Source organism: Medicago sativa, chromosome 7 (assembly GCF_051527215.1).
Source record: "Medicago sativa cultivar Bolivia chromosome 7, Bolivia_mono, whole genome shotgun sequence".
NCBI lineage: Eukaryota > Viridiplantae > Streptophyta > Magnoliopsida > Fabales > Fabaceae > Medicago > Medicago sativa.
This window is the reverse complement of record NC_140755.1, coordinates 53364004-53436092: the sequence shown is the minus strand read 5'-3', so window position 1 is coordinate 53436092 and position 72089 is coordinate 53364004. Positions and strand designations below refer to the sequence as shown.

Below are 72089 nucleotides of genomic sequence, written 5' to 3'. Positions count from 1 at the left end.
GTCATGAGCCTTGGCCAAGTCTTCTTTCATAGCGGCCAATTCGGCACGGAGCTGAGCATTTTCTTCTTCAAAGTTAGCCATCATCCTTCTCTTGTGAAATCTTGTCTGATGAATTCTATCTGGTTGGTAGACTTTGCGAACACGAGCCACTTTTCAGACTGCGGCGGACAAAACCAGGAGGCCATGAGCACGAGAGAAGTTTTTTGTGACCAATGGATGCATATGATGCATGAAATGTGTAAATGCATATGCAAAAAGACCCTCTTTGTGTTATCGAAGGGTTTTAGACAAACTAGAAACTTGTAAACATTACTAAACAACAATCAACATAAACGGGAAACAATCAACCAACATATAGTTTTACAAGGCGATTTCAACGTAAACAAATGGAAATAACAACAGAGAATGGAAATCTTCAAGCATAGGAAGTGGAAGCGTCGTCCTCAGACTCAGACTCATAGTCGCAGTATCGTGCATAGAAGTCACGGGCACTCCTAGCCCTCTTGGAGTCCCTCATAAGCAACCTATCTTTATCCTCAATCTCTCTCCTAGCCTTAGCTAACTCTTTCTTCAGTGTCAAGACCTCATGAGTCTGTTGCTCATCCTTTCCATCCAAAGTCATGATCAAGTTCTCAGCCTCATAGTATCTAGCTCTCCACTGATGTTTCTCCCGACTCTCCATAGCTAGATGCTCCTGATACATCTCCTGGGTAGGTGGGAGTAGAGGCAAAGGCATGGTAGGAACTGATGCAGACACATATCTCATAGGGGGGGTAAGGCATACCAATCTCCTCAGCTTGGTTTATCACCCACTGTGTATAGGCCTCGTGAGCAATACCGGACCTTACACCCATATGCTTCACCTCTTTCTTCCGAAGCTTAGCCCAAGCTTCCATGAAGTCCTCTCTTATTCCTGTGGGAGCATTGGAGTAGTGAAAGAAGTAAGGAGCTGTAGCAAGATTGATGGGCTTATCTTTCATCGGAAAACCAAATTGTCGCAAAGCAAGCTCCGGGTTATAGTTAATTCCACCCTGGGTACCAAGAAGAGGTACATTAAGAAACTTACCACCACCAAAGATAATTTCCTTAACCCTAGAAGCGGGAGTGAGCCAAACCACTTCATTAGGAGTGAGAGCCATAATCCTCTGTGAAATAGACCAATTCTCCGGATTGGCGTGGAAAGACTCCGGAAGGTGCGAAATAAACCACCTATAGAGGAGAGGCACACAACAAAGGATGTAGCCACGACCCTTGCCGGAACGATCATGAATAGCATGGTAAGTGTCAGCTAGCAAAGTAGGAACCGGATTCTTGGAGTGGAAGATCATAATAGCATTCATGTCCATGAAGCCATCAAGATTCGGAAAGAGAATAAGCCCATAGATGAGAAGTGCAAGAATAGCCTCGAGAGTGTCCTGACAAGTGGTATTGAGATTGGCTTTCCCAAGAAGATACTCTGAAGTGAACCCTCGGATGCGTGCCTTAGTGACAAGATTCTTGGAGACATCGGTGGTCCTGAGATAGAGATCCTTAGCAATAACCAATGGAGTAAGAGGAGGCTCAAGTCCTGAGAAAGGTATCCCCTTAGCAATAGACAGATCCATCAAAGAAGAATAAGCCTCTAGAGTAGGCACCAACTGAAAGTCTGGAAAAGTAAAGCACCGATACTTCGGATCATAGAATTGCACTAGAGTGTGCACACGCTTCTCATCCACATTAGTATGGAGAATAGGAAGTAAAGCCCCATAACGGTGTCGGAAACCGGTCGGATCCTCAATCTTGAGTGCCAAATCTCTCAAACTAGCCAAATCCACTTCCTTGAACTTGTAGGAATTAGTCCTCTTCATCCCTACAATGTTTACAAATTCAACTTGTCTAAGCCCTTCGATAACAATGCATGACAAAAGGTTTATGCATGAATGCATGTATGCATGAATGCATGATTATGTTCAAGTTCGGAGAAAACATGGTGGGTGAAGTTCAAAGTCGAGGAGTCATGGGTGGACACGGCGTCCGGTGAATCTAGGGCTTTAGGATAATAGTAACCGGGTTCTAAAAAGGTTCCCAAGTTGCAACCTCTCCGACGTATATCACGGTGTCACGAGACAACACTCGCTCCATGATTATCCGTGGAAGGTCTAACTTGAGTGTAGTATCGCGTGACGACTAAAACTCGAGACAACACTCGGTTTAGCCTCCGCACTACGTCCTAGAAAATGGCCATGGATGGGTTTGGTTGTCTACGGTTCATAGCGTCATAGAACAATTAGAAGCAAAGTGCCTAAACGCGACAACACGCGCCGACAACATCACCCCCAAAATGCCTCAGCTATGTGGGATTGATCGCATAATCCAAAACACGAGGCAACCCCCGGAATGAATTGTCGATTATATCCCTCCTAAATCCTAAGTTCACTCAGCCCGGGTGCAGGACTTTTGATATTCTCACCCCACACGTTTGCAAGAATTTAAACATTTATTCACATAGGAAAGCAAGTAAAAGAAACAAGTAAAAAGAGCGCAAGCGTGGAAATAAAGACTAGGCGTAACTCTCGAATCTCCCCAGTGAAGTCGCCAGCTGTTTTATCTTGGTTTTCGGGTGTCAAACATTGATTACGTTTGAACCTTTCTAACCGGTGATATCTTATTTTTTCTTGGGAAGGGAAAAAGTAAGCAAAACCCTTGAGAATCGAGGTCCGGGAGTTGTTTTCGCTACGGGAAGGTGTTAGGCACCCATAACGACTATAGTATCCTATAGGAACCGTCTTTAATTTCTACGCGCGCGCTTTATTTTTAAATGCTATTTTGAAATGTTATTTACACCTAAAGTTTGCTAAATGAAGAATTGGAGGGAGAAGAATGTTTTTGGATTTTTATTTTAGTTGAATTGAAGGAATTTTGTTCCTTGCCTACGTACCCGTTTAAGGGATCAAATCCACCGTAGTTCTCTCTCAAAAATGTTTTTTGTTTTTGTTGGTTGATTTTAAGTTTGAAAATGGGAGTTGAAGAATAGAAAGAGGCCTCAAGGGCACGAGATTTAGAAAAAAGTGGGGTTTGATTAGTTATTTGCAAAAACAAGTCAAAGTATGATTAAAATTTGTTGAAATTTGATTAAGAAAATAAAAGGAAAATTCAATGGGGTTTTGACCCCAAGGTTTATTGTGAAAAATGCTTGAGTGAAGTTGTTCACATTTGTTTGGAAAATTGGTTTTTTCTAAGTATAAGTCCTAGGCATTCATCTAAACATACAATCCTAAACATACATCTAAACATGCATATTCTAACTATATAGTGATGTGTGTGCATGTGTCGGTGCTTGTGTCGGTGTACATCATTAGAGTCCATTGTCCTTTACATCATATCCTAGATACATTCTATGGCCTCTTTGCCAAGAAAATTAAAATTGCATAAGAAGTAAAGTACAAGAATCCCTAGGTTTTTTACATTCTAAGCTTTGCATGAAAATTAAAGTGTATGATAATAAGGACCGAGAATATAAGATGGAAGATGAAATGTCTATGGAATGCATGAAACATGAATTAGAGTGGTTAGTAGCATAGGGTATTATAGAATGGGAATCATATGCAAAAGAAACACTAAAAAACTTGGCACAATGTAATGAAATCCTTAACCTAAAGGTGGCAAGATATCCCTAAAACTTATCATAATGTCAAGACAAGTGCATGACCTACAATCCTCACATCATGTCAACTTTTCTAAGGGTTTTATCACACTAAATAATATGAGGATTAGAAGTACACACTCAACTCAAAAATTATGATATGTCTTAGGCATATTTGGCACTTTATTCATACACTAAGGTAATTACATAACTTGCAAAACAAGAAATTCACAAATCATTTCACAAGTCAGTAAAACAACCACAAATTCAGAGGCATATCCATCACAAAATCACACATCAAGCACTCATGTTATATGTCAAAGTAATGTGGCCAAATCATAGCAAAATTTCACACAAATTCAACAAAAAAACAAGATATTGATCAAAGAATCATCACACATATTTTCATCAATTTTAACATGTAAAACAATGTCACAAATTTATCAAAAAAAGGATTTTTGGATATTTTTAAAAAAGGATTTTTGGGTCAAAAGAGGTGTAAAAAGTAAGAACATCATGCGAGATAGCAAGAAAACAAAGAAAGAAACAATCTGCACAGGGATGCAAGCCTAGGCCCAAGGGAAAACGGATCCTGGATTATCCAAACGTATCAGGGACGTTGGATTGATCCAGGATCCCAAAGACCTAGATCAGACGGCAGGGATGTTGGTCCAAGGGTGAACCAGACTGGTTCATGTGAACCGGTCTGGTTCAAGTATCCTATAAAGGCGAAAGGGACCGGTTCGTTTCATTTCTAAACCTAATCTCTCTTTCTTCTCTTCAGACGCTCTCGTTCTCTCTCTTTCTCTCATGGCTTCTTCTATGATTTCTTCTCACCACACTCATGGATTTAAACCGTAAACCATGAAATAACCATGAATCAGCGTAGTTTGTACACAAAACGTTTCGATTTCGTTGATTCTTGAAAGAAGTGGTTCAAACCGTTTCGTTTTTGATGTTTCTTGAAGAAATTTGTTCGAAATCGTTTTGTTCTACACTGATTCAAACAGGTTTGATTCTGAAACCTTACGGCTTTTAGGGTTTTCAACTCTTTTCCTAATTTCTTTTGAAACTAAACCCTAAACCGTTCTAATTCCTTCACTGATGATGATTATACACTCTGATTTGGAAAACAAACGGTGAATCTTCATGATTTTTGAAATTAGGGTTTCGGCTTTGAATTTTTTCAAAAGCTTTTCAGGATTTTCACTTCAATTCACCGTTTATCTTTGATTTCAAACCTTCGATGATGATTTTGAAACGAACGAGAAGGTTTTCACGTGTTTACCTGGTTTTTGTTTGGAGATTCGAACAAAGATCCTTGAATAAGCCTCTGGTTCTTTCGATGAGAATTGAAACCGAAAATAAATCTGTGTTTTGATCTTCTCCTTCTTCGAACTGGTTTGATCTTGCTTCAACTTCTCTTCTTCTCTCTTCTTCGAACTGTGATCGCTCGAATTCCTTGAATTGGAGCTTGAATTGCAGTGGCTGAGTTCGATGATGAAGATTCCTCAGTGAATCTCTGAGAACTGCTTCGAATTCATTGCCATTGATTGAAATTTCTGTTACTGGAAGGTTAGGGTTTGAGTGTGTTCTTCGTGTTCTTGAAGAATTCTGAGATTTTGATCTAACTGCCAAGAGAGAGAAATTCTGTTTGTTGTTTCTGTGATTTTTGGTGATGTGTTCAATTCTGAATGGAACTTGTGATGATTGGATCTTTTTATAGCTGACATGTGTATTGCCCTGACCAATAAACTTGCGACACCTGGATCAGACCCTAACTGATTCGGCCCTTGCTGAATTTTGGACCTGAGGACCTTTTTCAATTTCGAATTCTTAAAGGGTTGACCTGCAATTTTTGAGAAGGACCAGACTGCAAATTTGGACAAAAATGACTTGATTGTAAATTTGAAAATGTTTAAAGGCTAAAAAAGAAAAAAAAAGGACCAAAAATACAAACAAAGAGACTCCAGGGACCATAATGCAATTATTAAAAAACTTAAAAAGTAAAAGTGAGAAGGACCAATATGCAATTTTAGGAATTAGAGGACTAAAGTGCAAAAATAAAATAAAATTGAATTTAAAATTGGTAAAATTGACTAAACGTAAAGTGAAACAAATAAAACTGACAAAACGGACTAAAACGAACCAATGGCCTAAATGAGGTACTTTAAAGTACCTCTCTGCCGAAATTTCATGTGAAATGACCAAAATGCCCCTGGGGCTAAAAATGACTCAGATGTGAATTTAAAATGGATTTTTAACAGGAAAATGAGGCAAGAGCCTATACAAACAAAGTTAAAAGACTCAGAGATAATTTTAGAATTAAAACAGTGATTTGACATTTGAAATGACTAAAATGCCCCTGGGGGCAAAACTGACTCAAAATGACTTCAAATGCAAATTTTGAACTGGATTTTGACATAGAATGAAACAAAGACTTGCTCAACCTATTTGAAAGGACTCAAACAAAATTTTGAAAGACTGAAAGAAATTTGACATAGGAAATGACTAAAATACCCTTGTATGTAAATTTTGCAAATGACATTGAAATAAAATGCAGAGAAAGATGCAATTGATCAGAGACATATCAGATGACTTATAATGCAAGGAAAGAAGAATTGAACAAGTATTTTTAGGTCCAAAATTAGGGTATAACAACCGGTGTACCACTTTATTTAACCATTGGATTAAGTAAGACCATATGATCTCATTATTCATGACCACACTAGATAAAATCTCCTCTCTGCAACCAGCATTTCTTTTCTAGCGTAGTACACATTTGGCCGCAGCACAACCACCGTCGGCTCCGGGCTCTATTTGTTCCACCACCGCATACAAATGTTTACTCCTGATTTCACACGTAAACCCGTTCATTATATATGTTTATTGAGTTGTTCAACAATGTTTCTTCTTGGCCATTGGTTACGACGCTACGGGTAAAAGATATCAATTTCGTAAACAACAAAGCATTGGACTAATAATACCCACAAAAAAAGAGACAAAAAAAACCTAATTCAGTTGAAAAAAAACTCATTTGAAAACATATTTCTACTTGAATGAATCAATGGAGTAACCGTCAAAATCCCTTTTTTCATTCTTCAATTTTATTCTTTCTTAAAATTTCCCTAAACGTCTAGTATTTGATGTTAGTTTGTATTTTCTTTCTAGTTTTTCGATTCAGTGTTTAGGCAAGAGAAAGAACCGGTTATGAAGAGGAAATATTAGATCCAATGTGGTCACAAATAATAAGTTCATATAGTATTATTTAATCCAATGGTCAAATAAAAGTGGTACACCGGTGAGAGACTTAATTGAACCCTCACCTTAGAATCCACCATTAATTTTTAATTAGATAAGATAAATGAATAATATTATATTTATAAAAGAGAGGGTGGCAGGTGGTGGTTCAGAGTGGCCATCAGTGGTGGTTCACGGTGGAGCTTCGGCGACCACCACGACATCAGACGCGGATCTCCGGTGACTGCGCGGTGGTTGACGGCAGTGGCTTCCACTTATCAATTAATTTAAATTATCTTTTAAAAAAGGCTTAAATATGATTTTCGTCCCTGTAATATAGGCGCGTTTTGATTTTCGTCCCTGTCAAAAAAAAAGTTTGAATTACGTCCCTGTAAAAAGTTTTTTGTTTGAAAATGGTCCCTGGGCCCACTGTTCAGCTGAGTTGGCAAGGGTTTGGCCACGTGGCAGTTGCTGACTGTGCAACTTTTGCCACGTGGCGCGCCACATAATTAAAAAATAAAATTCTGAAAATAATTTATTTAAATTTAAAAAAATCTGAAAATAAATTTAAAAATCATAAAAAATCTAAAAATAATAAAAAAAAATCCGAAAAATCCCAAAATAAATTTAAAAATCATAAAAAAAATTTGAAAAAAATCTGAAAATTATAAAAAATTTCCGAAAAATCTGAAAATAAATTTAAAAATCATAAAAAAATTTCGAAAAATAGATTTTTTAATTTGAAAATTATATATTAAATTTTTTTCGAAAAACATAATTTCAGAAAAATATAATATATATTCTGAAATTAATATATTATATTCAGTTTTTTCGAAAAATTTCAGAATATATATATTAATTACAGAAAAAAATCAGAAAATATATTTCATAATTTCAGAAAATAAAAATTTATGAAAAAATTTATTTTAATATTTTAGAAAAAAAATTTATTTTAATATTTCGGAAAAAAAATTATAATTTTTAAATTTTTTTTTGAAAATTTAAAAAAATTTCGAAAATTTATAATTTATTTTTTCGGAATTTTAAATTTTTAAAAATTTTCCGGAAAAAAATTAATTCTTAGCTACAACATTCTTCGAAAATTTTCACATTTTTTTTAAATTTTTCGGAATTTTTTTTTCACATTCTTCGAAAATTAATTTTCGAAATTTTCAAAAATTTAAAAATCTGAAAAATCCCGAAAATTTTCAATTTTTTTTTAAAAATTATAAATTTTCGAAATTTTTTAAAATTTTTAAGTTTTCGAAATTAAAAATTATAAATTTTAAAATTTTGAAATCTTTTTATGATTTTTAAATTTATTTTCAGATTTTTCGGAAATTTTTTATGATTTTTAAATTTATTTTCAGATTTTTTCGGAAATTTTTTATGATTTTTAAATTTATTTTCAGATTTTTCGGAAATTTTTTATAATTTTCAGAATTTTTTCGGTAATTTTTTATGACTTCTAAAATTATTTTCATATTTTTTAATTTTAAAAACAATTTTCAGAATTTTTAAAATATTTTTTAAAATTTAATATTATGTGGCACGCCACGTCAGTGCCACGTGGCAAAAGTTGCACAGTCAGCAACTGCCACGTGGCGAATGTCATGCCACATCAGCGCTACAGTGGGCCCAGGGACCATTTTCAAACAAAAAAAAATTTACAGGGACGTAATTCAAACTTTTTTTTTTACAGGGACGAAAATCAAAACACGCCTGTATTACAGGGACGAAATTCATATTTAAGCCTTTAAAAAATTATCCTACCAAGTGTTGAACCCATGACCTTGAACATTATCCAATGTCAAATCACCACTAAACCAATAGGATTTATATGTGTGTGTGTGTGTGTAGGGTTAAATGCTCTTTTGATCACTTAAGTATTTATTTGGTATCGCTTTGGTCCCTTAACTAAAAAAAAGACCGTTTGAGTACTTTAATTTAATTTTCGTTACACTTTTTGGTTCCTTCCGTTAGGTTTAATAAAAAATGTTAGACTTAAATGCTCAATTGGTCCCTTAAGTATTTATTTGATATCGCTTTGGTCCCTTAACTAAAAAAAGGCCGTTTGAGTACTTTATCTTTATCTTCGTTACCTGTTTTGGTCCCTTCTGTTAAAAAAATTCAAGAAAACAATAGGGTTTGTATTATTCATCTTCTTCCTTCTCCTTCCATCCTCTTCTTCATGATTTTCATCATCAACAACACACCAACCCAGAAAAAAAAATCTTTGTCATCATCTTCATCAAATCTATAAACATAATCAATTTCATAACTCAATCAATTACCAATTTTTCCATTCAAAAACGTCCCTTTCAATCTAAACAACACAATTTTTTAATCTCCCTAAACCAAATCAACCAAAATCTTCATATCTAATTCCTATTTTTTTTCCAGATTTAATAACAATGGAAAGATCAACCAAAATCTTCAAAACATCCACAACAACAACAACTAGCAGCATCTACAACAAACAATCACAACAATCCATTAACCACAACAACAAAATCGAGCACCACCAACAACAAAAACCAACAGCAACAACAACAAAACACAAGAACAAACATCTATGATTTCTCTATTCATAACAAAATCCCAGATTTCCTTTCCAAAATGGGTTGCGCCACAATTTCTTTCTAAACTCACAAGCTCCACATCTCTGTAAATCTAAAGAGAATAACTTTCCTGTAATGGAATTTGAGAAATTTATTTGAAGAAAATCACATAAATGGATTTCAATTTTTATGTGCTTTACTGGTGAGGGATTTCAATTTTACTGGTGTTGGATTTCGACTTTACTGGTGTTGGATCTCAAATTGTATGGATTTGGTGGGTGTTGGTTCGATCTGAGCTGTTGTTGTTCTTATGGGTTCAATTGTTTTGTGTATGCCATGAAAGCTTCAACCTGAGTTTTTGTTGTTGTTGGTGATGATATGAGTTGTTTATGTTGGTGATGATATGTGTTGTTTTTAGTAGATTTTCAGTTTTTTTTTCTTCTGGATTTAATTGATGAATATGATGAAGGTTTTGATGAAGATGAAGAAGATGATAAAAACATGGCTTAAATACTCTTTTGGTCCCTTAAATATTTATTTGGTATCAGTTTGGTCCCTTATGTATTTATTTGGTATCACTTTGGTCCCTTAAGTATTTGTAATATTTCTTAAAATTAAATTTTGGTTATACATTGGTAAAAGAAAATAATAAAGAGTTCAAAACAAGTTAAAACTGGTTTTTAAATTAAGTTTGGTTAACTGAATTTAGGGATGTTCGCAGTGCGGTTTGGTTCGGTTTTGAGGCTAAAAGTCATCCGAACCGCAAGATAAATAAGTATGCAGTTTGGTTTGGTTTGGTTGACTTTTAAAATAAAATCCGAACCAAACCAATGCGGTTTGGATTGGATTGGTTAGTGCGGTTTTTTTAGACAATATTTTTTTTGTTTTCAACGTTAAAATCAAATTAAAAAGATAAAACACAACATATTTTCAGCAATGTTTTAAATTTCATCCAACATTACAATTTGATTTCCATCCAAGAATGTTCCCAACTACGTAGACCAAATTAAAACGTCGACAAAAAGTAATCCTATATTGTAAGAAGTACAAAATACTAAAATTTTAATCATTCTCTAAGAGTTCAAGTAGCACATAAATACATTTTTGATAGAAAAAGCAAATAAGAAATTTAACAAGAGAAAAAATAGGCTAAAATATGGTTTTAGTCCCTGCAAATATGCCTCGTTTTGGTTTTAGTCCCTGTAAAAAAAATTAGTTTTTGGTCCCTGCAAATATGTCGTGTTTATTTCACTATCACGAAGTTTGGAAACATAGGAACCAAGAAGAAAAGATTTCACATTAGTGAAACCAACTAGAGGTTTCACATCAACAAAACCAACAAGATAAGGTTTCACATGAACAAAAGTTTTAAGAATATTTGATTTCACATCAACGGAAGCTTCAACTGCGGACGGTTTCAATTCGACGGAAGGCTCGACATTAGCTGGTTTTGACTCATCTGAATTATCAACTGCATTTTCAACCATAACTATCGATCAACAACAAAAAATTGTAAAAAAATAAATAAGTATCAAAATTTAATTCAATCATTAAATGCAACAAAATGAAAAGAAAAAAAAAACGCAAAAGGCCAAATATTGGGTTATGACTGATAACCGTCGCTGGCACCTATTGTAGTTAATTGCTGTTAAGAGCTATATGGTAGTTAACTACCTCTACGAGTTCACGTTAGAACCAACAAAAACATGGAAGAAAAATGCAATAATGTAAATGGTTTTAAAGATGCGATATCCGTTTTTTTGACATCAAATGTGTATAAATCTTCTAACAATCATTCTTCAATGATTTTGGACAAAGATTTAGCAAAAAAAACAATCTTTTTTATCATAGATAGTGAGATAGCAAAAAAATTGAACAAAGTTGGTCGGTGAATAGTGTAGGAGGAGGAAAGCTGCCTGAAATATGTAATATGTGAGTTAACTTTGGAGGTTAAAAGGTAATATCGGGTGTTTGAGAGCAAACTAGGCAGTCTAAGGAGCAATTTTCCTGTCATATAGTGAGCTTGGTGGGGTCTTCTTTGTTTGGGCTTTGTGACTTGGGTTTTTTTACAACTCTAGTTATAAATGCTCTCGAGGTCATGTGATATACGGAAACCCTAACCTCTCTCAAATTCTCTCTCACATTCAAAGGGATTTGAGATCCATAGCTGCATCTGCTCACCAACCTTTCCCAAAGATTCACGTTCTTCTACTGTCACAGGATCTCTCAATTCTCAATTCAACTCGTTCAGTCCCTCAGTTCTTAAATATATGATGTTGTGAGTTTGTTTAAGTGCACCTTTACCTATATATAATATAGCTGAGATTTGATTTTCCATGACCTTTCGTTCATTATTGTCGTAGGTTCCTCTTACTTGTCATAGGCCTTTACTAACATCATACGTGTCATGGCGGTTAAGGGGAACCTAAGACTGCTATGCCAAGATACGCTAAACGCATCGAAGCCTAAACATAACATAATCATGACACGATCCTAAACCGGACGATTAGGGAAACCTAAGATCGTCATCGGTATAACTTTCATATCTTGTTCTATTGCACGACTTGTTAATGGCTAACATCATTTCGTAAACATATTCATATCATATCATACATAGTCATATTCATTCATTCATTAGGTTAGCGTTGAACAAACAATCATTATCTTGATTCATTTTATGGAGTGCCTCGGGTGGATTAACCCCGAGTACAATCCCATACATAACCGATGAAAACCTAGCTAAGGCACATCGGACTCCCTCAGTGACGTGCGGCCCCCCTTTTAGATCTTATCCCGTTCTTACGACACCTACGTCTTGCTTACTCAGTGACATGCGGGCCCCCCTTGCGGAGCTTATCCCGTTCCTATGAGAGAACCCCTTGAGATCCCAACCTAGCGTGGATCACAAGAGACATGCCACCTACATCATTCATTTTAGTCATAGTCCTAATCATTCATGTAAGGTTAAACCTATACATGCATTCTCATTTACCTCGGATCCGGGATCGATCCGATTAGCGGTAAACTACATACTTGGTCATTCTTATCATAGTGAACGATTTACTATCAATTCACGTCTTAACATGCTTGCATAATCATTTGTTCATGTGCGAAGAGAATATGCTTCGTGTCTTATCTTTCTTAGGGTTCATGCTTTACTTTCTAGTTCTCGACAAACTATGTCGAGGCTTTACGTTCATTCCCTTCATTAATTCATCACTATCCGATTAACTCGGCTTAACTCTCCCGTTCCATCCTTGTTATACATGCTAAGATTGCCATGATTTTCATTTCAAGAATCATTTGATGTTATGTGCATTGCCTAGATGTTGTTTTGGGGTTATAAAGTTGTAAAACGATGAAAGAAAAGCTTCAAAATGCACCACCGGCCCCAAGAGGAGCCAACATGCCAAAAGCATGTTGTCCTAGCAGAGGAGTTCGCTAATAGCGACCTGGGCATCTGGAGGATTTCTCTATTAGCGAAATATTTCGCTAATAGCGAGTTTCTTCGGGTCTGTGGTGCAAATTTTGCAATTTTGACCCAAAACTCGTCTAAATTAATCCTGCAATGCACTATGAACATCCAGCAACTCATATATCATTATAAAACATCTTTCATGGCAATTTTAACATGTACAAAGCAAGATCAAAGGCAAGGGTCAAAGATCCAATTTTCTTGCAAAATTAAACACATAATCCCAAAAGTGGGTTCTATCTAAGAAATCACATGATGTTTTGCAACATCTAACAAGCTTAAATCCATGTTCCTCAAACTCAAACCCGAGTTTCAAGTCTCTCCAATCATGCTAAACCTCTTTTCTTGATGTTTCTTGTTCATGAAGCTTCTTTGATCCATGCTTGATCACCAATATCATGATTTTGGAAAGCTTTGATGGAGAAAGATTGAGGGAAAGGGGCGGCCTCTAGAGAGAAGGAGGAGAGAATTCTTTCTCTCAAACCTAGAGAGAGAAAGAAGAAGAAATTACGAAGATTTGGCCCCCAAAAACTCTTATATATGCCCTTGCGCGAAAGTACTTAAATGCCCTTCGTCTTAATTGTGTTTAGCCTGACACTGATACTTAAACCCATGTTTAACTGATATCGTCAGATAAATATTCTCCGTCACTGATGGCTCAACCTGTATTTAACTGACAATACATAATAATATCTTCCGTCGCACTTATCATTCTTCATCACTTGACCTCTGGTACATCCGATGGGTAAAATCCTTTTTGCTGAAAAGCGGGATGTTACTCACCCCACTTCAATGTCGCAAGCTCTTCCACTGTCTGTCCTGACCTCGATCCACCTGTCGTGGCTCATTCTGACGTCATGGTGTCACCTCAAACCAATCTCCCCTATCCCCTCCCCCCACCGGTTTGTGGCAACCTTCTTGGACCCCTTCCCCTATTGATGTACTTCTCTTCTGACAAAAAAGAATACCGACGCGGTTGCCCTAAGTGGTGCTTAGGGCCACCGCCTCTCTCTCTCTCTCTCTCTCTCTCTCTCTCTCTCCCCCCTCTCCAGTACTCATGTCAAATTTAACGATTGATATATCTTTTTATTTGAAGTTGATTTTAGATTTGTTTTGTTGATCCATTTCTTTTAAAAATCTATAACAAACAGATACTATATTCACTAAAGTTATTTTTTAAAAATGCTGTAACAAACCTCGTAGAGCCCGTTTGTTACGTAGTAAAATAAAAATGATTTTGATATTTAATAATTTAGAGACTATTTTTTGTTGAGATTTTATTGAAAATTAAAATCCATTTTGAGTTTGTTTATCGTAGTAAAATCAATTATTTTTTAAATAATTTAGTTTGTTTAGATACAACAACATAAATGAAATTTTTTGTCACAAAATCACATCAATCTTTTGATAGTTATTTTTTCTCTTATCAAAATAGGATTTTTTTTTTGTTACAAAAGACATAAAACGGTAAGTATATGTTCAGGTATCAAAAATGATTAAGATGACCAAAATTGGGTTTTTACTGATCAATAGTTTTCATAATTAGAGAATAAATTGAATGAATGAGTGAATGATTGAATGAAAGTATTGGTGATAAAAACAGCAATTGTGTCGCTGCTTCCATCGAAAGTTAACTGCAGCTTATGCAGTGGCAGTAAACTGTTGCGGTGGGTATTTTGATATTTTTGGGGTGTTAGAAAACAATTTTTGAAGTTAAAAGAGCAATTTTCTGCAGTATATTTTAAGGGCCCATATTTTTCCCTCAAATAAATAAAAGAGCCCAAAATACTAGTATTTATGCTCTAGCGCAAGTCATGGGAAATACGAAAACCCTAATTCATAGGGTTTTGAAATCACTGCGGCTGCTCATCAAACTTTCTCAATACAAGTCTCTTAACTCTCAAGTTTAAGAAGCCATTCCCTTTCTTAATTCTCAAATTTAAGATGCCATGAGTTTGTTCATTTAACCTGCCTTTTCACTTCTTAATCAGATGTGATTTTGCATAGCCTTTCGTTTTTTCCATCATCTGTTGATTTTATTTTTTCTTTTTTTATTTATCTCCACCTCTAGGAATTCAGCGGCAATGAATGATTTTTTTTTTTATATTATATTTTTCATCAACAAGTGTGATTTCCTTGATTAATCCGTAGGTCACTTAAAGTCCTATAATCACTTAGATTCAGAAGATACAAAGCTATCATTTTGAATATTTGTTTGGAGCACTGCCAATCTGCTCCTGATTCATACAAAGCTTCTATTATAGCAAAGGTACAAATACCTCTTAGAGCCATAATTAAATTGAATTCCTTTTATTGTTTCTACATTTACGAAATTTAGTACATTACATCTTGTCTGATCAGTGTTGTCAAATAGCAGCCATAGCGGCGTTACAAAGCTACAGTGTTGTTCATATAATATTTAGGACAAAATTTCGCCAGACAGCAGCTATAAGCCTATAACAGTACGATAACACTATTTCTGGTTTCATTTTTGTGATATATGGTTGTAACCTGGATTTTTCGCATGATCAAATTTCTTTTGCTGCGATGATTTTCCAGGACAATGATAGATTGCTGGAATTGGTAACATATCCTGAAGTTGAAGAATCAATCAAGAGGAGAGTGACGATGAAGGCCAAGACTTATGGACAAGAAGTGGCTATAAATCTGAAGGATCAAAAAACTGAGCCTGTGTACAAAATCAATCCAAACTTGGTTGCTGATTTATATAGTGACTGGATCATGCCATTGACAAAAGAAGTTCATACATTAAGGAAGCTGGATTGAACATACACCTTTCTTATTTTCAATTACAATGTTCATACATTATCTTTTCCAAATAATGGTACTTGCTGTGAATGTGTATCAAGTACATAATTGGTGAATTGATTTGAACTGTGACTGTAGATTCTATGTAATTAACATGTGAGGATGTTGATATTATTATCTTATACAATTCATGATTAATTAGAATATCGGTATAGGATTCGCTACAATGTTCAGTAACTCAAATATTTATATCGTGTATCCAATTTTACTCGTCCCATGGTTTTTTAAAACCGCGTATGATTTTGGAAATACACTTTCAGACAGAAAAAATAGTGTTTTGGAAATAAACTTTCCGATGTATACCTTTGAAAGTGCTTGTGCAAGATAACTTTTTAATTCAGTTTTATACGTCCATTCTTGTTTGGAGCTTTGTTAGTTCTTTTCCTCTCTAGTCTCATTCAGGTATTTTGATATTAAAACACCTATGTTAAGTGCTTAATAATTAACATGCAAATTATTCTTGTAACAAGGATCCTTTTTTACAGGTTTCGTTTCCATTAGGTAAGTGGTCACATGATCCATGGATTCTTTGCTTCTATTACATTTTGCAGATGTATAGTATATCACACAGAAAACCATATCAAGAGGGTCTACTACAATGGATCCACTTGGGCTTCGGTTTTGTTGTATCTAGACATCATCTGCCTCTTCCTCTCTCTTAGAGCTGCTGATTAAAGATCATCAAATTTGTATCACTTGGATTCGTTACTAGCATTAATCCTTTATTAATGCTAGTCTTATGTGTATGCCTTCATGTAATTCATATTATTTCATAATTAATATAATTTTTAATTTACTTCTGTCAGGAATAGTAGTATATATCAGAGAGATATTAATTTTGCTACAACCTTTCACTAATTTAAGACTTTGTAATCACTGTAATGACTTTATCTACATCGATCTTCTTTTGAATGAAAGAACTATCAAGTACAAGTTATGTGTTTAAGTTTAAACGAGAATGATAAGGTAAAGCACGTCGAAAATGGACGTAAAAGTAATTCTTAATGTATCATCATTTTGTATCCCTTTTTACATGGAAGCTAGTGGTGTAAGTGAAACAGAAAGGCATATTAGTTTCCATGTATTATTTTAGGTATTGTCGTAATAACTAATGAACACAACTGAAAAAGTATGAGAATTGAGAGCAAAGGAAACAATTATTTATTTTTTTTTCCTTATAACAACCTGCATTTTAGCACTCTTTGCAAATCGATGTATTCAACATATGAAGAAAAAAAAACTCGTAAAAGAGGATGAATCCCAAACATCCTCACAACCAATTTCCTCGTAGACGGCGAAGAGACTCTCTCATTATTTATCACATATTCTCACAACACTTTTTAATACATTATATACATTTTCCCTGATAACAACTCATAATTTCCAAAAGCCTTGGCTATGTCCAATTTTTCAGCAGCATCCTATGAAAAAGCATCCATGATAAAGCACTAAGCAGTTTTAGACATATTTTATTCTGTTAATTGTCCAGCATTGTTCCACTTGTTCACCACTGCAAGATTGAAAGTTTTTTTGAAAAAAAAATACCGAACTGCTACTTTTTGCAGGTAACATGCCTGCATGTGATCAAGTATCATTCAGCTTAACTTAGCAAGCTTATAAGAGAGAATTATACAATTACCGTATATTTAAGTAATAACTCCGTCCTTTTAACTAAACAGACTTACACTACGACATATATTAGATTTAGTTGTTTTCCATTGATAGAGTAAATGAATGACTTGTGTTGCAATCTTTCAAGAGAGGAAGAAATTACTGATAAATATGTGGATTTTTTACCACAAAGTTTTTTATATGGTATCTTGGTCGTAAAAATTGTAACTGTTTTATATGTAGTTTTTAATTGGAGTGAGTATTTACGGTTAATAGATTTCCTTCAATGATTGTATACTTCTCATAAATATGTTCAATGCCATCTCAGCGTCAGAAGATATTCATTCTTGTTAAATAACATAGCAGAATTGCCGATGAAATATAATCAACAAATTCTGCTTAATAATGTCTAAACACACTGCCATAGTTTTCCCTTTAAAGGGTAATATTATAAACATCCAACCATTTCAGTGTATTTAGGTTAGTCAATACTAAATATTAATTCATTAAACATGCAGCATTATGATAAGTAACAATTTTGGTTAGTATATAACAAAAAGGAGACCTTTATAAGGTTAGCTTACATGCTGAAAATATTTTGGTGGTAAATCTCTTGTTTGTTTGAAGGCTCATGATTTTTCGAACTATTTTATGATACGCTGCAAAAAGAGGTCGTCAAATTGAGGAAGCCTTGTGGAAAGGAAGACAGTAATTTGAAAGATAAAGATGATGAAAAAAGGTATTTGTAACAGCTGTGACACACTTCTGTGAGCTATGCAATATCAACAATTCAGATCGATGGCATGTCCAGCATGTATGAGTGTCTGAAACCAACACGACACTATCATATTTACATTCAATTACTATTATTTTCTAAAATTATTACTAGTGTCTCTTGTTAGTATATGTGCTGTATCGAGAATTGGCATCTATGATAGTGCTTCATAGTCCAAAAGTAGGACACTCTATTTAAAAATAATAATAAATAAATAAGTAATAGAAGGCTCCATTACTATAGTTTTAGGTGCATAAAATACACATTTCATAAACTTCAAAAATCTTAATCACTAAGGTGTTCCATTAGATATGATAAACAGTCATGATCCCTACTCCACTTTCTCCTTATCACTTCTCACATTGAACTGATCGATGAGATAATGTTTTCCTCTTTCAGATGCTCATGAAATTTAATGCATTGACCAAGTCAATGAAAGTAGAGTGGAAAATAAATTGAAAAAGAGAAGAAATTGCTTGAGAAAAGGAGGTTTCGTCAATATAGCTGGATGATAACAAGAAAAACATAAACACAAATTTTTCCTCCAAGAGGTTCTCTAACTTGTTTTGCCAAAATATATGAGGTTTCTAAAATGGATTTTCAATTAAATAAACTGTCTTATTTGCTTTGCACATTAGTTGTCATTATTTTTTTACTATTAGGATACTTCAGACAATTTTGGTATCTGTGTTACATAATTAAAACTTCAAATGCATTAATATGAATCTGAGTGTCTTTTTTTCACTGCACATGCAGAATATAAATGATATATCACTGAAGTTTTGAGGTGCTTACAATCAATGCAATCCTCATACACAGGGTCCAGTTCTTACAAAGAGGACCAATATTATGTCCTAAATTGAAACTTACTTAGAAGGGGTTCAATACCCTTGTGATTTACGTGCCAACGTCATTAGTGTTAGATCAGATCATACGGCAGCTTAGTAGCGGGATTGATGTTATCTTTGTGTCTCTTCCTATTGGTGGAAATGATCTCAGAAGAATTCGCTTCAAGTATGTTAAGAAATTACAACATTTGAATTATTTTTTTTACAGTTTAGTTCTGTGAAGCCGTGACATAGGCACCAAACACATCAATACTAGTACCAGTTTGAGAAAATAGATGTCATTGAATGTAACCAGTAACCACATATTTCAAGTTGAATCCGCCGACACTGACACGCTTTCACACTAAAGTGTTGATATGCTACATTTCAACTTAAAGTAAGTGCCAAGAATTTAGTCAGAATGGAAGAATAAAGCATGTCTTCCAAAGATGAGCTTTTCTTCAGCAATACACGTAACTGATGGGAACAAGAAGCTTCATCGTGTCAGATTCGTGTAACTCATTATGGCTGTGCTTTCACAAAACGGAAGGCTTCTAGCATTTCTTTCTCATGTTGAACAACACATGAGACATACCACTTCTAAATTAAAATATAAAGTTGTGTTGAAGGATGAAAAAAATTTAGTTCTCAAGCAACCTTGGGTTCAAATACAGTGGCTTGGCTTTCAAGCCAGATATTTTCTAAACACTCTGGAGCTTTTACTTTGTTATACAAGCAGGGTGTATTCCTGTTTGGTTCATTTTTTTCTCACACCCTTCTTCTCTTTCTTACCATCTTTTAGATATTGTAGATTCAAAAGTAAAAATAGTCAAGCTTTTAAAATCGAAGAGTAAATGATATTTAAGTTAATCATCAAGATCCCTAGTTATAGATCGTATTGGTGTTGGGTTCGGCAGAGAGAAGGAAGTTGGTGTTGTTGGCAGCGGCGCGGTGGTTGTAGGGGTGAAGAGAAGATGACGAGAGGTGAGAAGGAAGAAGAAGAAAAAGTCAAAGGGAACTAAGGGCATTTTTGTCCATTCAAGGCAAAAATATGAGTCAGCAGCCATTTATCCCTATTAACATTGGACATGTCAGCTAATCACTGCCACCTCAGCGAGATTATCACCTCAAGGACGAAATTTTAAATGATTAAACTTTGCAAGGGTAATTTTCCAGGATTAGCGATTACAGGGACCAATTTTTAAAATGACCCCTAATTGCAGGGACGAAACACATATTAAAGCCTTTTTTTTTATATCTGCAATATTTTAAACCAGGAACAGAACTGTGCAGGATTTATTTTCTGGATTATGCAGTCATTAAGCGCGGATGGTGCAGCTGAGTTTTGTTATATTTTGTGAAGCATTTGGAAGCAAAGGAATAACAAGGTTTGGAATGACGTAACAGATGTACATGCCTTTGTGTTTGCTCGTGCGAAATCCTTATTTTTTTTATTGGAAGGCAGCGAAATTGCTTATTCAGCCTCCTTCTATTTCACAAATTATACAGATAGTCTAACTTGAATAAAACCATCCGAAGGTCGTTGTAAGTGCAATATTGATGCATCTTTTTCCAACTGTCTGAATAGAGTTGGAATAGGCGTTTGTATTAGAGATGATACAAGATCTTTTGTGCTTGCTAAAACTGAGTGGATTAGTCCCTTAAGAGAAGTTTATATAGGAGAAGCTCTCGATTTATTATCTGCTTTGGAATGGGTCCATGTCCTTAATTTTGGCCCAATCGATTTTGAGCTTGATGCAAAAAGGGGTGTTGATAGTTTTTTATCCACTAAACATGATGCTACTGAATTTGGCAATATCATTCACAATTGTAGAACTATGTTTAGGTCTTGCTATGTAAACTCTAGTGTAGAGTTTGTTAGGAGACAAGCAAATGAGGCTGCTATGAGTTAGCTAAGACGGCCACATTATCAACTAATTTCCAGGTCTAGGTCCAGATACCAGATTGTATTGAACACATCTTAATTAATGAAATGCCATAAGTCTTTTCCTCTGAAAAAAAAAACTTATAGTTTATCATTTTTGTCTCACTTTTACTCTTGTTATCTTAATTAAAAAAATATTAATTAAAAATATTTTTTTAAGTCATCGTTTCATATTTATCATCTAGTAGTTCAATAGTTAATAGTACAAATTCAATCCACTAACTGATAAAATAAAAGTCATTGTGATCATACACATAAACCTTCCTTTAAATGCTTTCTCGTTTGAGGCCAACTTCCAAAGTTGGTGTCATTAACAAAAATGTAATTAAAAAGGTGTCCAACCGTGGATAATATGATTAATTTATCGTTCAACTTAGGGTTCCCTTTTTGGAGATATATTTATACTAAATATAATATACTCTAAAGGGATGTTTGGAGTCCAGCTGGATTCCTTTAATTATAGAAAGCACAAGTAAAAAAAAAATCGTCTTGATCCTCCACCATGCCACAAGTAGCCGTGCACAAAGAATCATTGTATTCCAAAATGTTTCTCCCAAACAGATTCATTTTTGTTGCGTATCTATTCAGAAACAAACGTCAAATAAAAATATTGACCTTAAGTGGAATTTGCTTAAGGCACAAACCATGATTAAACGGTCATCAACACCAACTTCAGAAGTTGTCAAATGATTATAAGCACTTTTGACTTTGTATCGATGGGAAGAATGAAGCTTCCAAATCCACTTGTTAGTCGCACCGATTGTAAAACAACAAGTGACAACTGCTCCGTACACTCCCTCGCCAACCCTTCCTCCCACACAAACAATCTCCTATGCCACTTCCACGTCTCACCATTTGATTTCCACCCAAAAGAAAACATCTCCGCAACTATGGATAATTTATTGACAATAAGACCAAATTTATTATTTATATAGATATGAATTTGAGTATGTCTGGACAATTAGTTCTTAAGTAGCAAGTCATGTTATTAAAATTAATATAAATATTGCTAAGTAAGCTCGCACACTTTTTACACATTCAAGGAAGAACGCAATAATAAGCAAGATTTGGTAATAACCCCGAAGAAGTACTTGTGTTAAATTCTAATCAATTTGCATAAAGTTAAAATCAACTGAAACTCAACCATGATGCTTTTGTTAATAAGCAACTATAATTCACTACAACATATATGAGATTTAGTAACATTTCAAAATTGTAACTAAATCCAAAACAAATGTTACTATTTAGATCTTGTAACATTGACAAATGTTAGGTAACGCCCGTGTTACTAAATGATTTCAGTAACACTTGTGACACTACTACAAAATACCCCCTTTAATAGCACTCATTTTGGCTCTTAATAGCGCTTCTCAAGCGCTAAGAAAGCCCCCGCTATAATAGGTCAAAACCCTATAATAGCGCTTTTAAAACGCTATTAAATAGCAATGTTTCAATAGCGCTTTCAGAAAAGCGCTAAGATAGCCTTAATTTTGTGATATTTTAAACAGATGTTTCTTAGCGTTTTCCGATAAGCGCTATCTAAATTACCCCCCTTTAATAGGGCTTTCAGAAAAGCGCTAATAAAAGACCCTAGTTTTTTTTGTTTTAAATTACATCCACAACTGACAGCATCATAATAAGATATTTACCAGACAAGAAATATATACTTATCATACACACTAGTCATCCAAATAAACAATAATGTGTTGATTAGAAAGAAACTTAATTACAAATGACACATCTAATGTACACTTAGATAAAAATGCAAAGTCCGTGCACAATGCGTATACATGAACAATGACAAACCTAAAGTAACTAACTAACCCTTGGCTTTTTCTCCAATTTTCAATACAAATTGGAACCTCCCGACGAACGATGACCCCAATGTAACTGACAAAACCTTAGCTTTCTTCCCCAACTGATTGACCTCAATTATTATAATGAACCTGAAGTAAGATTGCATTGTATACAAAATGAATTAAGCAGTGCATCAACAAATTGAAAAAATCTCCATAAGGGACGTGACAGAGTAAATACAATCTTTAACAGCCCCCTCACTGTCAAATGTTTTACTCTTACAACAACTCACAGTAAAGTCAACAAATCTACCACACATAATACTTAATCAATTTTGTCAAGGTCCTCTCTTCATCAAATTCGCATTTTGATTATGCATTTATTATGTCACTTGGCAAACATAGGTGACAAGAATTAAACATCTCAGAAGATATAATCTAAACTAGACAAATTAAAAATATGATTCAACATATATTTAACCATATGTTTAAACTAGAAAAATTAAAAATAAGACATTACAACCATAAAAGGAATTTTAACCAACTTTTTGGAATTTTTTTAAAAAGAGAATACCATGCAATATCCAAATCATAATTTATCAAGGTAGAAGATGGAACTCAACAAGAAGCAAAAAAAGGGAAGAAATGGCCGCTACCACATATCGTAAGGAGGCCGTTACCACGTATGATAAGCACAAACATAAAGTACAAGACACAATGATCTATGAAGCATGGACTCCGACACGGACACCTGACACTAACATGGACACGCCGACACCAATAATATAAAAAAATACAGGATACCGACACCGCTACATATATGTTAATTTATTTAAAGACGGTCTAAAATGAAAATTATAATACATATATAAACATCTAACTTGAGAAATTTATTTCATTAGAAAATGTTCTACAATAAGATATCATAGTATTTGACCTTTATTTATTCATCTACCATCAAAAAAGCTAAAAATGATATAATCAACTGTAATGTCTATAACCTGTAAATGATCAACATTGCTCAAAACATATGTAACTCTTGTATCTATGGTGTGTGGAAGCGAGAGAAAAAAATGTTCTAGATATTTGTCTAAGTTGTCCGACACGGCTCGTATGAGTGTTATATAGGTGTCGAACACCGATCGTAGGAGTGTCGAAGTAAAGAAAAAAACAATTATTTAGGACACCGGTTCGACATGTGTTGTACGAGTGTCATAGGAGTGTCGGATACCGACGCATGTCGAACACCGCGACACGCCTAGTCTTAGAGGTGTCTGTGTTTCATAGACAATGATAGAACATACTAAATAAATTGAGATGTAAATTAAATTGCAGCCACATAAGAAACAACCATGATACCAAGAAAATTAGTCATATCAGCCCCAATACAAACTTGTAATCAAAATTCACCAAACAAAGAAAGATGATGGAAGTGAATAGCTACAAAAACATCAATTAATTTGAAACCTCGACTACCTGTAAATTAATAAAGATCAAACCATTGTACTCAATTAATTTGAAACCTCCACCTCGCAACCACAATTCAAAAACAATACCCCTTCAATCACTAGTGCATAAAACACTTTTTAAATCAGGTGAGTATGACTTTTTAAATCGGGTGAACATCCGATTTATAGGTGGCCGATTTAAAAAGTGTATTTGATTTTAAGTCAGCCCCCTTTACCCGATTTAAAATCATTTAATTTAAATCGGTTGAACCCATCTAAAATCTTTTAATTTAAATCGGTTGACCCCATTTAAAAAAGGCTAACAAGAGTCAAATATCTTTGAATTTAACTCGGTTCACCCCATTTAAATTCTCTCTACATTTTAATTTTTTTTATACAGCTTATAAATTAACAATATATAGACATCATATAAATTTCAATTCACCAATTGAATTCCTACTAATACAGATAAATTCACACCACTTTATAACACTCTTAAATATAAAGCTTACAGTAGCAAATGCCATACAACAATGCCATACACTCTTCAAACATTCCTATCACAAGTAATCTACTTATACTACATTCTACACTGTTACTTCCAAATGCCATACAACAATGCCTAAAACACTCAATGCACAACACACAGAAAAGTAAAGGCTCACCAGTATCAACGCATTTTTTCTCGACATATTCTAGATCTATCTGAAACTTTTATTTTTCTTTAATGTATGTTATACCCTAATTTTGGACCTAAAAATACTAGCTCAATTCTTCTTTTCTTGCATTTCAAGTCATTTGATATGTCTCTGATCAGTTGCATTTTTCTCTGCATTTTATTTCAATATTATTTGCAAAATTCATGAAAAAGGGCATTTTAGTCATTTCCTATGTTAAAATTTCCTTCAATCTTTGAAAAATTGTTTGAGTCCTTTCAAATAGTCTGGATAAGTTTCTATTTCAATTCCATGTCAAAATCTATTTTAAAAATTGCATTTGAAGTCAATTTGAGTCAGTTTTGCCTCTAGGGGCATTTTAGTCTTTTCATGCGTTAAAAAACTGTTTAAATTCTAAAAATTGTCTCTGAGTCTTTTAATTCGCTTGTATAAACTCTTGCTTTAATCCCTTGTTAAAAAAATCATCTTAAAATTGCATTTGAGTCGTTTCGAGTCATTTTAGTCCCTAGGGGCGTTTTGGTCATTTCACATAATATTTCTGATTCATTTTAATCTGCTTTGTTGCTTTTAATTGTCTCGCTTTACGTTAATTTTCAATTTACTTTTTCAATTCAATTTTAGTTTTAATTTTCGTTTTGGTCCTTGTACTTTTGTTATTTGCATTTTAATCCTTTTTTAAGTTTGTTAAAGTCAAAGTCAAGAGTTTGTTACAAGTCAAGTGCCACATGGCATCACATCATTGGTCCGAGCATTCCCACATCACCTATAAATAGATGAGTCATGGTCAAAGTCACACAACTAATCATTTTTTTTCTTTCACTAATTATTTTCACAAATTCCTCAAAAGTTCACAAAAAGTTTTTTCCTCTTATTTTCTTTTTCCCATTTTTTTTTCTCATCTTCAACAACCACAAAAACCACCTCTAACTAACTTTTCCTCCTCCCTAACCAACTCTCTCCACCCTCCAAACCACCACAACAACCTTCAACCATCATCATCTTCATCCATAACAAACCTCCACCACCACAAACCTTCCTAACAACAATGGCTTCCATCACCACCACCACCGTTACACTCTTCGCGCTCTCTTTCCTCCTCCTCCGATCACTCTCACCACCGTGATTAACTTCTTTCTCCACCGTACATAACCACATTTTCTGTTCCGAATTCACAACAAACTTGTCAATTCAATTCAATTCGATTCTCCATAACCGCTCATCGATCCGTTTCACCGATATTCAATAATCAATTCTGATTTTCCGCTGCTACATCGCTAGAAGATGACGAAGACGAAGGTTCCGTTCGAGATTCTTGTTTGAAACTCCGTCGCTGCTGATCAGAAAGGTCTACACCGAATTAGAACAACCGTTCACAAGTTCGTCGTTTACGGTTTAATTACGCCGAAGGAACAATCAATCAAATCTTGTTGTTCTTCTGCTTCGGTTCAATTCGATCACAAACCATAATTACTGTTACTATGCCTTCTCCAAGTTTCTGATTTGGATTCGCCGGATTTGGATTTGCCTAACTCTCACGCTAAACAGCTCCGAAGGTTCAACATATCATACAAGAGTCTCGGATTCGTAACAGGAAGAAGATAGAATCGAAACTGAAAGGAAAAGGCCAGATTGAAACTTCAAAAGGAAAAGAAAGTGAAAGAAGAAGCTCGTATTCAGCGAGAAGCCATGGAAGGTGCTCAAAGATCTCGTCGTATTGATCAACAGATGCAAGGAAACCCAATTGTTGGGAGGGGAATTGTTTTTATCGTTTAATGGAAGTTGTACCTTACCAAATTATCGTTGACTCACAAGGAGGGCTTTTCAAGCACACAAGATCCTGTACGTTCTCCATTTTCTTAGAAAAAGAAATCACCAGCAGCTTCTATGAATAAAGAGGGTCTTTTTTTCATGTCATTCATAAGGTTCCTTCTGGAATTCTCCTTATGTTAAAGCCAAACAGGTTCAGCTAGTGAATAAAAATCCAGGTAAATCAATTTCCCTTTGGGCTTGGGCCCTGGTTGTTAGCAAATTTCGTTTTGGTTGAATTTTCTTGCTATTTCAACATTGTTTAATGCTTCTTACACTCCTGTTTGCCTCAAATTGCTCGATAAAATCTCTAAAACTTTTCTAATTGTTTTTCTTGATAATTTTGTTAATTCTTGATGTGTTTTACATGTTAGAATTGCTTAGGAAAATATATGTGTAAAGCGTAATTGATATTGTTACTTTTTTTAGTTCTTGATAAACGTTTGTTAAAATGTGGATGAAAGTTCCATATGCTTTGTTCCGTTTAATTGTCCCTTGATCATTTTTTAGGATTGAATCTCGTTCTTGAAAATGTAAAAAATGTGTATATTTCCTTTCGTTAGTTTCAATTTTCTTTGCAAGTTGTTAATAATGGTTCTTTTGTTACGTGCACTTTGTTTGATTTTCTTGCCTATGAAAAATGCTCCAAAAAATAGGTGCCATGCCTTGTAATTTTGTTCTATCTTTTACTTGTGGTTTGGTTCACTTTACTTGCACTTAAAAATGAATCTAAATGTGTGTTATGATGGGATTTTTCTACCCTATGTTTTGGTACTTTTATTGCCTAAAAAGAAAAAAATGCTTCAAACATGTGTTTAATTGCAATTTTCTTGTTCTATGACTTGGTTGAAATTCTTGCTTCCAAGGTGTGTGAAATGCCATATGTGAATTTGCCTCTTGTATTTTCAATGTTTCTATGCTTACTACCGTTTCGAAATGCCTAAAAAGTCTATGTTATTTCTACATGTTTCTAACTACTTTTATTGGCACCATTACCACTTCTTTTATACAACGTTTCCAATCATTTCGTGCATTTTTGTTCACTAACCCTTTTGTTTCCATCTTGTGTTTTTAGCTTCATTTTCCTTGCCATTTAAATTCCCATGCCAAGACTTAGAATGTAAATCTTAGGAATTTTGTAATATTTTTCATATGCTTTTATTTTCTTGCAAGACCATAGAATGTATCTAGGCCAATGATGTAATATGGACAATGGACTCTAATGATGTACACCGACACAAGCACCGACATATGCACACACATCACCTTAGATGTATGCTTAGGGAATGTATGTTTAGATGTATGCTTAGGAGTCACGATACTTAGAAAAATTCTTTTTCCCAAAAAAAAATATGAACAATATCACTCAAATCATTTTCTAAATAAACCTTGGGATTAAAATCCCATTGTATTTTCTCTTTTATTTTCTTAATCAAATTTTAAATGAATTTTAACCATACTTAGACCACATTTTGCAAAATAACTAATTCCACCTCACCTTTTTCCAATCTAATGCCCTTGAGGCCTCTTTTCCTCATTCTTCAAATTCCAATTTTCAAACTTAAAATCAACCAACAAAAACAAAAATATTTTTTGGAAGAGAACTACGGTGGATTTGATCCCTTAAACGGGTACGTAGGCAAGGAACAAAATTCCTTCAATTCAAATAAAATAAAAATTCAATCGCATTCTTCTCCCTCCAATTCTCCACTTAGAAATTCGTAGATTTAAATAAACATTGTCAAATAGCATTTAAAAATAAAGCGCGCGCGTAGAAATTAAAGACGGTTCCTATAGGTTACTATAGTCGTTATGGGTGCCTAACACCTTCCCGTAGCGAAAACAACTCCCGGACCTCGATTCTCAAGGGTTTTGCTTACTTTTTCCCTTCCCAAGAAAAAATAAGATATCACCGGTTAAAAAGGTTCAAACGTAATCAATGTTTGACACCCGAAAAACCAAGATAAAACAGCTGGCGACTTCACTGGGGAGATTCGAGAGTTACGCCTAGTCTTTATTTCCACGCTTGCGCTTTCGTTTTTACTTGCTTCTTTTACTTGCTTTCTTATGTGTATAAATGTTTAAATTCTTGCAAACGTGTGGGGTGAGAATATCAAAAGTCCTGCACCCGGGCTGAGTGAACTTAGGATTTAGGGGGGATATAATCGACAATTCATTCCAAGGGTTGCCTCGTGTATTGGATTATGCGGTCAATCCCACATAGCTGAGGCATTTTGGGGGTGATGTTGTCGGCGCGTGTTGCCGCGTTTAGGCACTTTACTTCTAATTGTTCTATGACGCTATGAACTGTAGATAACCAAACCCATCCATGGCCATTTTTTAGGATGTAGTGCGGAGACTAAACCGAGTGTTGTCTCGAATTTTAGTCGTCACGCGATGCTACACTCAAGTTAGACCTTCTTACGGATAATCATGGAGCGAGTGTTGTCTCGTGACACCATGATATACGTCGGAGAGGTTGCAACTTGAGAACCTTTTTAGAACCCGGTTACTATTTCCTAAAGCCCTAGATTCACCAGACACCGTGTCCACCCATGACTCCTCGACTTTGAACTTCAACCCACCATGTTTTCTCCGGACTTGAACGTAATCATGCATACATGCATAAACTTTTTTCCATGCATTTATCGGAAGACTTAGACAAGTCATCTTTTGAACATCACAGATGTGAACACCAAGTGATACCATCTCAACTAAACTTCTAGTTTTGCTTAAGATCTTCAAATAAAACCGTGTTTCTCCGTGATGTTCACAACCACTTTGACAAGTCTTCTGACAAAAAAAAAAGAGTTTTTTTGCATTTGCATATCATGCATCATATGCATCATTCATCGATCACAAATGGCTTCCCGTGCTCATTGTCTCCTGGTTCTTCTGCCGCAATCTGAAAGGTGGCTCGTGCTCGCAAGATTAACCAACCAGATAGAGTTTATCAGACAAGATTGTACAAGAGAAGAAACATGGCTAACCTTGAGGAAGAGAATGCCAGCCCCTCGGGCCAGCCCATTGAAGAGTCTAATCTGGACGAAATTCTGAGGCTTATTAAAAAGAGTGACTATAAGATTGTTGACCAGCTGCTGCAAACTCCATCAAAGATATCCATCTTGTCTCTGCTCTTGAGCTCAGAAGCTCACAGGAAAGTGTTGATGAAAGTACTGGAACAGGCCTATGTCGATCATGAAGTCTCTGTGGATCAGTTAGATGGAATAGTGGGTAACATTACTGCTTGCAACAACTTGGGGTTTGGTGACGATGGACTCCCCGAAGCAGGGAAACACCACAACTTGGCTCTGCATATCGCGGTACACTGCAAGTCTGACATGATATCAAATGTGTTGGTGGACACTGGATCATCCTTAAATGTAATGCCTGAGTCTACGCTGAGACAGTTGAGTCATCATGGAATTTCTCTAAGGGGAAGCAACTATTTGGTTAAGGCTTTTGACGGATCTCGCAAAGATGTTCTTGGGGAGGTAGATCTACCGATTACCATTGGTCCCGAGACATTTCAAATTACTTTCCAGGTCATGGACATCAATGCTTCTTACAGTTGTCTCCTCGAAAGACCGTGGATTCACGACGCCGGAGCAGTAACTTCTACTTTGCATCAGAAACTCAAGTTCGTGAGGAATGGTAAGCTTGTCACTGTGCATGGTGAAGAAGCATATCTGGTTAGCCAAGTGTCATCTTTCTCTTGTGTTGAAGCAGGGTCCGCCGAAGGGACGTCATTTCAAGGCTTGACTGTTGAAGGCGCGGAGCCTCGAAGAGCTGGTACTGCTATGGCTTCATTGAAAGACGCCCAGAAAGCTGTTCAAGAAGGGCAAGTTGCCGGCTGGGGCAAAGTGATTCAGATCTTGGAAAACAAGCGTAAAGAGGGCCTTGGATTCTCCCCGACCTCAAGCGTTTCAACAGGAACTTTCTATAGTGCTGGGTTTATCAATGCTATTGCTGAAGATGCTACAGAGATTAGTTATGTGCCTATATTTGTTGTACCAGGAGGCACTGTGAGAAATTGGGAGGCTATTGATGTTTCTTTAGTCATGCATGCTTCCATGTAATGTGTCTTGTTGCTCATGCTTTTTTGTTTTCAAAATAACAATCCTTTCGCTCTGCCCAAGGCGAAAGTGATATCATTGTAAGGGCATGTTTGTTTCGGCATTGCCGTTATCAATAAAAGTTTTCGTCTTTTTCGCGACTCTTTGTTTTTTATACTTTTTAGTGCCTTTTTCTTGGAAATAACGGTAATGCCGGAAAAACCAAAACATCTGTATTTTCTTATTAATTTCAAAAATCTGCATGAAAAACTTTTTCTAAAATCATCCCAATCATAATAAACCCGTTGAACACAGTGACCCTATGGTTCCTCTAAATTTTGAATTCCCTGTATATGAAGCTGAAGATGAGGAAGATAATGAAGAGATACCGTATGAGATCACTCGACTGCTTGAGCAAGAAAGAAGAGCCATTCAGCCTCACCAGGAAGAGATTGAGCTCATCAACCTGGGTACTGAACAAAACAAGCGAGAGATCAAGATCGGTGCTGCACTTGAGCCAGAGGTGAAGAGGAAGATCACTCAGCTTCTCCACGATTATCCAGATGTCTTTGCATGGTCCTATGAAGATATGCCGGGTCTAGATCCCAAGATTGTGGAACATCGGATACCGACAAGACCTGAATGTCCTCCTGTCAAACAGAAATTGAGAAGGTCTCGTCCAGACATGGCTCTTAAGATCAAGGCTGAGGTGCAAAAGCAAATTGATGCGGGCTTCCTCATGACAGCTAAATACCCTGAGTAGATTGCCAATATCGTACCAGTACCAAAGAAAGATGGGAAAGTTCGAATGTGTGTTGATTACAGAGATCTGAATAAAGCCAGTCCAAAAGACAACTTCCCATTGCCTCATATTGATGTGCTTGTTGACAGTACTGCTCAATCCAAAGTGTTGTCTTTTATGGATGGTTTCTCTGGCTATAACCAGATACGGATGTCTCCTGAAGATAGGGAAAAGACGTCCTTCATCACTACGTGGGGAACGTTCTGTTATAAAGTGATGCCATTTGGCTTGATAAATGCTGGTGCTACCTATCAAAGAGGTATGACAACTCTGTTTCATGATATGATTCACAAAGAGATTGAAGTATATGTTGATGACATGATTGTGAAATCAAGTGATGAGGAGCAGCATGTTGTGTATTTGAAAAAGATGTTTGAAAGACTGAGAAAGTACAAGCAGCGTTTAAATCCTAACAAGTGTACATTCGGTGTAAGATCAGGGAAGTTGCTAGGTTTCATTGTCAGTCAAAGAGGCATTGAAGTTGATCCTGATAAAGTCCGAGCCATCAGAGAGATGCCGGCCCCTCAAACTGAGAAGCAAGTCAGAGGTTTCCTCGGACGTCTGAATTATATTTCAAGATTTATATCTCACATGACTACTACCTGTGGACCAATTTTCAAATTGCTCAGAAAGAATCAGCCTGTTGTATGGAATGATGAATGTCAGGAAGCTTTTGATAGCATTAAAGAATACCTGTTAGAACCACCTATCCTTGTCCCGCCAATGGAAGGAAGGCCTTTGATTATGTATCTCTCAGTGTTAGATGATTCTGTGGGTTGTGTCCTCGGTCAACAAGACGAGACTGGAAAGAAAGAACATGCTATCTACTATCTGAGCAAGAAGTTCACCGACGGTGAGACTCGGTATACAATGCTTGAAAAGACTTGTTGTGCTTTAGCTTGGGCTGCCAAAAGCCTGCGTCATTATATGGTGAATCATACAACTTGGTTGATATCCCGAATGGATCCAATCAAGTACATCTTTGAGAAACCTGCTGTCACTGGAAAAATTGCACGTTGGCAAATGTTGTTGTCTGAATATGATATTGTGTACAAAGCTCAGAAAGCAATCAAAGGGAGCATCCTTGCTGAGCATCTTGCTTGTCAACCTCTTGATGATTACCAGCCGATTAAGTTTGATTTCCCTGATGAAGAGATTATGTATTTAAAAGCGAAAGACTGTGAAGAACCACTGATCAATGAGGGGCCGGATCCCAATAGCAAGTGGGGATTAGTGTTTGATGGTGCTGTTAATGCTTATGGTAAAGGGATTGGAGCCATCATTGTAACTCCGCAGGGGCACCACATTCCTTTCACCGCTCGAATAACTTTTGAATGCACAAACAATATAGCTGAATATGAAGCATGCATCTTGGGCATTGAAGAAGCCCTTGATCTGAGAATTAAGCACCTTGACATCTATGGAGATTCTGCACTTGTCATTAATCAGATAAAGGGTGAATGGGAGACTCATCATGAGAAACTGATCCCTTACAGTGACTATGCCAGACGTCTGTTGACATACTTTACCAAGGTTGAGCTGCACCACATCCCTCGGGATGAAAACCAGATGGCTGATGCTCTTGCTACTCTGTCTTCCATGTTTCGTGTGAACCATTGGAATGACGTGCCCGTGATCAAAGTGTAGCGTCTTGATAGACCCGCTCATGTGTTTACTATTGAAAATATGCCAGATCAAGCTGATGAAGATGTGAATGATAAAAAGCCTTGGTATTACAACATCAAGCAATTCTTGCAGAATCATGAATATCCACCTGGTGCTTCCAACAGGGATAAGAAGACTTTGAGAAGATGGGCTAGCAGATTCCTTCTGGACGGAGAAATCCTATACAAGAGGAACTATGACATGGTCTTGTTGAGGTGTGTTGACAAACAGGAAGCTGAGAAATTGATGCATGATGTACATGACGGTACCTTTGGAACCCATGCTTCGGGCCACACCATGTCAAGAAAACTGCTAAGAGCCGGCTATTACTGGATAACCATGGAGCGTGACTGCCACAAACATGCTAAGAGATGCCACAAGTGTCAAATTTATGCTGACAAGATTCATGTGCCTCCACATGCTCTCAATGTTATAACTTCCCCATGGCCTTTCTCTATGTGGGGCATTGATATGATCGGAAGAATTGAACCAAAAGCTTCCAACGGACATCGTTTCATTCTAGTGGCAATTGACTATTTCACCAAGTGGGTTGAAGCTGCTTCCTATGCAAACGTGACCAAGCAAGTGGTTGTCAAGTTTATCAAGAATAACATCATCTGTCGATATGGTGTTCCTAACAAGATCATCACTGACAATGGTTCCAATCTGAACAATAACATGGTGCAAGCTTTATGTGAAGAATTCAAAATTGAACATCACAACTCTTCTCCTTATAGACCTCAGATGAATGGTGCAGTTGAGGCCGCTAACAAGAACATCAAGAAAATTGTTCAGAAGATGGTCACTACTTACAAAGACTGGCATGAGATGCTACCTTTTGCCTTGCATGGTTACCGTACTACGGTGCGCAGTTCAACCGGGGCAACTCCTTTTTCTTTAGTGTATGGTATGGAAGCAGTTCTCCCTCTGGAAGTGGAGATTCCATCTCTTCGAGTGATCATGGAAGCAAAATTAACTGAGGCTGAATGGTGTCAAAGTCGGTACGATCAGTTAAATTTGATTGAAGAGAAACGTATGGATGCTATGGCTCATGGACAGTTGTACCAAGTGCGAATAAAGAATGCTTTTGACAAGAAAGTCCGACCTCGAGAATTCAAGGAAGGCGAACTGGTATTGAAAAGGAGGATAAGTCAGCAGCCCGACCCAAGGGGCAAGTGGACACCTAACTATGAAGGTCCTTATGTTGTCAAGAAGGCTTTCTCTAGTGGTGCTTTGATCCTTACACACATGGATGGTGTTGAACTCCCAAATCATGTTAATGTCGATATAGTCAAGAAATACTTTGTCTAGAAAGAAAAGAACAGCGTGGTAGGTCGAAAACCCGAAAGGGCGGCCTAGGCAAAAATGCGCTTCCCGGTGGATTGAAAACCCGAAAGGGCGATCCAGGCAAAAGTTAGGGACAAAAAAATGAATATGAAAAAGCTCGCTGAGATTGTACGCAACTCAGGCAAGAATGAGCGCCTCGATGAGCCGAAAACCCGAAAGGGCGGTTCATGCAAAAATGAGGTTGACAATAAAAGACAAGTAACTATATCTGGCAAATCACCATGCCTCCTTGGGGCATCTGCAACTGTCAATGATCATCTTCATCAGAAGCTTCTGTACTTGTGAATTCAAAATTTCTATGAAATGTAGCGGTCATCGTGTTCAATGTATCACCAACCAATAAAATTACCATTTTCCAAGCTTTGTAAATCCGTGAAGTCATGCCTTTGGCTGACTCTCACTCTTCTACATCAATTTGAGCCTGTGCTATTGTTTGAAACTCTATTTTTCTTTCTACTTTCAATGCTGTATACAAAATATTTCCTTTCTATTTGATAATGTCAATGTCTGAAACAAACATTTTTGAAAATTGAAAAATCTTTTTATGTCTATTTTGAAAGCAAACCTGAGCAATAGGGTACATTTCAATGAAACATGCATGAATAAATGAATGTCAATGTCCATTTCAATACATGTTACGAGCAGTTTACTCCCCGGGATGATCTGTGGTCAATGGCAAGAATGAAAAAACAGAATGAAAATGAAAAAAATTGAAAAAAAATGCAAATGAAAAGCTCGCTAAGTCGAAAACCCGAAAGGGCGGCTTAGGCAAAAATGAGCACCCCGCTGATTGACAACCTATGAAGGAAATTCAGGCAAAAATGGGGCAATGAAAAGAATTTTATTCCCCGATGAATCGAAAACCCGAAAGGGCGGTTCAGGCAAAAATGGGATTGAAAAATGAAAGAATGAAATAATGAAAAGCATTGACCACAGATGCGAACATCCAATGTTTACCCAGCACTGACACACCTAATAACGGCGACCTGTATCCAAGGACCTTCCAAGGGTCCCTCCTATTACAAGTTTTATTGCCCTCAGCCATGGTTTCGATACGTCTTTCAACGACGATCTCTCCAAAGAGGTTTTCCCCTGTGAATATGTTGCAGCACGAGCCACTACGTGCCCAATCTTCCAATGGTTTGTCTGCCTTTGTGAAACCTCTCTGTCAAGTTACAAACCAATCATGCATTTCAAGCATTCATACATGCATAATCATGCATTTTATGTGCTCACACATCCAATAATCTTGTTATACCATACATACATGTTGCATTCCCGATTTCAATTCCCAACTCAACTCAATCTTCACTTTCAAACTAAACTCAGTCTCCAACTTTCAATCCAATCTCAATTTCAATTCAATTCAATTTCAAATGTCAAATTCAAACTCAATCTCAACTTTCAATCCAATCTCAATGTCAATTTAACTCAATTCAATTCCAATCTCCAATTCAATTCAATTTCAACTCTCAATTCAATGTCTATGTCTATGTCTCTGATTAATCTCAATTTTTAATCTCTCTTTCAATCTCAAACTTTCAATTCAATGTCTTTGTCAATGTTAATCCATTCTCAATTTGCTTTTGGGCCAACAAAAATGGTCATGTCTACCTTCAAATCAAGTCAATATCAACTTACTCTCAATTTGAATCTTTCTAAATCCAACTTCCAATTTGTATCTTGTTATTGGTCAAGTGGCTAGTTCGATCCAAAGAACAGCTTGTACCTGCTTATATGTCTATGTTTCCGGTCAAACGGCAAGTTCGATCCAAAGAACAGTTTGTACCCTTTGCTTATGTTTTGTTATCGGTCAAACGGCAAGTTCGATCCAAAGAACAGTTTGCACCTACTTACATGTTGTGGTATTGATCAAGTGGCAGGTTCGATCCAAAGAACAGCTTGTATCTACCCTTTGTCTATATCTCCGATCAAGTGGCAAGTTCGATCCAAAGAACAGCTTGTATCTGCCTATATGGCTATGTTTTCAATCAAGTGGCAAGTTCGATCCAAAGAACAGCTTGTACCCATCTCTTGTTTGTATTTCTTGGTCAAGTGGCAAGTTCGATCCCAAGAACAGCTTGTACCCATCTCTTGTTTGTATCTCTCGGTCAAGTGGCAGGTTCGATCCAAAGAACAGCTTGTACCTATATTTTGTCCCCTGGTTTGTCTACCCTGTCAATGTCTACCTAAATCCCCAGTGATATGACATGCCCTGTTAGACTCCAGTTGCTTGTGTTGCATTCATAATCAAAATGTTGCATGGCATTCGTGTTTTGAAAATCTAAGAGCGTATTTTTATGTCCAAAAACAGTGCAAATGTTAATATTTAAGTATCTTCGTCCCGTCAAGTCAAAGACCTCGTCTCTTGACTCTCCGGACAAAGAAACTTAAATAGGGGCAGCTGTTATACCCTAATTTTGGACCTAAAAATACTAGCTCAATTCTTCTTTTCTTGCATTTCAAGTCATTTGATATGTCTCTGATCAGTTGCATTTTTCTCTGCATTTTATTTCAATATTATTCGCAAAATTCATGAAAAAGGGCATTTTAGTCATTTCCTATGTTAAAATTTCCTTCAATCTTTGAAAAATTGTTTGAGTCCTTTCAAATAGTCTGGATAAGTTTCTATTTCAATTCCATGTCAAAATCTATTTTAAAAATTGCGTTTGAAGTCATTTTGAGTCAGTTTTGCCCCTAGGGGCATTTTAGTCTTTTCATGTGTTAAAACCCTGTTTAAATTCTAAAAATTGTCTCTGAGTCTTTTAATTCGCTTGTATAAACTCTTGCTTTAATCCCTTGTTAAAAAATCATCTTAAAATTGCATTTGAGTCGTTTCGAGTCATTTTAGTCCCTAGGGGCGTTTTGGTCATTTCACATAATATTTCGGATTCATTTTAATCTGCTTTGTTGCTTTTAATCGTCTCGCTTTACGTTAATTTTCAATTTACTTTTTTAATTCAATTTTAGTTTTAATTTTCGTTTTGGTCCTTGTACTTTTGTTATTTGCATTTTAATCCTTTTTTAAGTTTGTTAAAGTCAAATCAAGAGTTTGTTACAAGTCAAGTACCACATGGCATCACATCATTGGTCCGAGCATTCCCACATCACCTATAAATAGATGAGTCATGGTCAAAGTCACACAACTAATCATTTTTTTTCTTTCACTAATTATTTTCACAAATTCCTCAAAAATTCACAAAAAGTTTTTTTCCTCTTATTTTCTTTTTCCCATTTTTTTTTTCTCATCTTCAACAACCACAAAAACCACCTCTAACTAACTTTTCCTCCTCCCTAACCAACTCTCTCCACCCTCCAAACCACCACAACAACCTTCAACCATCATCATCTTCATCCATAACAAACCTCCACCACCACAAACCTTCCTAACAACAATGGCTTCCATCACCACCACCACCGTTACACTCTTCGCGCTCTCTTTCCTCCTCCTCCGATCACTCTCACCACCGTGATTAACTTCTTTCTCCACCGTACATAACCACATTTTCTGTTCCGAATTCACAACAAACTTGTCAATTCAATTCAATTCGATTCTCCATAACCGCTCATCGATCCGTTTCACCGATATTCAATAATCAATTCCGATTTTCCGCTGCTACATCGCTAGAAGATGACGAAGACGAAGGTTCCGTTCGAGATTCTTGTTTGAAACTCCGTCGCTGCTGATCAGAAAGGTCTACACCGAATTAGAACAACCGTTCACAAGTTCGTCGTTTACGGTTTAATTACGCCGAAGGAACAATCAATCAAATCTTGTTGTTCTTCTGCATCGGTTCAATTCGATCACAAACCATAATTACTGTTACTATGCCTTCTCCAAGTTTCTGATTTGGATTCTCCGGATTTGGATTTGCCTAACTCTCACGCTAAACAGCTCCGAAGGTTCAACATATCATACAAGAGTCTCGGATTCGTAACAGGAAGAAGATAGAATCGAAACTGAAAGGAAAAGGCCAGATTGAAACTTCAAAAGGAAAAGAAAGTGAAAGAAGAAGCTCGTATTCAGCGAGAAGCCATGGAAGGTGCTCAAAGATATCGTCGTATTGATCAACAGATGCAAGGAAACCCAATTGTTGGGAGGGGAATTGTTTTTATCGTTTAATGGAAGCTGTACCTTACCAAATTATCGTTGACTCACAAGGAGGGCTTTTCAAGCACACAAGATCCTGTACGTTCTCCATTTTCTTAGAAAAAGAAATCATCAGCAGCTTCTATGAATAAAGAGGGTCTTTTTTTCATGTCATTCATAAGGTTCCTTCTGGAATTCTCCTTATGTTAAAGCCAAACAGGTTCAGCTAGTGAATAAAAATCCAGGTAAATCAATTTCCCTTTGGGCTTGGGCCCTGGTTGTTAGCAAATTTCGTTTTGGTTGAATTTTCTTGCTATTTCAACATTGTTTAATGCTTCTTACACTCCTGTTTGCCTCAAATTGCTCGATAAAATCTCTAAAACTTTTCTAATTGTTTTTCTTGATAATTTTGTTAATTCTTGATGTGTTTTACATGTTAGAATTGCTTAGGAAAATATATGTGTAAAGCGTAAATGATATTGTTACTTTTTTTAGTTCTTGATAAACGTTTGTTAAAATGTGGATGAAAGTTCCATATGCTTTGTTCCGTTTAATTGTCCCTTGATCATTTTTTAGGGTTGAATCTCGTTCTTGAAAATGTAAAAAATGTGTATATTTCCTTTCGTTAGTTTCAATTTTCTTTGCAAGTTGTTAATAATGGTTCTTTTGTTACTTGCACTTTGTTTGATTTTCTTGCCTATGAAAAATGCTCCAAAAAATAGGTGCCATGCCTTGTAATTTTGTTCTATCTTTTACTTGTGGTTTGGTTCACTTTACTTGCACTTAAAAATGAATCTAAATGTGTGTTATGATGGGATTTTTCTACCCTATGTTTTGGTACTTTTCTTGCCTAAAAAGAAAAAAATGCTTCAAACATGTGTTTAATTGCAATTTTCTTGTTCTATGACTTGGTTGAAATTCTTGCTTCCAAGGTGTGTGAAATGCCATATGTGAATTTGCCTCTTGTATTTTCAATGTTTCTATGCTTACTACCGTTTCGAAATGCCTAAAAAGTCTATGTGATTTCTACATGTTTCTAACTACTTTTATTGGCACCCTTACCACTTCTTTTATGCAACGTTTCCAATCATTTCGTGCATTTTTGTTCACTAACCCTTTTGTTTCCATCTTGTGTTTTTAGCTTCATTTTCCTTGCCATTTAAATTCTCATGCCAAGACTTAGAATGTAAATCTTAGGAATTTTGTAATATTTTTCTTATGCTTTTATTTTCTTGCAAGACCATAGAATGTATCTAGGCCAATGATGTAATATGGACAATGGACTCTAATGCTGTACACCGACACAAGCACCGACATATGCACACACATCACCTTAGATGTATGCTTAGGGAATGTATGTTTAGATGTATGCTTAGGAGTCACGATACTTAGAAAAATTCTTTTTCCCAAAAAAAAATATGAACAATATCACTCAAATCATTTTCTAAATAAACCTTGGGATCAAAATCCCATTGTATTTTCTCTTTTATTTTCTTAATCAAATTTTAAATGAATTTTAACCATACTTAGACCACATTTTGCAAAATAACTAATTCCACCTCACCTTTTTCCAATCTAATGCCCTTGAGGCCTCTTTTCCTCATTCTTCAAATTCCAATTTTCAAACTTAAAATCAACCAACAAAAACAAAAATATTTTTTGGAAGAGAACTACGGTGGATTTGATCCCTTAAACGGGTACGTAGGCAAGGAACAAAATTCCTTCAATTCAAATAAAATAAAAATTCAATCACATTCTTCTCCCTCCAATTCTCCACTTAGAAATTCGTAGATTTAAATAAACATTGTCAAATAGCATTTAAAAATAAAGCGCGCGCGTAGAAATTAAAGACGGTTCCTATAGGTTACTATAGTTGTTATGGGTGCCTAACACCTTCCCGTAGCGAAAACAACTCCCGGACCTCGATTCTCAAGGGTTTTTCTTACTTTTTCCCTTCCCAAGAAAAAATAAGATATCACCGGTTAAAAAGGTTCAAACGTAATCAATGTTTGACACCCGAAAAACCAAGATAAAACAATGTACTCTTCTTCAACCCCCTTAACACCAAAACTCAGTTAGACAATAAATATGAGAGAGATACCTTGGTATCAAGGAGATACCAGTGTGTGGTTGTGTACTTTTCACGTCTACTGTCCTTGATCCATGCCACATTGTGCCTGTTCCAGAAGCTGTATAGTTTTGATTAGGTGGCTCACTTCCTGGAGAAGCTAATTTGTCACTACTCTGAGGCTCAGAAACATCATCTTCTTTTGCAGCAGTTTCTTGTTTTGTTGTCTTTGGCTTAGAACCACCGTACACAAAGCTGCAAACTACCACCTGCAGCAACCAAAGTCTCATTTGTTTTGGGGCAAAGGTTTCAATCTCAAGCATCCTAAGATGTACAATTGCCTATATCATTATTGACCATGGGCCTATTTGGATTGGTTTATTTGAGGTTATCTAATAGCATGGGAATTTGAGAAACAACTTATGACATGTCATAAACTGTTTCCAATCACAAGCTCTCCAGGATAGCTTAGGGAAACAGTTTACCTATAGCTTATATAAATACAGTTTTATTTTATTTTATCTTTTAATATAGCTTATACTTAAACACTTATATGATAAGCGATTAAGCGCTTATGTAGAAATAGCTTAATTAATTTGTTTATCTAAACAGGGTCCATGCCAATCGCCACCGTAAGTGTTTTGACTTAATGTTCAAGCATAAGATTCTAATTAAATTGGAATCGACAAAAAACAAAATAAAAAACATTGCAAGTACTCAAAGAACTGCTTTTTAGCATGCTCATGCTCGGCTAAATAGTATCCATATGCATATGTCCACTTCAATACCCGCCTGCAATCAACTATCTGCAGCGTGAAACAGAATGTAGTGAGAGATCAGATATCTAGTATAAAATAGTCAAAGACATTCTCACTTCATTCAGCTTCAGAAAATAGTTCAATGAACAGCTTCATTTGTCCTTGGGACAGGTTTATGAAAAAAAATGACTACACAACAGTCTAACAAGTGTCAAAGTCTAATTTATTACCAAGGTCATCAAACAGTGATTTGAGTCATGAACCCGGAAGCAAATTTTTTGATTGTGAACAATCATATCAAATGATAAAATCTAGAGAGAAAATGAAAAATAGCATTTAACATATCACATAAATTATGTACTGTTGTATACGCAAAATGTTTAATCTTAGGCCAGGAATTGATTACAAAACAATTCAACATAAGTCATGCAAAACAAAATCATCACATAATCATTGTTTAAATTACACGGATGGAGATAAGGAAGGATGAAAATAGACAATAGAGACTAAATAAGTTGAAATTCATATTGCTTTAATGTGGGTGAAAGAAAACTTTCATTATTAATCTAATATTCCAAGTTTCTGTCAGCAATGCATAAGAATATAATCTAATATTCCAAGTTTCTGTCAGCAATGCATAAGAATAGATTGTCCTATTAAAAATCAAATTTTTTTTCACTCCACATTGCATCAGTTCATTCAACGCATTCGATATGAATCCTCTGAATGACACGATTTCAAAAACTTTGAACAAAAAATAATCAAAAGACCATGAAACAAACAAAAAAAAAGTTAAACTGAAAAGAGCAGATTTGCAGCGGTAAGCAATAATGGAAAGGCCAAGATTTAGTCCGGCTATTTTAGACAAATTAGTTAAATAACCAAAATGCTTCCCGGATCCAATTCTATGTAATTGCATAACAAACAATTTAAAGCTCCAGTTTCATATCTCATTATTCCTGAAAGTTGTCAAACACACTCAAAAAATACAAGTTGACTGCGCCAAAGATGTTCTTTTAGTTACCAAAGTCACATGAACACAGAACATAGAATTTTGGCCCAGGGAAGGTAAGATGACCAAACAGAGAAAATGTGTGTGTAGCTTACATGAACAGTTTGCATCTGGTGTAGATCAGCAAGAGCTTTTTGCCTTGACTGCAAGAGAAAGAAAATAAATCATATAGCCTTACACCATAGGAATTCTAGTGAAATATAAAAATAACTATGAATTTGGAAACTGTAGAGCAGTACGAGTTCTGATACAGAAGATACTAAACAGAAAGGGAAAAAAGTATGGAGTGGAGGCCTTACAGATTGGTTGCTAGCCCACTGCTCATAATAATGTGTGTACCTCTCTAATGAATTCTTTGCCATTTCTCTTCTTTTTTCAGTTTCATCATACTACATACAACAAGATTTCTTTCACAGTCTGATATCTTTATAAAAATATGTCTCGGGAATGTGGTTTAATAGTATACTGAAAACTGAATCAAGAGAAGTTGAGTATTTCTAAGTCTCTTACCACCCCCTCTTGTTTAGCTGCTTCATAACGATTGCAAGCGTAGAAACCGCCAGTCCTTTCACCATGGTCTGACCATGCACCAAGGCATAGCCTGTGTAGATAAAAGGTGCTCTATTAGGTACTGACTTAGCTTTGTACTCGAGCTATACAATGTGTTACTTTTAATCGATGACCTAGCATTCATATTATATTGTATTTGATCCATGTTATAGAGAGTCAACTTACATTGGTTGTCGACTACCTAACACAACCCTCTCCTTTTATCTGGGCTTTGGACTGGCTATGAATAGGAAAGCTTACAGAAAGTTACCATTCATGAACTTCTCATTCCTTCTGCTGCACATCTACCTTACCCCCATACCTATATGATAGAGGATGTTAGTACAATTGATACTATTATTAACTTCTCTAGTTGGAAGATAGAATTTTGGTTTGTGCAAATATTGTCCTTTTTTATATCCCATTATCTTTGGGACACATATTGGTAAATTGACGTAATGTGCATAAGCTGATTAATTTTCACAAGATTATACACAAAGCTTAATTAAATAAGTATGCTTGCTCTAATATTTTGATTTATAAGATAGGTCATGATCATTTTTATGGTTTGCCAAAGACTTCCTTAGAACTTAGATGCTTATTTCATAAGTTCTACAAATCTAAAAGTACATTGCTTCCTTCAAAAACAAAAAAAAATCTAAAGGTACATTGCTTAAATAGTTGTATTACTACGTGCTAGTTTTGGCAAAGAGAGGCAGCAAGCTTGAGGCAACAAGTACAGCACTTGATTGAATGATAGCCAAAGGTAAAATATTAAACAGAATTGCCTTAAATGAATATAAGAGATATTCCTATAACATATATACTTGTCAACAATAAACAAATTTAACACAAGGATTCCACACCTCACTTTTTGGTAAATGCAGGCAACTGATGGGCTAATAACTATCTGGTTTGGATTTAAATGAGCTGCAGCATCTAGAAAGTCAATTGGAGATGAGTTTGAAAAGCATCCACACGAGAAAGGTATTTATTGGAATTCAAGTGTGAATGTTTAATCCGACATCGATTAGGAATGAACTGATTGAATGATATATAAGAGAGGTGAACCTTAAGATTTAGTCTCAAGTTTTTCGGTGGTTCTGGTATTTAGTCTTTATAACACGAACATTTATTCACCTACAGGGTCTAATTTTTAGTGATGAGATCAATGAATTACTCAAAAAGGTTGCAGAAATCAGACTCAGTTAGTTCCTTTTGATGATTTAGAGGCTTCCCAGGAAAGTTCTTACCAATTTTCCATTGATGTCATTGTAGGGAAGCCGTAGTAGTCAAGAAAATGAAGATCTTCGTAAGAAGATAGACCACATTGGTGACAAATATGCAGAACTAGAAAAGGTAAACAACATCAAGGAAGACACATCCTATTACATTTAGAGTAAGATTCCATCGTTCGCCTCAGTGCATTCTGTAACCAAATTGCAGGTGGCATGAAATCATTTCACTTTATTAACTGAACAAGCAAAGCTACGAATTAAAAACAGAGAAAACATACCTGAGCATCTTCTGTCATTGAATCAGCCTCGTCAAGAACGATTATCTTATACGGTGGAGACGGATAACCACTGAAATATCAGAAACCCAAAACATAAGTTACACAAATCTTATAAAAATGGGGAGAAAAAACTAAAACTAAAAAATATATTGGATTTCCCAATTCACATACTTTAGGCCTATTGGTACCAACAGCTACAACAGCAAAATCTTTGATATTAGTCCGAGCAACATTAATATCGCGATCATCACTAGCATTAAGTTCGAAAAACCCAAGATTTATAGAGCTTGGGGCCAAAAAGCTGATGAGCGATAGCAAGGGAAGTAGTGGTTTTTCCAGTGCCTGGGGGACCATAGAAGAGCATGTGTGGGCACTGTCACAGAAACAATTGTTAGCAGAGAACACAAGCATGTGCTGGACTTTTTATTAGCATTTGTGATGATAAAAGTCATAGAAATGACCAAATTGGCAAATTAGACTAGCACCCGAACCTACACCACACACTATTCATTAATTCAATTTGCTAACTACTACTACTACTAAGAATGAAAAACTCAACAAAAATGATGTAAACGCTGCTGAAACTAGTTAAAGTGTGTGTACTACTATTCTGAGTTGTGACTATGACTTGAGCTTTATTACTTATCAATAATATCAATCAGCAATTCAATCAAGAATAAAAAAGATCAAATACAAATCTAATTGAGAAAAGCATCGCTCTCCATACTGAAATAACATTGCAAATACGCACACCATTACAATTTAAAGAAGAAGAGAGGCAAGGGATGATAAGGAAACTAGACTGAAACTTTATATGAGGCTTCATCAAGGAAAGTAACAACAGATAGACAAAAATTGAGTAAGAGAAATTGAGAAATTCAGTTGATAATAAATCAACGCTTATCTGGTGCTACATTATTGAGGAGTAGTAGAAAGTGGACTACAACACTTTTTAAATCCCAGCCACCAATATATTCTCTATAATCTGAGAAAATTCTAGTTCACGTATTTTTCATCCACTACCAAGAAAAAACTATCAATCCTGGGAATTAAAACCTCTACTAAATACCAATATATAATCAGTGTTTAAATAATGGATACCAATTCATTTACAGGTGTTACCACAGATATGTAGTGTATATGTGTAACACTTTTTAACAAATGTCACAACAAAAATGTTGCAAAATGTCAGATATGTAGTAGTGTTTGTATTCTTGTCTCTTTTAGAGTCAAAAACTAAAATAACTATATTTGTATTCTTTTGCGTACGGAAAAAATCTGGTTGGTAGGGGAAAATCACCTTGTATGCCTCAGTGGTTCCCCGACGGAGATTAGTGACTGCTAAGTGTAGTGGAAACCTCATACCAATACCGTTGTAACAAAGGAAAAAAGGGGTATTAGAACACTTGATCTTAACCAAAAGTTTGACGAAAGTATCATTAGTTTAGTCGCTCATTGTTGGTTTTATATCTAAAAGTCACTTTGTTTCTTTCCTGATTCTCCAATGTGGAGGAACTCATGATGCAGCTTGTAACTTAATCGTCCCTTTTGGCTCTTTTTTGTTTTGTCTGTAAAAGGATAAATAAATAAAAAAAAAGTATGATTTTTCTTGAATAAATTTACCGAGTTATGAAGAAAAACAGATGTACTTCAAAACTTTTAAGTATAAAAAAAAAAAAAATTGCTTAGTTTGGTCAGTTTGTATAATAAATCCATAATTTTCCTACCTGCAATGCAAGTATGCTCACAGGCTTTTTACACATTCAAGGAAGAACGCAATACTAAGCAACAATTGGTAATAAGTCAGAAAAAGAACTTGTGTTAAATTATAATCAATAAGCATAAAGTTGAAATCAATTGAATCTCATCCTTTATGCTTTTGTTATTAAGTAATTATATTTGTATACCTGCTTCTATGTTTTCAAAAAGTATAAACAATCACTCATAAAATCTTATTTCACAAGGGTGATTTGTTTCACATCATGTACATTACACAGTACATGAAAATACAACAAATGTTACTAGCTAGTGAATTTTCAGAATAAATAACTTTTTCATCAATAAAGCAAATTTTCTAATATGAACAATTATAAAACTATGCAGATGAAGAACTAAAATAAAAATTGTCAAACAAAATATATTTCAGATAGTATACGAATATGAAATAGGACGTACCCCATTTATATATTAAAATATAAAAATGGGTTGTTTAGAAAACATATTTAAAATACTATGGAATGCAATAATCACCCATCAAGAGGATTGACAACCTTTCCAACAAAGAGTATGGTTCCACTAAAATCTTCTGTGATCAGAAATAAAAAAGGGTGGTCAGCTACAAAGTCGATTGGAGGGATCGGAGGGGGACGATATGGAGCACAGCCGCCTACACTGCCACGGGCTGTCGCTGCAGCTTTCGTACCTTCTTCGTTTAATTCAATGAAAGACTTCTGAAATATGCTGGAAACATAAAGTTCTTAACTTATAGGAGCGTCCACCATTTTTGTCAACTTTCCCATCGAAATATTGAATCCAATCCTAATTTCTCTAGCAACTCAGAAGTTTCAATCTCAAAAGAAATATTGAATCTTGGAATCCTGAACTTGCCTACTTTCACTTTTTCACGAGGAAGATTGTGATCCAAAAACTCAGAATCAGAAGCTACCTTATCAATCAAAGCTGGCAACCCAACTTTTGCATCAGGAAGAAAAAAGTAAATAAAGAATGCACGCCTATCATTGCCTTGTTTATAAGGAAGACCAAGGACTTTAAAACGATCAAAAGAACTGATAAACAGATTATTCTTGCTGGTCATAAAGGGAACCTTTACTGACTTGCCATCGAGAAGGTCAAAATCATAGTCCTTTGTTTTTGAAGTATCAAACAGTAGTTTCCAAACTCCTTTGAAGTATAGTGCATTAGTAAAGATGAGGCTGGTTAAGCTGTCAACTTAGCCGTGTGGAAGAAGATCTTTAATAAGCCCTTTTGTCTCCTTTCAGCCCATAAATTCACTTCTTTTCTCACTTCATCAACCTTCAAATCAGTATCAATTGTAAAATTAAACATGTTAAAATAAATCATCTGAATTTTTTCGTGAGCATTATAAGAGAAGAGTTAAACATTATGTTGATATTATTGGCACAAATTTTGTTGCTAAATCTATTCCATACACCGCATATGGAGACAGTTAGGAGAAACTGAGTTGCAAAATAAGCCTATACAAATAATCTTAAGTGCTAGAATGTTTGAAGATGAGTTTGTATTCAAAATGAGTCAAAGGTTTAATGTCACAGAAAATAGTTATGTTATACCAATTACAGGCCCTAATAATGTTTGTCATATTTTGTAGATCAAAACAAAAATAAATTCATAATACTAAAGTCACATTATTAGTTTTGTCTAATGTGCACAAGTTTATTTTTCACAATTGGTTCAATAAGTCTTCTCATATCTCATTTTATCCAATAGTGAGATTTATTGATCCAACAATGAAACTAACTTGTACATCATGCAAAACTTATGTCGCACGCAAAATGAAAGCATGGAATGTTGTAGTCTGAACATGCAATTTTTCTGGTATATTGAATTATAATAAATTAAATTTTGCAGTTTGGAAAGAAATTAGTATATAAGGGATCTAGCAAAATGTAAAGGAGAAACATGAGTTGATTGTAATGTTAATAGGTAGATCAATCCATTATTGTGCTTTAAAGGCACACTTGTATGTAGGCCACTTTCTACCCTAACTCTTTATCCAATGAATCAAGCAGTTGAGAAATCTTAACCGACAACGCAGATATAGTTAGGTTGAACCTCTCCTTAGATTTAACATATTGGATCATCCTATCATGGTCTGTTCAAAAAACAATAGCTCAATCTGACTATTCATCAATAACCTAGCTATGAAAGATCGACACAAACACGTACCCAAAACAACAGAGATCGACATTCGAAGTTAACACGGGTTTGTAGACTAAACAGTTGTGTGTCATTTTTTTATCACTTCGTCTACTAGAAAAAAATATCATAACACTAAACTTCAAACCCTAATTTGTGAGTTATATATGAAAAAATAAAAGCATGAGTACCTTGTTGATGAATTCAACAGCAGCAAAAGCAGCTTTGAAATCAGTAGTCATGAGTTGTTTGAAGGAAGGTTGAAGAGGATTCCTAACCACTAACCCAGAAAACCTTGAAAAACCTAGCAAACCCCAATCATTGATTCATTGTTTACCGGAATTGTCATTTCAAGAACACGATTCAGTGAAGGAAACGTTTGTTAAAATAGAACACGATTACAGAAACGATGAATAGAACATAGAACTTACTGTTTGTTGGAAGAGAAGATTGATTTTTCCAGAAAAAAGTTTGAACCCATTGAACTGCAAGCGAAGGGTGTGTGGGGGTGAAAAGTGAAAGGTTAATTTTGTTTTGTTTTATATAAAGGGTAAATTGGGTAGTTTGTGTCAAATGTTGGAGTAAAGGTATAAGTGTAGGGGTGTGGGGTATAACTTCCTTCAATTTATAATGATTTTTGGATTTGGATCCATTCTCACTTTAAACTAGAGGCCCAATCTCACAATTTTTTTTTGTTGCCGAATTCACTTCATGATAAAGAATAATTTATAATATATAATCTTATCTATCTATCTATCTATCTATCTCTTATCTCTTATTCTTAAAGCTTATTACGTTAAGCAATCACTAAACCTAAAAATTTCCCTCTATTTGTGCTGCATTAAATACTTAAGTGGTTTACCCTAATATATTTCCCTCCCAAATAAATGCCAATTTGAATTTCAATTTTTGTTTTGTTTGGAAGCATAAGTTATTAATTTAGATACAATAACCAATTTGTGTGGTAAAACGTGATACATTAGCCCTTTTTCAAATTTACCCTAATATATTTCCCTCCCAAATAAATGCCAATTTGAATTTCAATTTTTGTTTTGTTTGGAAGCATAAGTTATTAATTTAGATACAATAACCAATTTGTGTGGTAAAACGTGATACATTAGCCCTTTTTCAAACTTTCCCTACCTGATATGTGAAGCTTTGGAAATCTACCCTACTTACTAGCCTAAGTCAAATTCAGTTGCAATCTGCCCTATTTTCTAGCCTAATGAGTTGCATAGTAAATGAAAAACAATTAATTCCACATCTATTTCCAAGAATTGCTCAACCGTGCTAAGTAGGCAGCGCAACATATCATATATCAGCGTTGCATATGCTCTTCACCACACCTAAACTCTTTCACCTCACCCTTAAACCCAACAACTCCAATTTCTAAACCATCATCACCTCCATTTCCACCCACCAGGTATTCGATTTCTTCTTTCTTAATTTTCTATTCTATTTATTCTTTCTCAATTCAATTCAATTTAATTTGGTAATTCTTCTCTTACCTTCTACTATGTTGAACTCTCTAAGGCATTTTATCATTCAGGAAAAACTAATGATATAGATGTTTTTTTACAAAGGGAAAAACTAACTTAATAGATGTTAAGTACTACTTGCGCTTTGAAAACCATTGTCATTAGTGAATCAAATTAACTTTATGTTTGTGTCTGTAGCTAACAATGGCATAATAAACATGGCTTTTACTATATATATTATGGCACTAACAACCTTTTTATTGCTACAGTTAAGTACTGATGACTATATACTATAGTTGAAACAACTTTTGGATAAACAATTCATGATTTGGAGAAAATGGACTTGGATTTTTTTGCAATGACAGGGAAGGCACTCCTATCATTGCAAACACGTGGTTCTGTTTCTTTCCATTGCTTACATTCTCTCCCACTTAACTCCTCTTTGATCTATTTGGATTTATATCACAATCTGTTTCTTTCTATTATTTTACATCGGGAATGGACAATAAATTATTTCGGAAAAAAGGATTATAATGGTTATTAATGCAGTATCATACTAGCATGTGTTTGGTAATAGCTTGAATAAGAACCATCATATATCTAACATATATTTCTCTTCATGCTCTCTTCTGTCTGACCACATGTAGAGGGAAAACAACACCAAACAACGAAGGAGCAAGTATTAGTCGATTGAAAGGGCCAATCCAGTGAACATAGAATTGATCTCATGTGTTGTGCAAGGATATGATTCATGGATATGGTTAACCAATGCCACAGTGGACATGGCCATCAACAAAGTCTTTGGGAACTCTCTACAAGGACTTCTCAGCATGATGAAGAAAACAGCTTATAAGTGATTACAAATGTCACTACTCCTTCTATAACAAAGTCCATTATGCCACTACTTCTTCTTTTTCGTTTTTTGTAGATTAGTTTTGATTAGATCTCTCTCTGCAATATCAAATCAACAATTTTTTTTTCATTCTTTTGTTTCTTTATGAAATTTATTTTGGCAAAAAACTAAAAGAAAAAGAAAAGTAAATGGTGGTTTGGTTTGGATCGTCTTTTTCATTGTATTATTTTATCAGCACATGTTATATAAATACAAATAAGTGTATAACTGGATGAAAAAAATGGACTTCCCATATACTGCAATTGTAGGTAATTTCAGTTTAAGTGATGAGATGATCATCTTGAAGTGTTTGTTCTTGAATCCTTTTTATTTAACATTGCGTTTTATTAAGTTTTGCAGTCATTTTGGAATTCTCATTAGTCGTCTATCAATATGCATGCCTTCATCTGTAGTACAGCATGTTGTAGGAGTAATAATTGGCATGCAGGAAACTTGATTGCAAAGACTTACGTACTAACAATGTAGCTTAGGAACTAACACTTAAAAAAAAAACTTCCATGCCTATTAAAGGATTTCGAGAAGATTAAGTATGATTTATATGAAGAAATTTTGCATGCTTAACTAATAAATGTCGGCGTCATCTAGCAGGTGGACACCAATTAAACAGCAATGCTATTAACAGCGAAGGTTTTTATCTAGAATGCTTCACGAGGCTTTGCAACCGTTGGATTTAGTTATTTATAAGAATGAAAAATGCTACTTCTCAAGAAAAATAGCTTCAAGAATTTTTCAAGACACAGTTGGCAAATTTTAATTGGATGATTTATTTGTCCACTTCCTATTTTTCAGCCACACCTCCTTGAATTGTGGCAAATAGTGCATTGTGATTGGCTACTCTTTATTCTTGAAGAATTCTTGATGTTATTTTTCTAGAGATATAGCACTGCTCTATAGAAATACATGCGGTGATGGAAAACATAAGAGCTGGCCCACATGATTACAATACACTGTCGTGATAATATCGTGAGACTTTTTGTCTGGATATTTAGCATTTTTCTTATAGTATATTGATTGTGCTTAAGTACTACTTTGTGTGCTTTGATATTAATTGCAAAAACTTAGAAATGCCACTATGTTTGCACGCATACTGCCATATGGCTTTCAGTCAAGCTACTGAGTATGCCTTAACCTTTATCAAATGCTCTTATAGGAATGATGCAACTGTTAGAAAGCAGTTGGTTCCTAAAATACGAGCAGTGGTAGAAGAAAGATCAACATATATACTTGAGAATGTTATGGTGAAGTTTTTTCCTTTTTTTAAAAAAAAAAGCAAGTTATAACAATTTAAAAGGTACCAAAGATGCCGAAACACAACTTATAATATATCGTCAAATGTTGTCTTTAGAGTATTCTTTCGTAATGTATAAAACCTTATGTTTATGTATGATTTCGTAAAAGAATGACTCATTATATTAATATTCATATGGATCAATGTTTATGAAAAAACTAAACTAGCTTACCCAAATTATCATCGGAGAGTATCAAACATGAGACCTTTGAGGAGGAGTATACTCTAAGATACCAAGTCAACACCACCATTCAACCCAAGTAGGATCAATGTACATCATCTGACTTAGTTTAGAACAATCTTTTACTATGGTATATCATATTGCACTTAATTAATTTTGATATGACCCGTGCGATGCACGGGTCGGCGATCTAGTTATTTATTAAAGTCAACCCAGAAGCTAACTTTGCCCTAATTTTAACCTAACTCTAATGCTTATTATTGTATTACTCCTAAAAGCAACAAATCACTCCTAAATCGGTCCTATTCCTTTGAACAAAACAACACATCTATCTATTATTTATTAAAGTTAACCCAGAAGCTAACTTTTGCCCTAATTTTAACCTAATCCTAATGCTTAATATTACTGTATTACCCCTAAAAGCAACAAATCACTCCTAAATCGCTCCTATTCCTTTGAATAAAACAACACATCTATTATCTATTCTATATATAAAAGTTGTCCCAAGCCAATTTTGAAGCCCTAATTTTTCCAAAACCCTAATGGCTACAATTACTGTTTTACCCTAACTAAATCGTTAATCTATTTATCTATAAAAAATAAAGAAATAACAAATCGCTCCTAATTTTCGTAAACAGATAAACATATATCAAAATCGTTTCCTACCTATTCTCATGCAAAGCTAAATCGCTCCTTTGCCACATCTGTGTCTTTTCCATTTTCATTGTTGTCTTTCTCCTCTCATCACTTCCCTTCGCCAATGCTCTCGGTTCCGGCACCACCCTTGCTGTCAACTCCATCGCCACCGTCTATGGCTTCAGATCATCACAGCAAACTCATAACCTCAGTTGCTACCGCCACGGTCAGTTCTTTCTCTATCTCTCTCTCTACACGATATGTTGCCCTCACCATAGCCAACCCAATTGGCTTATGATTTCCCTCTTTTTTCCCTTTAATGAAATGCGGTGTATATGTTTTTTTGGTAGATCTGAAATCACATCTTTTTTAATTTTTGGTTGACGTTATTTTTCATTGTATCGCAGCTGGTTGTTTTTATTGAGATTAATGGTGGAACTGAAATTCCTTTCCGTCTCAGTAGAGAAGGTAGGTTTGGCCACTGCTATTGATTTTACATGGATTTCTTTTAGCATAATGTTTCTTCAATTTTTCAATTCCAACTCTTTAAATTGGGGATCCTTTGATTTTCTTTATCCCACAACAAGTTTGGCTGTTTTCATTTTTTCTTTCGTTCTAAATTATCTCTCTTTTGTTCTCTATTTATGCGACTACACCACTTAGACTAGAAGTCTCTTCCTTCACAGATTTTGTACTGATAAAAAATCTAATGTGAATTTACTATGATATGACATTAATTTGATGTTAATTTGCTATGTCCATGACTAAGTCATATTTAGTTTCATTAATTTTCTTCTTATTTCTTGATTTTTTTTAAGATGCTTCTTAGTTATTGAATTAGTTGTAAAGAATTGGACACTAATTATGTAGTGATTTTTTTAGATTCTTTGCAACGGATATGTATTTGGGAGATGGGAACATTGTGGCAGTGCTACAACAACCGGTAGGTGAGTACTGTAGGGAACCATGTACTGAAGTTCTTTCCATTGAAATTACTCTTATTTAATTGTACATATGTTTAGTGCTCCAAGCTCCTAAAACACTATGATGATTCAACGGATTTGATATTTGGTATGATTGCTATCAATTATTACTAAATTCAATTGGATTAGTTTTTGTGTTAATACCTGCGGTGGATCTTATCATAAGATTTCGTGCATAGTTATAAAAAAGGAAGTTATTCTACATAATGCAGTTGTATATAAGTTTTATTGTTTATGTAATTATGTTAATTTTTTATTTATTTTTTCTATCTCATTGGAATGAAGCTTTAGTTGGTCTTATGTTGTTATGTTTCTATCCATTGAATAAACTCCTACACAATTTCCATTTCACCCGGTTTGTTGGGATAAACCTTTGATTAAGGAGGCTTTATTGTGACATGAAAGATTGTAAACTTCACTACTGTCTTCTAGAGGTAACCTAAGAATATAAAACTCTACTCTTGATATTAAGTGGGACAAGCAACTGGTTTTGTGGCCTTGGTGATTTTTCTTCTTGGAGTTTTGTGGTTGCCCATTAGCAGGTTTGCAGAATTGTTAAGGTCGGTTTTGTTTTCTTCAATTTGGTTTCAAATGTTATGGCACAATTATGTATTTTTTTTAGCTTTGCTACTCCAGTTTTGCATCTCTTTATGTTGAAGTCATTGTCATAATATGAGAATGATGCTTGATTATATTTTGCTTTCTTTAGTCTTTAGATATACATTGATGAATAATTTGGAGGCTTATTATCATGTTTTTTGGTTCCTGTAGGAATTTTGGAAGTTGTTTTGATGTATTTTACTTTTTCACATGCCCTGAGTTTTTCATGTCTCGATAGAGAAAAAATATATGATAATAGAGTATGTTGTTTTTACCCTGACATATCACAACCAAAACCTGGCATAATGTGGTCAACTAAAGCTATATTTGATGAGATGCTCTACATGTTTTCTTTAATCTTATTGTTTTTGACATGTTTTCTTATACAAAAAATGGGAAGTCAAGTCATGATAGTTTGGTCATTTTACCTTTGATTTAGCCTGTCTTCGAGTTGGAGTTGCTCTGTCTGAGTAGTGTGTTGTAGTTTTTGCAGTGTTGATATATGCATACTGTTTCAGGAGTTTAGTTGCTGTATTGTATCTTCAGTGGGGAGTTAATGTATCAATCAAGAGAGACGTAGCTAGCAGACTATCCATATCACTGTTTTTCAGCTTGCCGAATTCATTTAGACTGTTGTATTTTGTGAGAGGTGCCTTATAACTGTGCAACTCATGCTTCTCTGTGGCAGAAGTTGCCTCTGTATAGTTTGCTGAGTATAAGTGATCAAGTTTCTTTCAATTGAGGCAAATAATGTGTCTTGATGAATTTTTTAGTGGCTTTGGTGTTATAACACTCTTTTTCCCACATTGTAATGGTGTAAATCCGTGACCAACTTATTGGTGTTGAATACTATGTAAACTATAGTTATAGTTATGCTGAAATATTCTAATACATTAATTTTACTAACTATATAAAGAACAACCATCAATTCTCCTAAAAAAGTCATATTGTTTTAAGCCAAGAGCACTCCCACGTGATTTTTTATAGTGAAGTGATGTCATCTTGGATCAGTGGCTTTCACACTCTTATAAGGGTTCTATTGTTGTCTGATGTATCAAATTATTTATTTTTTAACAGCAAGTGAAGTATCAATTTATTTCCAAGTTTTCAAAAACTACAGGTTTTGCATATTAGGTATGTTCCTAATCAATTGGCACACTTTTAGTAAAATTGAAAGAGAATAAAGAGTAAAATACAATTCTATTCCACTGAAGTGTGTTTATGTCACATTACTAATTCAATCTTAAAAATCATAAATCACTGATATTGAACAATGCATTAATAAGCTTCCTAGACACACTTTTGCGACAAGCTATTGGTTTTTTTTTTTTTTTGAAACAACAAAATAAGCTATTGGATGTATAGAGAGTGAACTGAATTGGATCACAGAGGAAACAATCAAACATGTGGAGGACATTAATATGATTAAGTTGTGATCAAGTTGTCTAAAAAATATCAAGTAGTGATCATGTTCCTATTACCCCATCCAGCAAAAACTTATAACTTAGACTACTTTTGTAAGATAAAATCTTATATTAGTGTAAGGTTGTGATAAATTTATTTTGTTTCATGTCATTATATTCGATTGTCTTATTGCGAATATAATATATATGTCATACATGTTAGTCGCAACTAGCAATTTAAAAAAATAATTTGTTCAAAAATAATCTTCATCTATATGAGACCCGTGCGATAGCACGGGTGAAAAGTCTAGTTATTTATTAAAGTTAACCCGGAAGCTAACTTTTGCCCTAATTTTAACCTAACCCTATTGCTTAATATTACTGTATTACCCCTAAAAGCAACAAATCACTCCTAAATCGCTCATATTCCTTTGAACAAAACACATGTATTATTTATTAAAGTTAACCCGGAAGCTAACTTTGCCCTAATTTTAACCTAACCCTAATTCTTAATATTACTGTATTACCTCTAAAAGCAACAAATCATTCCTAAATCGCTCCTATTCCTTTGAACAAAACAACACATCTATCTATTATTTATTAAAGTTAACCCGGAAGCTAACTTTGCCCTAATTTTAACCTAACCCTAATGATTAATATTATTGTATTACCCCTAAAAGCAACAAATCACTCCTAAATCGGTCTTATTCCTTTGAACAAAACAACACATCTATCCTTATTTATCCTTATTTATTAATTTTGTTACGTCTACAGCAATTTAACCTAATTTTTTCCCGCTCATTTGCTTTATTAGGTTTGCAATTAATTAACCTAACAAATTCCATCTAAAAAAATGCATCGCACCAATTTCATTCCTATCCACTTGCCTTTTTTTTAAGAAAATATTTTCTACACTTATTTGATGTTGCACGTTTGTTCTAGAAACTATGAGCATATCAATGATCACGTTTGATGCCTTCTACTTTATACTTTTTTTCCGGCTAACCCTAATTTCTATGTAAACTTGGTTATATATACCTGAATTATTGATAGGATTACCGATTTTTCTTTTATAATATTTTTAGATTTCATACATTTTATGAAGTGTTTTATTTTGTCTACTATGGATTATCATGTGTTATTTTTTCACCGTTGCCTATTATATATTGCATTTTATTATTCGCATGTCAATCCCTTTACAATAAACCCGAGCGGAGCACGGGTCAAAAATCTAGTTAATTTTGTTAAGTCTGCAGCAACTTAACCTAATTTTTTCCCGCTCGTTTGCAAATTAGGTTTGTAATTATTTAACCTAACAAATTCCATCTAAAAAAATGCATCGCACCAATTTTATTCCTATCCTCTTGCCTTTTTTTTTGAAGCAAATATTTTCTACCCTAATCCTTATTTATTAATTTTGTTAAGTCTGCAGCAACTTAACCTAATTTTCTTTTATAATATTTTCAGATTTCATACATTTTATGAAGTGTTTTATTTTGTCTACTATAGATTATCACATGTTATTTTTTTCACCGTTACCAATTATATATTACATTTTATTATTCGTATGTCAATTTCTTTACAATAAACCCGAGCGGAGCACTGGTCAAAAATCTAGTATATATAAATTCTACTAAGTCTCTAAACCATATTCCCTAACCCTAATACTTAATTTGTCTATTTACCTTATTTTTACAACCTAATTCAAATTTTATCCCTAAACCCTACTTTTTCTCCTCCTGGTCTAATTCACAACTCTTACCATCAGGGCTTTTGATGACATATGATTGTTTCAATGTTATGTATTCAACACAAATCTTGGGTCCTATTTCTTTCAATCTCATAATCCCTAAATCATTTCTCACCATCATGCAATTGAACCTAATAACCATAACCCCACTCTTTTTGGCGGACCTAATTAATTTTTCTGAAGAAAAAAAAGTCCGCAAGGATTTGAATCAGGTAGCGCATGAAAAGTTCATTTTTTTTTAAAGTCACTAACGCCATTGCAATTCCTTTTTAATTATAGCAGTTCATTTTCATTATTATTTTCCTTTCAATTACTGCATAACAGTTCCTTTTCATTATTATTTTTTCTTTGGATTACCACATAGCAGTTTTTTTCCTACTAATTCTCCAAACCCTAATACTCTATTTGTCTATTTTACCCTTATTTTAAGGTAAAGAATGAAAACAAACATTTCATTAATAGATCAGAGAGACAATAACATTTAATTGATTAAATGCATATATTCAATTGCTTAAGATTTAAATATTAGTTTTAAAAACAAAACATTCTACTTCAATTTGAAGTTTCAGTTGGCAATGCACTCCCAACTTTAATTGTTTTTACTTATATATAACCAGTATGGACACCTGTGCCAAGCACTGGCTAGAATTTAGTCATACTTAAGGGAGAAATTGTTGTGATGTGTCAAGTGTTAGTTACAGTCCAACATAATATAGAAGAGTGAAGATTGAGCAACATATGAGTGAGAAGACTCACGTACTTTAATGCGTTAAAATATTAGGTGAAAATGTGCTATCATCCTCACTCAAATGATTGAAAATTGCTCTTCTCCCAACAAAAAATGTTCATTCCCATACAAACTAACAAAAATACCCTCCCACGTGAGTTAACTCAAGCAGGTGTATAACCTAGCGTGACATAAGTCACACTCGGCACATGACTTAAGTCAGCGTGAGTTAACTCACGCAGGTTATAACTCAGCGTGAATTAACTCATGTGGGTTATAACTCCAACGTATGTTAGCTCATGTAGGTTATATTTCAGCTTACCGATCGTGAGTTAACCCACATCGGAGGTATTTTGGTCAGTTTGTATGGGAGTGAGCGTTTTTTGTTGGGAGAAGAGCAATTTTCCAAATGACTGCTCACTATCCAATGAGCCGATGCACACCAATGTTGGCTCCCCTAGAAAGTCCAACAGTTGTAGCCTACTTTGGTTCGACTTTGTTGGGGAAGATCGAGTTCTTCTTGATTATAAGTCACGGATGCGGAGAGTCTCATACTTGAGGGGAAGATGTTAATGTGTTAAGTGTGACTTAAAGTTTCACATTGGATGCAAAAGTAGATATTGAACAATGTATAAGTGATATGACCCATATACACAATGTCTTAAGGTTTATGCTAAAGATGTGGTGTCAATCTTACTTATGTGGTTTCTCTTAATCTAACGTGATGATCAACTTACATGTAGAATCCCATGGTAGTAACAATATTATGACGAACTATTTTGTTTTTTTTGGGATGTCATTTGTTTAATTTTTATCATAAAATTTAGTTTTTAGACGTCGTTCTCTTTCATCCAATTTTTTTCATTCTACCTCTATTATTTCAAATTCCTTCCCTTTTGACCTTCTATGGCAAGTGACAATGAAAAATTGCAAATTTGTTATGCTGAGTTGAAAAAATACATGTTTATTAGACATTTAAAATCATGTGTCGTTTTTTAATTTAGTCTAATTTTTTGATAAAATAACTATCTAAAAATCTCCAACTCCTTCAACAACCCCATAAAATTACCATCAACTCTCATCTTTCTCTTTACTCTCACGGACAAAACACACAATATTTATTGTTCCTTCTTGTCTTTTCTCATGTTCAAATTCCCTTTTCATATTCATTTTTTTCTTCTAATTTTCTTTCTATCTTATCGTGAGAGCAAGAAACATAAACCTCCGTTCGTGCGACCATCACCAACCAACCTCTTTGAACATGTTGTTCCTCCATTTGACCTTATCTGACTATGTCACATAATTACAAACATGTAGAATCGAACACATGATTAAAAGATGTTATTGTGTTAAGATTGAGTTAAAGTTAAATATTGGATGAAATAATAGATTTTTAGTAAAATGTAATTGAGATGGCCCATATACCTAATACCTTAAATTTTTTGTTGAAGATTTTGTTATCAATTTCACTTTTCTGGTTTCTCTTAGTCAAATTTACTCTTGAGCAATCCGATTTTTATATTTTTATATTATCTCAATATTGGGATTCTCATGCGTTTTCCATGTGTTGCACTACATAGGCCTCGCACACCCCGCCAAAACAAGTTAAAATGTTTTCGAACTTTCAGTTTCTGTGTTTTTTCCAGTTGATTTCCCTAAAGAAAGTTATTTTCTTTGTATTTATTTTGAGCAATCCATCATTCTTGTAATTAAGCAAGTTTTACTACTAATTTAGGTTATTTTCATAGTATCTCAAATATGTCTTATAAGCATCCGATTTTTATATTTTAATACATAAATGGGGCAAATTGGGCAAGTAGCGTCGTATTTTGTATCCATATACTATCTCAAATTTATTTTGTTCGACAGTTTTTATATTCGTACATTACTTGCATATTCGTAAAATTGTTCATTTAGATGAGATATAAAGTTATTTATTCTTAAAATTCTCTAGCCAATAACATTTTTTATATTGTCAGTTACTCAATAAGGTACATGATGTGAATCTACAAACTATACCATCAAAAGTGAACTTACCCTAATGTTACTAGGTGTAATCAAGTTGTTGCATCAAATTTTTCATTGAACTTTAGATGATATTATATACGTTCAAATGTGAACGTGCTCTTCTGGTTACACTTTCTTGATTTTGATTTTCTTTCTACATAAATTAATTAGCTTCTATCAAAAAAGTATTGACATTTCCTTTACCATTCACACAAACAGATGGTTACTGAACTAGAATGTTATAGTTACAAATTTATTTTGCGAGCAACTAATGTTGGCATGATTTGTCTCCTATATAATTAGTCAATATTTAGGAGATACACATCAGTGTTAATCCCTGATTCATAGGCTATTTTATTTTCTTGTCATATATAGTTTTTAGTCAACATGTATAGGTTAAATGCTATTTATTACATTCATGTATATATACCCAATAGAGGGCTCTGCTGTATACAAAGAAATATAAACAAGAAACATTTTCCCTTTAATGCTATTGTTCTGAGTTAACATGGTATCAGAGCGATCCGACGACGATGATGTCGTGAACGATCAGCAGAAGCAACTTGTTGTCTCTACAGATTTCATTGAATCTTTGGCAACAAAGATGACCCAAGTTCTGACCCAAAACCAGAGTCAAAACCATACTCAAATACCCATAACCACAAATGAACATTCCGCTGCACAAATTGGTATCAAACTCGATGGTACCAACTATGCTTTATGGTCACAAGTGGTTGAGATGTATATCTAAGGAAAAGACAAGTTGGGGTACATCAATGGAGATATTCCCCAACCTGGACCAGCAGATCCCACTTTCCGAAGATGGAGAACAGAAAATACCATAGTCAAAGGTTGGTTAATCAATTCAATGGATCCAAATCTTGTTAGCAATTTTATTCGTTTTCCAACAGCAAAACAGGTTTGGGATTCAATTGCGGTAACCTACTTTGATGGATCTGACACTTCTCAAGTATATGCCTTGAAGAAACAAATAAATGGCATGAAACAAGCTGGAGGATCTATTGAGTCTTACTACAATAATCTCCAAGGTCTATGGCGAGAAATTGATTTTAGACGTCCAAATCCAATGGATTGTCCTGTTGATATACAAAAGTATAATACTCTTTTACAGGAAGACAGAGTGTATACTTTCCTTGATGGGCTAGATGACAGGCTAGACAAGATAAGAAGTGATGTCCTTCAGATTCAACCATTCCCAACTGTTGAACAAGCTTATGCGCATGTTCGCAGAGAGGAAATCCGACAAACAGTGATGCTAGTAGGTTCAGAAACTGCAATATCAGCAGTTATGACAACCAAAGGAGTTAGGGGATTACAACAACCAAACAACCTTCAAATGATAAAGGGAGGAGATCCATCTACAAATGGAGGAAAAACAAGTACAAAGATCAAAGGTCCAGCAATCGATGGTGGTGGGTGCTCCCACTGTGGAAACAAAAAGCACACCCGTGACACATGCTTCAAGTTGCATGGGTATCCAGAATGGTGGAATGAGTTTAAAGCAAAGAAACAGAAAGAAACCGCAGGTGGCTCGAGACGAGTGGCCTTCGCTGGTGCAGAACAACAATTTTCTCTAGTTTCGCAGGTTGAACATGACATTGAGTCAGCAAATACACAAAATGAAGGTAACAATAGTTGTGCTTTCCTCACTTCATATGACGACAAGTACAATGGTTGGATAGTGGATTCAGGGGCAACATACCATATGACGTTTTGCGAAAATGACCTTGCATCAAAGACTACACCGAGACAGACTAGCATTATCAATGCTAATGGAGTTAAATACCCTGTTAGTGGGGCTGGAACTGTGGCATTATCAACCTCAATTTCCTTACCAAATACTTTATTGGTTCCATCCCTCTCAACTAAACTCATATCAGTAGGACAAGCTACTGAAGATTTGAATTGTGTAGCTCTAATGTATCCAAAATTTTGTCTTTTTCAGGACATCCTCACCAAGGAGATCATTGGGCGTGGTACTAAGAGAGGGGGTCTCTACTACATGGAAGACTTCAACTCAAGCAGAGTTCACCATGTGCAACACTCAGGTGGAACCAAGGAAAAATCAATATGGTTATGGCACTGCCGTCTAGGACATCCTTCATTTGGCTACATGAAACATTTGCTCCCAAAACTTTTTTCAGGCTTAGACCCATCAGTTTTCAATTGTGATACTTGTATCTTAGCTAAAAGTCACCGTGTACCTTTTTCAATTAACTCAAATAAAAGTAGTACTCCTTTTGCTTTGGTTCATTCAGATGTTTGGGGTCCATCTCCCATTAACAATGCATCAGGGAATCGTTGGTTTGTGACTTTCATCGATGATTGTACTCGCATGACCTGATGTGTTTTGTGCCTTTCATGCTATGATAAAAACCAGTTCTCAGCAAATGTTAGGATTCTTAGATCAGATAATGGGGGAGAATATGTGACTAAACCATTTCAAACTTACTTCCAAACCCATGGCCTTATACATGAAACCTCATGCCCTCATACTCCGCAACAAAATGGGGTAGCTGAACGTAAGAACCGACATATTTTAGAGACTGCCAGAGCCTTGCTGATTGGAACCAAAGTACCCAACAAACATTGGGTAGATGCAATTAACACATCAATTCATCTCATAAATAGAATGCCATCCAAGGTATTGGAGTTTAAAACTCCTTTACAATCTTTAGCAAACCACTTTACATTGCCTTCTAGCTCTCTCATTCCTCCTCGAGTGTTTGGATGTGCTGTGTTTGTCCATTTACATAAACACCAAAGAACCAAACTTGACCCGTGTGCCGTAAGGTGTATGTTTTTGGGATATGCCACTAACACAAAAGGCTATCGCTGCTATGACCCAACCACCAAACGCTATTACACCACGATGGATGCAACTTTCCTAGAATCTGAATATTACTACTCTTCCTTACCCATCACTTCTCATCTTCAGGAGGAGATAGGGAGTGAAGTCCTGAAGTGGTGGGATTGTCAAGAAACTAAGGATGTTGATCACACTACATTGATGAATGATGCTAGTACTAATGAAAGTGGTAGTGATGGTGCAAATAATATTGAGCATGATGCCTTGGTGGATGTAACCAAGGATAACGATGTAGCTTTCATAGATCAAAATGATATAATTGATGTGGCTGGTCATGATGTTAACGATGTGAATAATGGAGCTGTTGATGGAAGATGTGTTAGCAATACCCCTCTCTCGTGCGCACGCAGCAATGACACTCTCGAGGATGTCCATGAGGTAAGTCCTACTAAACTAGCTGGTGATAATAATCTAGATACTGCTACTACTAGTTATCAGTTACCATACAGGTGTAATAGGGGTAAACCCCCTGATCGGTATTCACCAGACATTGGAGAGAAGGGTCGTAAGTATCCAATTGCTAATTATGTTACCACGGAGAGGCTCTCTAAACCTCTAAAGGCCTTTGCACACAAGCTGTCTTCTTGTCATATTCCAGTTGGAGTGCATGAGGCATTATCTGATCTAAACTGGTCTCAAGCAATTCAAGAAGAGATGGAAGCATTACTAAAGAATAACACATGGAACATAGTCCAGTTACTTAATGAAAAAAAACTGTAGGTTGCAAGTGGGTGTTTTATGTGAAGTACAAGGTAGATGGGTCTGTAGAGAGGTACAAGGCAATATTGGTGGCCAAAGGATATACACAAACTTATGGTGTAGACTATCAAGAGACTTTCTCACCAGTAGCAAAGTTAAATACAATTAGAGTTTTGTTGTCCCTTGCTGCAAATTTAGATTGGCCATTACACCAATTCGATGTGAAGAACGCTTTTCTTCATGGTGACCTTGAGGAAGAAGTGTATATGGACATTCCACCTGGCTATATCGTGCCATCTAGTGATAGGACTGTATGCAGGCTGCAACGGGCTCTATATGGATTGAAACAATCACCACGTGCTTGGTTTGGTCGGTTTAGCTTGGCTATGAAAAAATATGGGTTCCAACAAAGCAATTCTGATCATACACTTTTCTTGAAGCATCAAAAAGGAAAGGTAACTGTGTTAATAATCTATGTTGATGATATGATTATTAATGGTGATGATACAGAGGAGATCACTGTAACAGCCCGATTTTCGCTAGTTTTTATTTTAATTATTTATTTGTGTTTGTTATATGTGCTCTTATGTGATTATTTGCATCTGTGTGTATTTTTGGTTGGGATTTGTAGAATTCGGTGTTAGAAGGGTATTTTAGTCATTTTGGACTTAGGGGTAGTTTGGTCATTTTGAGAGTAGGGATAATTTTGTAATTTTGAACGAGGATTATTTTTAATGTTTAGTAGGAGTATTATTTTACCAAGTTACTAGAGAGGGTGTAGTAATTATTTAAATTATCATTAAGTGACCGTTAGTGTTATAATTTACCATTAAGTGAGTAGTGACATTTGGGTGTTAGAATAGAAATGAGTTAGGCCCATTAAGGTTTAAGAGATAAGCCCAATTGAGTAGAGCTAGTATATAAAACTCTAGTTGTTGGTGAAACTAGGTTTTACAAACATTTTACCATTTCATTTCATTTGAGAGAAGAGATAGAGATAGAGAGAAGAAAGGGCTTGAAGAGATTGAAGAGGAAGGCTAGAGCTAGAAGAGGGATTCATCATCTAGGAGCTAAATTGAGGCTTGGGTTAGAGAATCTTGGTGCTAGAGGTAAGAGGGTTAGAATTCAACCATAATTCATAACTTTTTCTTTCTTACCCATTTTTGTGAAATTGATGAATCGAATCTAATTGTTGTAAAATTCGTGCATGATTGTTGTTGTTATGTTTGAGAACATGATTTACATGATAATCGTATGTTAGTATGTGAATTAACATGTTTAAATGCATAGTTGTTGGTGCTTTGTGTTCTTGTGCAAGTTTGATGAGAATTGAAGTTGTAGTGTTGAATTGTGCATGAATTTATGTTCAAATGTTGTTGTTGTTATCTTGACATATGTTGTTGTTGGATTGATGCAATGGGTATCATTAAAATGGTGAATTGGTGATGATTGTGTTGTTGTTGTTGAAAGTTGTGGAAATTGATGAATTGGTGAATTTTGATGAGATTAAGTTGAATTGTAGTGTCAATGATTTTTAATGAATGAAACAAGTTGATTATGATGAGTTATGGTATAATGATTTTCTGTTTTTGGTTGTTGTTTGGTAATGAGGAATGGTTTGGGAGAAATCGGGATTTTCATATGAAATTGAGCGTTAACCGTTTTGAAAAATGAGTGTGATGTGAGGTTATGGAAAATGATTTTTGGGATGGTTGAAACTTGAATTTTTCTATACATTATGATAGAGCTAAGTGTTAGGAGAATATAGGCGAAAACGGAATTGAATTTGGGTTAACGGTCGAGATTTTATGAACGAAATGGCGAAACCGGAAAACCGGGACTGCACAGAACCGCAGCTCAGCACACTGGCTGCTGCCCATCTGCGCCTGGGCGCAGGAAGCCATGCCTGGGCGTGGCTTGGCAGCCCCTCATGGGTGCTTGCCTTGTTGTGTTGTGCTGGGGTGCTTTGGGGCCAATTCCGGACTTCCAAAACTGATTCTTTCGATGTTTTCACTATTTTCTAGACTTTCTAAACCTATGGAAACATCAAAAGAATTGAGTTGAACTTGACTCTTTGGATTTAATCAAGCTTTTTGTTGATTGTTCAAGGAATGTTCAAGAACGCTGATTTTTCTGAAAACTTGTTTTCTCAAAAGAATGAAGTAGGGTTAAGTATGTATGATGTTTATATGACTTCTAAAAATGGTTGTGAATGGTTCCATTAAGTTTGGACTTGTTTTGATTGGAAATGGAAAATTTCTTGAAAAGTGATAAAGTGAGACGAACCTTGTGATTTTTATGAATTCGTCGGATTTGGCCGATGAAATGCTTACGTATCCTCTACTGCACACACATGTGGACTGTGAGCATACAAGGCATAGGCTATTGAGCTTGTTTACTTGGTTTTGGCTTAGGTGCTCAATTATTTTCAATATTGTGATTTATGAGACGAACTTGATTGAAAATGATCATTGAGGGCCAATTGCTTATGAACCCTCTATGATTAGATTGATATGATTATGAGATGATGTATGAATGGTTGTTAAGTGATGAATATGAAGTTTGTGATCATATTTTGTGATTGTTCTTTTATTTGGAATGTAAGGAACTATGTGGAGATATGAACTATATGATATAGTTGGATGATGATTATAGCCGTTGACTTATAGCCGTTGATTATAGCCGTTGAATTGTTGTGAACATATGCATAGTGAATTGAGTCATATGTTCATGCATCATATGTCGTGTCGGATGTTATATCCATATTGCCGTTGACTATAGCCGTTGATAATGATGTTTTTGTTGCATCATGGGTGACGACCTTGAGGAGAATTGGTACCACATGCATCTAGATGAGTCTAGAGTCATTGCATACTTGTTGGTGAATTGAAATACATTTGAGTTGCGAATGATGATTGAATTTGTTAATTGTTGATTAAGATGGTTGATCTTGTGATGTGTGTATGATACACTTGTGGATATGAATTTGAGATGTTGATATTGAATGATGTGAATGTTAAGAATACTTGTGAATACGTGTGTAGTTTGTTATTCATCGTTCTTAAATGTATCTTTCATTCTCAAAGTTTCTTGTTAATTTTAAGTGGATTATGATGATGTAATGCTAACCCTCAGTGGTTTACCACCTACCTTTCCGTATGGACGGGTAGATGGAGTGCAGGATGCTTAGTTGTTGCTTGTTGATGCCGAGGAGTGGAGTTCCTCTTTTTCATGCAAGTGTCTAGATTAGGGCTCTGATCTAGGATAGTCTTTGCATGTTGTTTATTTGACTTTGTATTTTGGAGTTGTTGAGATATTCTGTTATTTGAGATTTGGATGATACATTTGTATTTAGTTTGGAGATCCAGAGTGTTTATGAATTATATATTGTTCCGCTGCTTTGTGGTATAACATGATCCTTATGCATGTATGAATTGTGGTTATTCGGAGACGTAGCATCTATTTCTAGAATATTTCTGATGTATTCGCGTGTTTTACCGCTTAATAGAAATAGGGTGTTACAAGTTGGTATTAGAGCCTGGTTGGTCGGTCTTGTCCGGACTAGTATTATTTGAATTTCCTGTTGTATGCGACATGTACGGGAGTAATGTCGGTACTTGTTGTGTTGTTCCGTTCTTTTAGACGGGTTTGAGCGTAGTGGGGGAGTAGCAGGTTGCTTCAGGTGTGTTAGTCTGGGAAGGGAAGATATCTTTGGCTGTCGAGGCTCAGTTGGTTGTGGTTTGTGTTAAGGTTCCTTTGATTTTCAGTTGGACCTTGTGTGTCTTCCGTTGAAGCATATGGACGTGGTCTTTGGTATGGATTGGATGTTGACTTTTGGTGTTAACATTAATTGTTTGACCAAGAGTGTAACGTTTTCTAAGCCGGTGGCTGAGGAAGGTGGGAAGTTCTTGACCGCGGAGCAAGTGAAGAAGTCCTTGGATGGTGAAGCTAGTGTGTTCATGATGTTTGCTTCCTTGAAGGAAAGTAGTGAGAAAGGAGTTGGTGATTTGCCGATAGTGCAAGAATTTCCAAAAGTTTTTCCAGACAACATTACCGAGATACCGCCGGAGAGGGAAGTTGAGTTTTCAATTGATTTGGTTCCGGGAACGAGTCTTATCTCGATTGCGCCTTATCGGATGTCTGCGTCAGAGTTGGGTGAATTGAAGAAGCAATTGGAAGAGTTGCTTGAGAAACAGTTTATCAGACCGAGTGTTTCTCAATGGGGTGCTCCTGTATTGTTGGTTAAGAAGAAAGATGGAAGCATGAGATTGTGTGTGGATTATCGGCAGTTGAACAAGGTGACAATCAAGAATCGGTATCCGCTTCCGAGGATTGATGATTTGATGGATCAGTTGGTTGGCGCGAAGGTGTTCAGCAAGATTGACTTGAGATCAGGATATTATCAGATTAGAGTAAAGGCGGAAGATATATCCAAAACTGCGTTCAGAACGAGGTACGGACACTATGAGTATTCCGTGATGCCATTTGGAGTGTCTAATGCGCCAGGTGTCTTCATGGAGTATATGAATAGAATATTTCATCCTTTTCTGGACCGTTTTGTGGTGGTGTTTATCGATGATATTTTGGTGTATTCTAAGTCAGAAGAATAACAAGCCGAGCATTTGAAGATTGTGTTAGGTGTCTTGAAGGAGAAGAAGTTGTTTGCTAAGTTGTCGAAGTGTGAGTTTTGGTTGCGGGAAGTGAGTTTCCTTGGTCATGTGATTTCTAAAGGTGGTATTGTCGTGGATCCGTCGAAGGTTAATGCAATGTTGCAGTGGGAATCACCTAAGTCTGTTTTTGAAGTTAGAAGCTTTCTTGGGTTGACAGGTTATTATCGGAGGTTCATTGAGGGATTCTCTAAGTTGGCGTTGCCATTGACGCAGTTGACTCGGAAAGGGCAAGCGTATGTTTGGGATGCTAAGTGTGAGAAGAGTTTCCAAGAATTAAAAAAGAGATTGACTTCAGCTCCAGTGTTGATTTTGCCGAATCTGAAGGAATCGTTTGTTGTGTATTGTGATGCTTCTAAGATGGGTCTTGGTGGTGTGCTTATGCAGAATCTTCAGGTCGTGGCTTATGCTTCGAGGCAGTTGAAAGTGCATGAGAAGAATTATCCGACTCACGATTTGGAATTAGCAGCTGTGGTGTATGTGTTGAAGATTTGGAGGCATTATTTGTATGGTTCTAAGTTTGAAGTGTTCAGTGATCATAAGAGTTTGAAGTACTTGTTTGACCAGAAAGAGTTGAATATGAGGCAGAGAAGGTGGTTGGAGTATCTTAAGGATTTTGATTTTCAGCTGAGTTATCACCCTGGAAAGGCCAATGTTGTTGCTGATGCGTTGAGTAGGAAGTCGTTGCATATGTCTGCTTTGATGGTAAAAGAGTTAGAGTTGATTGAACAGTTTCGAGATTTGAGTTTGGTTAGTGAGTTGACACCGGATGGTGTGAGGTTGGGAATGTTGAAGCTGACAAGTAATATTTTGGAGGAGATCAAGAATGGTCAGAAGGGAGATTTGGAACTCGTAGATCGAGTAGTGTTGGTTAACCAAGGTAAGGGTGGAGATTTCAGGTTGGATGAGAACGGTGTTTTGATGTTTCGTGACCGTGTCTGTGTACCAAGTGTTCTTGAGCTTAAGAGGCAGATTTTGGAAGAAGGTCACAGGAGTAGTTTGAGTATTCATCCAGGAGCGACTAAGATGTATCAGGACTTGAAGAGGTTGTTTTGGTGGCCTGGAATGAAGAAGGAGATCGCACAGTTTGTGTATGCTTGTTTGGTTTGTCAGAAGTCCAAGATTGAACATCAGAGACCGTCAGGTTTGATGCAACCGTTGTTTGTGCCAGAGTGGAAGTGGGATAGTATATCAATGGACTTTGTGGGAGCGTTGCCGAAGACTGTTAAGGGTTTTGATTCAATTTGGGTGATTGTTGATCGGTTGACGAAGTCGGCACATTTTGTTCCTATTAAGACCGGTATGTCTGTGGCGAAGTTGGCTGAGATCTACATTGAGCAGATTGTTAGATTGCATGGTATTCCTTCTAGTATTGTGTCGGATCGGGATCCGAGGTTTACTTCTAAGTTTTGGGAGAGTTTGCAAGTTGCTTTGGGGACTAAGTTGAGGTTGAGTTCCGCTTATCATCCCCAGACTGATGGTCAGACGGAGAGGACTATTCAGAGTTTGGAAGATTTGTTGAGGGCTTGTGTTTTGGAGCAAGGTGTCAGTTGGGTTGAATGTTTACCGTTGATTGAGTTTACTTACAACAACAGTTTTCATTCTAGTATTGGAATGGCACCGTTTGAGGCTTTGTATGGTCGGAGGTGTAGAACTCCTTTGTGTTGGTATGAGTCGGGAGAGGGTGCTTTGTTAGGGCCGGATGTTGTGCAAGAGACTACGGAAAAGGTTAAGATGATCCAAGAGAAGATGAAAGCGTCTCAGAGTAGGCAGAAGAGTTATCATGATAAGAGGAGGAAAGACCTTGAGTTTCAGGTTGGTCATCATGTGTTTTTGAGAGTGAATCCTGTAACCGGTGTTGGACGTGCTTTGAAGTGTCGGAAGTTAACTCCTCGTTTTGTTGGACCTTTTGAGATTATTGAGAAGGTTGGGGTTGTAGCGTATCGGATTGCGTTACCACCATCTTTGTCGAATCTTCATGATGTGTTTCATGTGTCTCAGTTGAGGAAGTATGTGTATGATGCGTCTCATGTGATCCAAGTGCATGATTTGGAAGTAAGGTATAATTTGACTGTTGAGACTTGGCCAGTTAGGATTGAGGATCGTGAAGTGAAGCGTTTGCGTGGCAAGGAGATCGTTTTGGTTAAAGTGATTTGGGTTGGACCGACGGGTGAGAGTGCCACTTGGGAATCGGAGAGTAGGATGAAGGTTTCGTATCCGGAGTTGTTTCCTTCAGGTAATTTTCGAGGGCGAAAATTCTTTTTAGTGGGGGAGAGTTGTAACAGCCCGATTTTCGCTAGTTCTTATTTTAATTATTTATTTGTGTTTGTTATATGTGCTCTTATGTGATTATTTGCATCTGTGTTTATTTTTGGTTGGGATTTGTAGAATTCGGTGTTAGAAGGGTATTTTAGTCATTTTGGACTTAGGGGTAGTTTGGTCATTTTGAGAGTAGGGGTAATTTTGTAATTTTGAACGAGTATTATTTTTAATGTTTAGTAGGAGTATTATTTTACCAAGTTACTAGAGAGGGTGTAGTAATTATTTAAATTATCATTAAGTGACCGTTAGTGTTATAATTTACCATTAAGTGAGTAGTGACATTTGGGTGTTGGAATAGAAATGAGTTAGGCCCATTAAGGTTTAAGAGATAAGCCCAATTGAGTAGAGCTAGTATATAAAACTCTAGTTGTTGGTGAAACTAGGTTTTACAAACATTTTATCATTTCATTTCATTTGAGAGAAGAGATAGAGATAGAGAGAAGAAAGGGCTTGAAGAGATTGAAGAGGAAGGCTAGAGCTAGAAGAGGGATTCATCATCTAGGAGCTAAATTGAGGCTTGGGTTAGAGAATCTTGGTGCTAGAGGTAAGAGGGTTAGAATTCAACCATAATTCATAACTTTTTCTTTCTTACCCATTTTGGTGAAATTGATGAATCGAATCTAATTGTTGTAAAATTCGTGCATGATTGTTGTTGTTATGTTTGAGAACATGATTTACATGATAATCGTATGTTAGTATGTGAATTAACATGTTTAAATGCATAGTTGTTGGTGCTTTGTGTTCTTGAGCAAGTTTGATGAGAATTGAAGTTGTAGTGTTGAATTGTGCATGAATTTATGTTCAAATGTTGTTGTTGTTATCTTGACATATGTTGTTGTTGGATTGATGCAATGGGTATCATTAAAATGGTGAATTGGTGATGATTGTGTTGTTGTTGTTGAAAGTTGTGGAAATTGATGAATTGGTGAATTTTGATGAGATTAAGTTGAATTGTAGTGTCAATGATTTTTAATGAATGAAACAAGTTGATTATGATGAGTTATGGTATAATGATTTTCTGTTTTTGGTTGTTGTTTGGTAATGAGGAATGGTTTGGGAGAAATCGGGATTTTCATATGAAATTGAGCGTTAACCGTTTTGAAAAATGAGTGTGATGTGAGGTTATGGAAAATGATTTTTGGGATGGTTGAAACTTGAATTTTTCTATACATTA

At 35.5% G+C, this 72089-nt stretch overlaps 4 long non-coding RNA genes and 2 pseudogenes across 4 annotated transcripts in view; 2 read left to right on the top strand and 4 right to left on the bottom strand.

Annotated features, from left to right (window-relative positions):
- Nucleotides 1-40607: 40607 nt before the first annotated feature.
- LOC146906758 (uncharacterized) lies at nucleotides 40608-41815 on the bottom strand. Its single transcript, XR_015018943.1, has 2 exons — nucleotides 41346-41815; nucleotides 40608-40908 (listed from the first exon to the last, which is right to left on the bottom strand). It is a non-coding gene; the product is annotated as an uncharacterized LOC146906758 (long non-coding RNA).
- A 410-nt stretch (nucleotides 41816-42225) lies between these two features.
- Nucleotides 42226-44325, bottom strand: LOC146906757 (uncharacterized). The gene is made up of 6 exons (XR_015018942.1): nucleotides 44030-44325; nucleotides 43825-43897; nucleotides 43145-43280; nucleotides 42920-43010; nucleotides 42709-42798; nucleotides 42226-42552 (listed from the first exon to the last, which is right to left on the bottom strand). It is a non-coding gene; the product is annotated as an uncharacterized LOC146906757 (long non-coding RNA).
- Nucleotides 44326-44327: 2 nt separating this feature from the next.
- LOC146906756 (replication factor C subunit 4 pseudogene) lies at nucleotides 44328-44838 on the bottom strand (annotated as a pseudogene).
- A 1786-nt stretch (nucleotides 44839-46624) lies between these two features.
- LOC146906755 (serpin-ZXA pseudogene) lies at nucleotides 46625-47555 on the bottom strand (annotated as a pseudogene).
- A 17338-nt stretch (nucleotides 47556-64893) lies between these two features.
- On the top strand, nucleotides 64894-67325 carry LOC146906754 (uncharacterized). The gene is made up of 2 exons (XR_015018482.1): nucleotides 64894-65035; nucleotides 67097-67325. It is a non-coding gene; the product is annotated as an uncharacterized LOC146906754 (long non-coding RNA).
- A 3992-nt stretch (nucleotides 67326-71317) lies between these two features.
- LOC146906753 (uncharacterized) overlaps nucleotides 71318-72089 on the top strand; it is a 2517-nt gene continuing 1745 nt past the window's right edge. Inside the window, exon 1 of the long non-coding RNA XR_015018219.1 lies at nucleotides 71318-71459. This is a non-coding gene — a long non-coding RNA (uncharacterized LOC146906753). The remainder of the gene's footprint in view (nucleotides 71460-72089) is intronic.